Raw genomic sequence first — 72,089 nt, 5'->3', positions numbered from 1 at the left:
CCTGATCCAGAATTCAATCTAGGATCACTTGTTACAATTAGTTGTAGTGTCTCTTTAGCTTCTCTTTGGTTTCTTTAGAGCAGTTTCTCACCTGTGCTTGTCTTTATGAAATTAATATTTGTTAAGAGTGCAGGTAGTTGTTTTATGAACTCGGACTTTTTGATGTTTTGTGACAATTAGTCTTTGCCTGCTTGTCAGGAATACAAAAGTAGCCCATGTTGTGTTCTCAGTGCAACACATCAAGAATCACAGGATATTAGTTTATCACATTACTAATGATGTTAACTTGGTTCAGATGGTGTCAACAAGATTTCTTCATGTAAAATTATCGATATTCCCTTGGTACTTAATAAGTAATCTGTGGGGAAACACTCTGACACAGTTTAATTATCTGGTCCCCATCACTTTCACCTCATGGTGTTAGCATTTATTAATGATTCTTGCCTAAATCAATTATCACTATGGTAGTTGCAGATTGGTGATTTTTTTCCCAACTCTATAACACTCTATGATAAAGAAGAGCTTTTTATTTAATAAGTTCTTATCTATTACTGATAAATTTGTGTTGATGAAACTGTCCCATCAAGAGCCCCTCAAACTGGCTCCAGTGTCCTTTTTACAATGTTCATTTCTTTTTAGAACTTCCTCAGTTTTTGATACACTGAAGTACTTCAGACTCATCTCAGATTTTTTCTGTTCCAGCCGTGGAGTCAACCATATTTCTAAGATCTTCAGAAACCATTACATGGTTTGTTTAACTCTACCTAGAATGTTTGTTCTCTACAATATCGACAAATTTATGTCCCCTCAATGTGAACCCTTAGGGAATATTTTTGCCCATGTATCTAGATGGCACTCTCATGCTGACTACATGAAAAGGTGAGCTTGACAAGATCATCCTGCCCTAGTTCCTTTTAATGGAGAATTATTTTTCAAAACCAAAATCCAGGTAGTATTACACAGGGGTATAATTGCTTCTAAGCTCATTCAGTGGATAGAACCAAGAAATACAGACTTTCATCATAAATATGGTAAATTTCAAATCATGAATTAGTATAAATTCATTTATACTATGAATTCTTATATCCCTAATTCCAATCTGGGGGCTTCCCTGGTGGCTCAGATGGTAAAGAGTCTGCCTGCAACGTGGGAGAATCTAACACCACAATATTCTTCTCTACCTTCCCCAATTCTGTATTTATATCTCCTTTTTCCTACAGAGATGAGCCTGACTCCAACAATAGTACATTTAGTCAGCTTTTCAATCTTATTGTATATGCAAAAGGATTCCAGGATTTTCACACTCTTACTACAATTACAAGAAACAGTGTTTCAAAGTTCAAGGTTTGAAGGGTTTTTTACTTTCTTTGCGGGGGAGAGAGAGGGAGTTTTGTTGTCTTAAATTGAAGATATATAATCATATCACTATATTTTAAAGTTTTGAGCTCATAGTATTTTAAATCAGAACAGTTAATACGTACAGAAGAGTTTAATCCTCCTTATGCTAAAGTTCTATCCTAGTCTTTTTTTAAAATAGTACCACTATACACTACAATTATTTTTTAAGTAGATAAATTACAAGTTTTAGTTGGAATTTCAATATCAAACTCTCAAAAATTAACAGAGTGAATGTACAGAGAAGTATAAGTATATGGTAGACCCATGAACCAGCTCAACCTAATGAAGATTTATACAATTTTTAAAGCAACAAAGAATTTGTAGAATACACATTCTGTTTAAGTTCCCATCAACTGTAAACTAGGAGACACTGGAACATATCCAGGGACATAAAACAAGGTATAAAAATTTTATGGTGTAAAGGTATGAAATCATACAGAGTCTATTCTCTTCTCACTGTGGAATTATGTTAGAGATCAATATCAAAAGATATTTGGAAATAATCCACATGTCTTCAAGTGCAATGTGACATTTACCAAGAGAAATCTTTGACTTAGCCATTGAAATCAATAAAGTTATAAGACTGAAAACCACAGATGACTGCAGAGAAGAAAGCATTTAAATGAGAAAATATCTAAATGAGAAGTTGATATCAAAGATACTTTAAAAATCTCATGTATTTGGAAATCAAGTGTCCATTTTTACATGATGGCTATATCTAAGTAGCCAAAACAAGTAAAATTAAAAAATATTTTTAATAGAATAAAAATGAAAAGAGAATTTATCAGAATTTGTTGCATGCCTACCCTAGTCTTAATTATGCTATAATCTACATTACAAAACCCCCATAAACTCTCACATTTTTGCTGACTAACATTACCCTTATTACATTCTGATCTTTTCTGCTGTTTTTAAAACCTTGTATCCTATGCAGAGTCACACTGAACAGGTACAGACTGCTTTTCCTAAAGATTCCAGTGAACACACACTTAGTAGGCTTTTATTATTGCACAATGAGTAGACTGAGTTATACAAAGAAAGACAGCCATGAAAGTTAGTCTTAAAACTATTTTGAAAGGGACCTTTTCAAGTGTTTCTCATCACTAATGCTGTTCTTAAATTCCGAATCACACAACCCATGGATTTATGTTTCTCAACACATATGTACTAAGGACCTTACGATCTGGATATCCATTCCCATTAGAGATCAAATTGTGGGCTCCCTAAAACATCTCCAGAAGCAGGAAATTTGCAGAAACCAACAGACAATTGCCACAGCTGCCAACATGGCCAATTGTGGAAACTCTTACCTGGTCCACTCTTCTGAAAAGTGTTACCCCAAACATATCTAACACACATGCCCCAACTGAACTCAAGTGAAAGTCACTCAGTCGTGTCCAACTCTTTGCGACCCCATGGACTATAACCCACCAGGCAACTCTGTCCATGGAATTCTCCAGGCAAGAATACTGGAGTGGGTTGTCATTCCCTTCTCCAGGGGATCTTCCCAAACCAGGGATCAAACCCTGGTCTCCTGCATTGCAGGCAGATTTTTTACCATCTGAGCCACCAGGGAAGAATTGAACTCTAGGTCTCCCACAATTACTGCTGTCACATATTCCAGACCTCACAATCACCCGTGGGATGTAAAGGGACAGGTGACTAATAATGTAAGTTATGATTCAACTATTTTATCATCAACTAATTCAGAACCATCACATGGCTTGTTTAAATCTACTAAGAATGCTTGTTCTTTGCAATTAGACTAATTGCAATCAAGCAGCAACTGATATGAACTGATTTATCTTTAAATCCTCTTAGAAATCCCATGGATAGAGGAGCCTAGCAGGCTACAGTGACTTAGCAACTAAATAACAACAATACACATCCAAGGGATTACTTTTCCTCTGTAATTAGATGGACCTCAAAAATGATCTACACTTTGACAAAATCATGTTGCCTTTCTTGGGATTCTAAACAAATCCCTCTTCTCATATTTTTGATGAGGAGCTTCACATGGTAACTCATCAGAAAAGATTCAAGACACCAGACGTCATGTGGATTTCTTCCTCAGACTGAAATATATGATCCATGAAAGTGGAATAACTAGTTTTGAGGGGGGCAGAATAGGCACGTGGTTTTTAAGGCTGCCTAAACTGATCTATGAGCCTTACAATCCTGGTTGGTTCTAGGCCAATTAAAATCTAAGTACAAATAGTGGGATTCCAAGTATTTCTTTTGATAGGATTCATCTTGCCTTTTCAAGTGAATGATATGCAGGTGCCTAAAAATTACCAGTGTCACTATGCCAGGCTGACACTCAGCTGATGCTACTGTATCAAAAAGACTGAACCCATTGTGGCTCACTCAGGTAACTTTGACCAAATGGAGGACCAAGTTATTCTAATAGAGAAATGGCGCAGTCTTACCTTAACGATACAGGAGAGTTCAGCAGAAGTCCAGCCAAGAGTTCAGCAGTAGCCATATCCAGAAATAAGACATACCACTTTCAGTCACAGAATTTCTCAGAAAACTCATAAATAACTGAAGTGGCCTTCCCTGGTAACTGCCAGTCCCTAAGGAAGGCCACCTTGCTTCAAGAAAAATGTTCCCCTTAATAAATGTTAACTAATAACTTTGCCTAAGGGCCAAAAATAATATTTTATTTTCAGATGCTGTGTGTGTTTTTTATAAACCATTCCTGGGCTTTCCCTGGTGATCCACTGGCTAAGACTCCATGCTCCCAGTGTAGGGGCCTTGGTTCAGTCCTTGATCAGGGAGGTGACTCCCACATGCCACAGCTAATAACTCACAGGCATAAACTATAAGATCAAAGGTCCCACACGTTGCAACTAAGACCTGGCTCAGCCAAATAAATAAATAATAAAGCCATCCCTTGCTCTGTTTCCATGGTTGATCTCCATCAAATACGAGTGAATATCAGCTATGCTTTTAATCACACTGAATACATCTGAGTTATTCTTTAGCAAGATGATCCTCAATCTAATCAAGACCCAAAAGTTGACTTCCATTTACAGGGAGCTCAGGAAAAAGTTAAGTGACCACATAGAAGCAAAGAGGTATATTCAGAATGGAAAATAGTTCATAGGACAATTAACCCAGTTTCTATAATAACTCAATGGCAAGACTTTTTAAAATGAAGGCAGGGTTGCTCCACATTAAAAGAGATTTGAGAAACTTAAAACTGAATAGTATGTGTGCACCATAGCTAGGTCCCATTTCAAGCAAATAAACTATAAAAAGGCATTTTCAAAGCAATCATGAAAATGTAATTCTGAGCCAGGTGTTACATATTACCAATGAATCATTATAATTAAGTGTGGCATTAGAATTGCATTTATGTAAGAAAAGGTTCATATGTTTAAGAGAGAGACCTACTTAGATATGCAAGAGAAAATTTAAATAATGTCTATTTTCTCTTAAAGATTCCAACAAAGGTGGAAAAAATAAAGAAAAATAAAAGAATAGAAGCAAGGAAATGCTGATCATTTTTTACCTGATTGATGAGTTCATTATTTGCTCTCTCTTCTTTTGTATCCATTTGAAATTGTTCATCACAAAAATATTCTTAACTTTGAAATCCTTTTTTCCAAAAGAGGACATTTCCTGCATTTCCTAAATAAACTCAAAGAGCAAAACTGTGGGAAATTTTTTTTCTGCCACAATAGGCACCATTTGCTACCTACATCTGCACATTCCCCCCTTGTCACTGACCTGAATTCCTGAAAAGTTAGATGTAATTACTTGCATTATGATTGAGGAAGCAGTTGCAGGGGAAAAAAAGGATGAATCCATCAAGATGTAAAAAGATGAGAAAATATAGAATGAGATTCTACTGTCTATATGAGAACTCAAGGTTAACGTTACAAACTGAATTCTTAACAAAATCACTTTTAAAAAATTCTACCTATACCTACTAATTCAATTCTATCTGGTAATGAAGCAGGATGGGGTGGGGGAAGTTCAGAGGATAAGAGAATGAATCAATAAATGATTAGGAAAGTATCTTTGTCTTTTTGTTGTTTTTGTTTGTTTTGTTTTGTTTAAGTAAACTTTTCATTTTATATTGGCGTATAGCCAATTAACAATGTTGTGATAGTTTCAGGTGGATAGCAAAGGGACTCAGTCGTGAACAAAGTCCCTTCCCATTCAGGCTGCCATATAGTATTATGCAGAGTTCCCTGTGCTATACAGTAGGACCTTGCAGTTATCCCTTTTAAACATAGCAGTGTGTACATGTCAATCCCAAACTCCCTAACTATCCCTTCTGGAAAAGTATCTTCAGAAGGCAGCACAATAAATTGCTTTTTCTTTTCTCTTTCTTAATTTCCCCTCCTCCTTCCAGATGTGATTTAAATAAGACCAAGATCTTAGGCAACCAATGTTACCTGTATGTATAGGGCAATGCTTACAATGAGGTTTCTATTTAAAAAGTAAAATAAAATAAAGCCTGTCTGTGGGATAAATGGGGTGAGTCATATTTCTCCTAGATTTCTCTTCCAGGCACTTCAATATTGTGTCCGGTGTTCTCACTAGAGTATTGTAAGCTAAAATGCTGAGTGGAATCCCAAGAGGAATCAATTTCCCAGCTTCAGTGGTATCCTACTAATGTTCTCCTTGGACTCAAATTGTAAGTCAGCTCACAGAAAGAAGGAAAACAGCACAGTAGTTGCTGTCAAGATAGCAAATAATTTTCAACATTATCAATCTAATATAAAAATTCAACTTATTAAATTTATATTAAGTCCTTCTTACGATCAAAGTAAATTCATGTCCAAAAAGTTCCATTATAAAATTATCAATAAGACTTACTAATTTCAATAAGTCACTCTGCTTTGGGGTAAATTATTCTAATTACTAATATGTATAAGTCCCATTTGGACATAAAAAAAATCATAGGTACAAAAAAGGAGATAGTAATTAACTATCTATTCTTTTTCCCCGTTTTGGCCACACTGTGCAGCATGTGGGATCCTAGTTTCCTAGCCAGGGATCAAACCCATGCCCCCTGCTCTGGAAGCACAGAGTTTTCACCACTGGACTGCCAGGCAAGTCCCAGCATTCTCCATTTTTAATAACCAATCTAAGAGGAAAATAATACGGTATGTTAATTCACTACTGCAGAATCAACTATAACTCACCAAACATTATAGATTTCATTGAATGAAAATATATTTTTCATTATATTCTCATTCATTAAATATATTTTTTCATTATTAAGGAACATAAACTCCCTCCTTGGAATGACTTTCCCTTTAAATAAGCCATATCGGTGGTTCTTTTAAAGGACATCGCTACAAACAATAAATGCTGGAAAGGATGTGGAGAAAAGGGAACCCTCTTACCGTGTTGGTGGGGTTGTAAGTCGATATAACCTCTATTGAGAATAGTATGGAGGTCCTTTAATAAATTAGAAATAGAGCTCCCATATGACCCAGCAATCCCCTTCCTTGGCATATATTTGGAAAAGAACATCATTTGAAAGGATACAAGTACTCCAATGTTCATTGTGGTACTGTTTATAATAGTGAAGACATATAAGCAACCTAAATGTCCACTGACAGATAAATGGATAAAGAAGATGTGGTACTTGCATACAATGGAATATTACTCATCCATGAAAAGGAATGGAACAATGCCATTTGGTGCAACATGGATGGACCTAGAGATTATCATAGAAGTGTTAGAGAAGGACAAACATCATATGATATCACTTATATGCAGAATCTTAAAAAAACTAATATAAATGAACTTACTTACAAAACAGACTCACAGACTTAGAGAACAAACTTATGGTAACCAGGGGGGAAAGATGGAGGGAGGGACAGACTGGGAGTTGAAATGACATAAGCACACTGTGATATTTAAACAGATAATCAATAAGGAGTTACTGTATAGCATAGGGAAGTTTGCGTAATATTTTATAATAACCAAATGGGAAAAGAACTTGAAAAGGAATGTGGTGGTGGTTTAGTTGCTAAGTCGTGTCCGACTCTTATGACCTCATGGACTGTAGCCCACCGGGCTCCTCTGTCCATGGGATTTCCCAGGCAAGAATACTGGTGTGGCTTGCCATTTCCTTTTTGGGGTATCTTCCCGACCCAGCGAATGAACCCAGGTCTCCTACATTGCAGGCAGGTTCTTTACCAACTCAGCCATCAGGGAAGCCTGAAAAAGAATAGATATGTGTATACATACAATTGAATTACTTTGCTGTGCCCCTGAAACTAATAAAACATTATAAACCAACTATACTCCAATACTAAATAAAAAATAAGGGACTTTCCTTGGTGGTCCACTGGTTAAGACTCTGGGCTTTCACTATAAGGGTCACAGGTTCAAGTTCTGGCCAGGGAACTGGATCCCACATGCTGCAACTAAGTGTTAGAATGCCTCAACTAAAGATTCCACAAGCTATAAATAGGACCTACTATGACCAAATAAATAAATAAAAACATTTAAAAAAATAAAATAGAACAAAACAAAAAAAATAAAAGATGTCAAATTCTTTTCATTTTTCATTAATCTACAAGAATATGGCAAAATCATCAAAATGTTAGTCAATTAACTTTTTTAATGTGTTACTATTTTAAGTACATCTCTAGATATTTTCAGCTTTAACTGAATTTCCAACCACCTAAAAAAATTCTATGATTTTTTTATAAATTTTCTTTGTGATCAACTGAATTTCAATCAAAACAATTAATTCAATTTTCACAATATTTGCCCTATCTCACTCACTTTTAATAATTACTTTAAGATTCTTTCCCAGACAGATTATTCTTAGCAGAAAATCACCTGAGTATATTAAATGACATCAGTTAAATACTCCAAAGAAACTGTTCTCTTCAGTTTGGAAAGATATCAACACCTCAGGCCTCCTTGAAGAGATAATACACAATACACCAAAACTCACAGTAATTAATCTTTGTTAGCATCCCTTTGATTTTCACAACGTCCTCTGACTACTGCTGAAGACTTAAAAAATTACCAAGGATCTTCTAGTAACATGAGCTTTATCCCTCTATGTCCTTTTGGGAGTGGGGCAAGATAGGAATAAAGATACAATAGTAAACAGCTTAGTACCTGCTCCCTAGATGAGCTAAGAAAAGAAAGGTGGTTGAAAGTATTGCTACGGCTTCACTGGGTTTAATCGTTTTGCTTTATTTTCAACAGCGTTGAAAACTTGTTATTTCACAAACATTTATTGACTCTCCACCCATGCTGCAGTCCATGGGGTCGCAAAGAGTCGGGCATGGCTGAGTGACCAAACTGAACTGACCATGTGAATCACGAAGCCAAGCACTAAAAGGGATCTAAAGACACACACTACCCAGTATCTAACTTTAAAAGTTTAAATGTATTGAAAACTAAAGCATAGTAGCTATAACTTATTAAATATCCATGGTGGTTTAGGCAGCTTACACACGGCAACCCTTCAATTTACTCCAAACACTGTAACATAAGAATAGTTGTCCTTATCTGCATGGCACAGATCTAGTACTTATTGTTTCATTTGGTATCCATCCATTCCCATCAAGGGCTTCCCTGGTGGCTCAGTAGTAAAGAACCTGCCTGCCAATGCAGGAGATGCACGTTCAGTCCCCGGGTCAGGAGGATTCCCTGGAGAAGGAAATGGCAACCCACTCCAGTATTGCTGCCTGGGAAACCCCATGGACAGAGGAGCCTGGTGGGCTACAGTTCATGGGGTCACAAAAGAGTTGGCCATGACTCAGCAACTAAACGACAAAAACATCCTCATCAAAACCATTTGCTTCTAGGAAAGCTGATTCTCATCTTCTGACCTCTGGGACCCACTCAATCTCTGTAATTAGATGAGCCAACCAATCCCCTTTTATTATCAAAGTCAGTTTGCCTTTTTTTTCTATTCTTTGCAACCAAAAGCATTCTAACTGATACACAGGATAATAACAATCATCCTCCAAAATTAGTAACATTTTCTTAAAGAGGTGGCAGTTAATTGATTTTATAATTTTTATATTTTATAATTTTTGGACAATAAGGAGAAAATTAGTTGATTTCACAATACAAAAGCCTGAAATTTCTTTAAATATTTGCTGAATGAATTAGCAGAACAAAAAAATGAGTAATGACTGAACTAGTGATTATGATATAATTTTTTGTTCCTATTTTGCCCCTATCCTCTCAGGCTATGATGTGTTATGTTAAAACATTGTTATGAAATTGTTATGCTAAAAGAAAATACAAAACAATAATTGCTGCAACTCAGCTCTTTTAACTTAGTTTTTATTAGCCAGTTGATGATGATCTCCTATCTTTATATTTTACAATGCTGTGTGCTGTACCATGCCAAGTCACTTCAGTTGTGTCTGACTCTTTTCAACCCTATGGATTATAGTCTGACAGACTCCTCTATCCATAGGATTTTCTAGGCAAGAATACTAGAGTAGTTGCCATTTCCTTCTCCAGGGGATCTTCCTGACCCGGGGATCTAACACACATCTCCTGCATTTGCAGGTAGATTCTTTGGGCCACCTGGGAAGCCCATATTTGATAGTAGGTCATATTAACCTACTACCTCCCCTGTTTGACATTATTTGAAAATAATACATAACTTTAGGTTAAGTACCTACCATCTGGAAAGTCAGAAATAGAAAAGATTTACACATTTGACACTTGTCCTTGTGTATATTGACCTCCATCTCACATTCCTCTCTGTCAGTAGGTAAAGTTCACCAGAGATTGAGAGATTAGATCGTAAAATGTGTGTTTTATTTTGTGTTATTAATAGTGATCAAAAGTGCAATAGATCTTGTTCAGCTGCCAGTGATGGTTGTTAAAGGCATTAACACCATGACTTAGGGACCTTTTCTCCAAGGACGCTAATAACGGGTAGAGATGACACACAGTCTAAGGGGAAAGGGTGTGGTGGGAAGAAGAGGAACACTTTAAAGATATTAATCATACAGACCTACTGAAATCCCTTATCTCATGACTAGTAACTACTTCTCTGAGAAGGAATTAGCTCTCACATTTAAAATGGGAGATGACTATAAAGAAGGAGAAAAAGGTTATTTATTTCCAGACACTGCCAACTTCCATATTGCTCTGTTGCTGTGTCATAGTCACAGACCTGTACAATGACAGGAAAAATAACTTCTAATCTTCCTGTTCAAGAAATGATTTTATTGATCTCTACTCTATCTTTTATTTTTCTTGTGATTCAGCAGGTCAGAACTGCACGTGCTCCTGTAGCTTTCTATCATTCAGCAAGCTATCCATTGAGTTAAAAATTTCTTACAATAGGAGAGGAAGATATTTATTTCAGCACCAAGGAGAGTACCCTGTTCGTTTCAAATGGTGTTATGCATTCAAAACTGCATATTATTCATGAGGCTGGAAAGAAATTGAAAGGTGGTTTGACAGAAAGCTGCTAAAACCTTATCTCATAAGATAGCTTATGAGAAAAATTCTAACCATTTCTATAAAATTAAAAACTTGCCAAAGTTTTGTACATGTATCTGATTTCAACAACGCACTAATCTTTTCGCTTTAAAATACAACAGGATTAGAGATTATTTGTCTAATTCTCAAATGTCAAAACCACAGACTCTGGATGGACTTAGGTTTAAGGAAGTTTTAGTGAAGTCACAGAAGAGTTAAATTAACCATAATTAAAAACTCCATGATGCAATGAGACATTATCATCCTAAGTGAAGTCAGTCAGAAAAACAAAGTAATAACCATGATAGGAATCCAATGAACCTGTCTATAAAACAGAAACAAAATCAGGGACATAAAGAATAAGACTGGTGGTTGCTGAAGGGGAGATGGGTGGGAGAGGGTAGGAGAGAGGGCTTAGGAATAGCAGATGCGAAATGGTATATATAAGGTGGATAAACAACAAGGTCCTACTATATAGCACAGGCAACTATATTCAATATGCTGTGATAAACCATAATGGAAATCATATGAAAAAGAATATATATGTGTGTGTGTACATATATAACTATACATATATACATTATAACTGAGTTTCTTTGTTGCATGACAGTAATAAGCCCAACATTGCAATTCAAATATACTTCAATAAATTTAAAAAAAAAAAAGTCCATGAGGTCCATGTGAACAAGTCCTAAAATCTTGCTCACTACTGTGTCCTCAGAGCTTGGTACATGGTAAATGCTCAATAAATATTCATGAGAGTCAAGCGAGAAAGAATGAATTAATGAATGGCATTCATTTAGTGAGTAGGAAGGAATTAATGACTATCTGGCTCATAATGAAAAATCACTTTCTGCAACCAGTCTCAGAGGTCCTCATACTGCTGCTGCTGCTGCTGCTGCTAAGTCGCTTCAGTCGTGTCCAACTCTGTGCGACCCCATAGACGGCAGCCCACCAGGCTCCCCTGTCCCTGGGATTCTCCAAGCAAGAACACTGGAGTGGGTTGCCATTTCCTTCTCCAATGCAGGAAAGTGAAAAGTGAAAGTGAAGTCGCTCAGTCGGGTCCGACCCTCAGCGACCCCATGGACTGCAGCCTACCAGGCTCCTCCGTCCATGGGATTTTCCAGGCAAGAGAACTGGAGTGGGGTGCCATTGCCTTCTCCGAGTCCTCGCACTGCTCAGCCTGAAACATGGACCCACCTTTCTCTGCCCTGTATCAACAGTGACTCTGGATCTCAGGGAAAAAATCTTGTTCCAGATCACACTTTACAACTCCACTAAGCTTTCAGTGTAAATGGTTCTCCTTAGAGCCCTGGAATGGTCACTGAGGTTTCAAACGGTGTAATCCTATATCTCCAGGGCACCATAGCATCCACCCACCTGTGGCTCCTCCAATGCTCAAGTCAGCCAGTCAATCTGGGTCTGCCCTGTTACCCGTTGGACAGGACGTTAACTCTCATCTTCCCAAAGTCCCCAGAGAGACAACTACTTGTCCCTATTCCCTAGCAACCCAGCAGCCCATTCCTTGTGTGCCAAAAGTAGAAAGCACCAGATCTTGCTCTGCTGAGAGATCCCCAGGAGTCCAGAGACATTTAAGTTCAGCTGTGCTAGAAGACAAGTGACAATCATGCCTTTCTGCTTTTAGTTGTCACCACAGCCAGACATGGGGTCACCCTGAGAGACTAGAATCTACCAAAGACAAGGCCAAAGGTGAAAGAGAAAACACGAGCAAGTAAAAACAATGTCTAAATAGACGTTTCCAACAGTCGGCAGGTTGGGAAGACTTCTCAGGCCTCTGAAACCCTTTCCTTTTTCCTGTGTCTATTTGTGCAATGAAACAAGTGTGAATCAAGTCAAGCCTCCTTGCTCCTAGGTAGGTACAGCCCAGTTCTTAGCTCCTAGAAGGATTCTGGGCTAAGGCTCCACTCTACTTGGACTGTACTATCAGGCCCCCAAAACGGGGGGAGCTGCCTGGGAAGGACTGATTTCCATTTCAAACTGCATCCTGGTACTTTGTACTCCAGCACCATTGGCCGATCAATATTTAATGCTTGGAGATTCTGACTCTGCGGGAGTCATGTCAGGGGACCTTGGGAGCCAATCTGCTTGAGCTTCTGAGTGATAATTATTCATGGGCTCCTGCCTCTTGCTCTTTCTCTCGCACGGTCCCACTCTGCAGACTCAGTGCCTTATTCAGTCTTCTCTCTCGCTCTCTGCGCTGCTGTAGCCGGACCCTCCGCCTTCGCCACCGCTCAGCATCTGCACATCCCTACAATGGCTAAAACAGCAATGGGTAAGGCATCGCGCCTCGTTCTTTCTCGGCTCCACCTGAAGCCCACCTCTTACCTTTTCTCTTAGAGCTTAGAAGGCATTCGGAGATATTTTCTAGAAGAAAAGACATTACTGGTAACAGAAGAATCGGGAAGGATAGAGGCAGCTCCGCGGGGTTTGAGGGAGGGCAAAGAGGGGATCTTTGAAAATCTAAAGCTAAGGATTTTTTTTTAAGGTGGAAGCAGGTAAGTTGCCGTCCCATGGGGAGCGAATTTATTCTGTTTCCATATTTAAAATTAAGGCTTAGCCGTGGGGGGAGGGGGCTACCTTAACTATATGCCTTAAATGGGGTTAAGGGACATTTTGGAAAGTGCTTTGTAACGTCCTTTATTTCTTCTCTAGTTAAAGATTAAGAAAGTAAGAAAATAGGGAAGAGGAAAGAGGATGGGAGAAAGGAAAAAGAAAAATGTAAAGTCAAAGTGGTCCCATCTAGGCTGTTTGGAAGATGGGTGGAGACGAGGGGAGGCGGGTGAAGAACCGGGCAAATTTTATGGTATTGTCTGGTGGCAAAAACCGCTAGTCCTGGGGCGCGGTGTGGGGAGGTAAAGGCGCGGGGCGGGGTTGCGGGGAGACCTACACTCCTTTGTTTTAGGGAGAGGGAGGGGATGGAGAAAGGAAGTCGGGAGGGCACAGAGGGCGCGGGTGGGCAGCTGCAGGGGCGGGGAAGCGCGCGGTTAGGGAGGGACAGCGGTTTCGCAGGCGCTGGGGTGGGGTTTCTTTGTGTGAAGACGAGCCGTCCCGAGGGGGGGAGTTGGGGGGTGGGCGGGGGGAAGGCACCTGCAGCGCGGGGCACACAATGCGGACTGCCCCACCCTGTGCGAGCCGCGCCGGCGCCCTGCCCCCGCCCCCCCCCCCCCCCCCGCCACCGGGTGCAGCATCTCCCGCGTAAAGGGGGGCATGGGTGCGGAGCGCAGCGCGAAGCCTGGAGCCCAGCCCTGGGTAGACAGCGACGCCACGCCCCGCTCCTCGCGCTCCAGACTCCCAGCCTCGGCTTCCGAGTGAGACCTGGCCATTACCCCCGCCTTCCCCACCCTGGCCTCATTGTTCTGTTTATAGAGAGAAGAGGAGAAAAGTGGGTTAAACATTTTTTTTTCAAAACCACATCACCTAGGGTGATTAGACTTAAACGCGATAAATTCTTCCTTCATTAATTTGATCGGTGGGGGGAAAAGCTTTTGGAAGCTAGATATGAGTACACATAATAATTCAGATACAAAAGAGGTCAAGGTCTTTAACTGAGCCAAGTGATATAACAGTTTTGTAGGTCAAACAGTGCCAAACATCCGCAGTTTTCATAGGCTCAGCCGGTATCAAGAGACAGATACCAAACGAGGTTCCGGATCCAAGGCCTCCAACCCCAACCCCTGGGTCTTGCGCCTCCAGGGCCCCTCAGTGGCCCCCAGGAACAGGCAGGGAGGGGCTGGAGCTCAGGCGGCGGCTGGAAGCACCCCTCCCCCGGAGCGGGATGCGGAGAAGGAAAAGAGGCGAAAGAGGTTTCCTCTGGACCACTTCGCCCTGCCCCACCCTCCCAGGCGGAGCCCGGGAGACCTCCGGGTCAGATTCTTGGCAAAGGGGAAGGGGGCTGGGGAGGGGGCCCTAGAGCGATCTGCAGTTCTATAGCCGTCTTTTCCAGCCCCGCGGTCTAGAACAGACAGGACGCCCCTCGATGTGCGCAGACCCCGGACGTTGCTCGGAGTCCGGGCTCGGAGCCGCTCCCAGCCCACGGAGTAGCCACTCTGCAGCCACACAAAGGCGCGGCCCCACCCCAGCCGGCCGCGGGGCCGCAGAGGTGACCCCTTCCCAGGAGTGCGAGGGGCGCTTCTCTTGCCCTCCCACAGTCCAGGGAGCCTGGGATTGCTTCCCCCAGCCGAAGCACACGACTCACGCCCTGTTCAGGTGGAGACCCCTTGGGTGGTCTTGGTGCGAGAGACCCTCGCTCCTCGAGCGAGGGCTCGGCCCCACCCTTCCCAGCTGGGGCGCAGACCCGACAGCGGCTGGCCGGATGGGGGCGCACTTGGCGAGCAGGCGCGTGGATCACAGCCAGCCCTGCAGAGCCCCGCGCCGCGCCCTGCGCGCCCCTCCCCGGAGCTGGGCGCTCGCCCCCGCGGGTGCAGCCCAGGAGACCGGTTTCTACGCAGTGTCCTGAACTACCCCAGCTCCCCACAGTCGTGTTGCGCCCTCAAGTCGGGAAAGGGTCTGAGAATGGGGGCTGGGAGCGATCTGCCTCTGCGCTCTGCACCCCCACCGAGAGGTTTCTGCTGCAGGAGGGCTTCTGCAAACTCATCACCATCATCAGTATTACTGCTGTTATTTCAAATTATTATTGTCTGATGACTCAGGTGCCATATTTGTTCAAACGGTTTGAATGATCGCATTTCAATGAGGATTAACCCTTGCTGAGCTAGCTTTTCTTCCTCCTATTCCCAACTCCTCTCTCCCAGAAAAGAATGCATTTCTTCTTTAATCATACTTTATAAAACAAGTACATGTTTGGTTGTTGTAGGGATATTGTATATTCATAAGTGAAGGTGCTTGCTAAGGGCAGAGCTTGTGTGCCAAAGATTGCTGGAATATTCTCTGCAGAGAATTGTTTCTGGCTGCAATATTCATATATAATTGAAATATTATGATCTTAGCACTTGTATTCCATAGGCCATATCTATAAACATATCAACGTACGTTATGCACAAAATTTTAATTGTTTCTTTTTTATTTTTGAAACCCAATTTTGCACAGAAACGTGGGTCGTGAAACGGTAGCCATCGTTCCATTAATAAAAATTCCACCCCAAATACGACAAATGCAAGGGCCCTTTCTGCCATGAGTAAGCAAATCAGGAAAAGAAGTACAACCTCTGCGTTATTAAAATAATGGATTTTGAAATCATTCCAGTTCCAACACATAATTAATCACCAGGGCGGATGCTTTCTCCTGATTCATTAAACAATTATTGTATTCAGCATGATTGTACTTGATGCATATAATACTCCCTGTTACCGTCTCTAATGAAGTGGACACCTTCTAAATGGATACATAAATAACTGGAAGTGGAAAGAGGAGGATTTGGTCAAAATTTCAGAATAAGATGGAAAGAGAAATAGCAGTAGCTTATCATTTAATCTTATATGTATAGTTTATACCAGGCAAGTAAGCTGAGCCTACAGTAAGCATTACTGACTCAGTGTAGCCAAGGCAAGTAGCTGTTTTAATGATATAAATTGATACATTTGCTGGTGGTTGTCTTACCTGAAAGAAAATAAAATTTTCAGTGATAATTAAGATTGGATGGTTTGTTATATTAAAATCTGCAACTTTTAAATTAAAGTTAATTTAATCATGCTTTTGTGGTGTGACTTACAGATTGGTACTAAATTATTCTAAGGAGAAAAGGAGTATTTTTATTGACAGAGCAATTGTCTCTGCCCTTAATCATTAACATTTTTAGCAGAGTTATATTGTTACATTCAAAATGCGTTTGCTTACTTTTGTATTTTTTAATTATTAATGGATAGAACATGCAATAAGCATTTGACACATTATGTCTTACATCAAATAATTCGTTCTCAGTGGTGAAATGTTGCAAGAGGTTACATTTTTCTCAGATTCAAGAAATGTCCTCTCCCAGTGTCATAAAGCCAGTTCATGCAATGAAATAGTTTTCTTCCCTGTAATTTAAGATCAAAATAATTACTCAATTCTGTGATTATCTATTTGTAGCTATCAAGCAGAATTCTTAAGCTAAATCTGCAAAATTAAAAATGAAATGGAAGATAAATCAATTGCATAATTAATTGAAGATTTTTGTCATTGATAAATCCAAACCATTTTTAAGAAAATGCCTGATTTATCAATAAATGTGTTTTTTATTCCAGCCAACTATACACTTACCCCACCCGAGCCCCACTCCCACCAGCTCATTGCTCACAGAGGCTGAAGGAAGCTGGCCTCAGAGCCGAGGGCTACCCTTTTTGGGTGTGGTCACCCCAGGCAGCTGATATTTAACTCCAATTCACTCTAGTTTACCCTGTGGCCTTAGACAAATACACATTATTCTGTTGTCACACAATCTGTGACCTTATATGAAAAACGCAAGAAATTTTCGAAAAAAGAAAAAAAAATACAGAATTAGCCAGCGACCCAGATGTTTCCAGAACCAAGGCTCTTTGCTGGTTCTTCGAACTGGAAAAGCTTGGCGCCTGCATTAACTTTTCACACCACTAGAGGGCAATCATGTTCTCAAAAAAAGTAGATTTGCTCATTTTAATCTTAAATTTGCTTAAATAAGCAAATCTTACTTGCTTATTTAAGCCCTGTTTCAAATACTTGCTATTTATTATAATAACTTATTTTACCTGAAGCATTCACTTGCTTATTGGATAAGTTAATGTCATGCTTAACCTAGTGAATGAAAAGGGTTTGTGCACTTTTTCAAGGAGACATGAAATGAGCCATCTTAACAATCTGAAAGTAGGTGTTCAGTTCAGGAAGAAGGTGTAGACCTGGTCAAGTCTCTGATGATTTTACTTTTCTAGTATCATTACATTGTTATTGTAATGTCATTTATATTATTTGGGGAGTGGATACATAGTAGACAGTGGTCAGTAGTAATATCAAGATTATATAGGTACAGAATGTTTCAATGTTTAAATAAATTAATTAAACAAAAACACTGTTTACTTATTCATTTATTTAAAATGTGCTTATTGTTGTGGACGCATCTGAATGTCAGTCTCCACCTTCAGGGATCTTGCAAGTTAGTGGCTAAAGTAGACAGATGCAATGTGATACTGAGAGGGCTCCCCCATCCCTCAATTGGCTGTTACTGTTTCCTTCTTTTTCAGGTTTTTTTCCATTTAAAAGATATCTCTTTTAAATTAAATCCAGTGTGATTTCAGCTTGAATATTTAAATCTAATGTTTTGTCGGCTTTCAATAATTTTTGAGTATCCCCATGTAGTAGTTTTATTAGTTCAGTAGAAAATTGATGTTAATTTTAATGAAATAAGAAACAGATAAGCATAAACCAATTTTTAGGATTATCAAAATTGGATTTTTTTTAATGTTTGCATTGGTAGGGAATTCTTTTTCTCTTATATTTCATGTAACTAAAATCCAACCGTAAAATATTTAATCAGTTCATATTGCTATGCTTCCCAGATTTAATGGGCATGTGAATTACCCCTGACTTTCATTAAAATGCAAATTTTAATAGAGTAGGTCTGGTTGAAGCCAGATATTCTGCATTCCTAACAAGTTCCCAGAAGATGCTGATTCTAACCACTAAATACATTGATTTAAGAAATATAAAACGGTGATATATATGTGCCTTCCACAGTAAGCTCTGACATTATGTCTTAACATTTTCAAGTCTGTGGCAATCTTTACAAAATATTTCACCTCCAATCTCATACACTTAGGGATTTTATTCCTCTGGGAGTTCTGTGTTCTGTGCCATCCATTCTCTTTTAATTGGACTTTTAAATATATTCGTATATTGCAGGACTCAGCAGAAGACCTTCAGGAGAATGTGAAAATAGAATTTGTGCATGTGTATGCACCTGCGTGTGTATAAGAACAGAACGTAACTTGCGGTACAGTTGAGAAGGATGACAGATCAATAATGCTCATTCCTGTCATTCACAAAACAATATGCAGAACAAAAAGTTCAATCAGAACCTTTTACTTGTGGAATGTTGTGCAACAGTCTGTAACCCCATTTACCACATTGGACTAATTCATTGCCAGTACTACTCCACACACTAAAGAAATTAACAAGGAGGATCTAGCAACACTAAAATTTTCTCTCAATACATCCTGCATTTATCACTTACCAAATTACCTAAGAGCTTTCTTCCTGGATACCATATTAGCAAATTATTAACAATCTACTGAGCATGGATGGGTATTTGAAAACAAATTACGTGTCTGTTATCTGCTTATGTAAACTAATAAGGGACTTCTGTTATTCAATACTGACTTTCTAAAAAGGTGACCTAGAGGTAAAGAAATATGCTGTCAAGGAATATCATCAAAGATATCCTACATCAGTCCTTCCATGCAGTGGGTTGCTGACCGTGCAAAAATTACATGTCTGGAAATGCTATCCTGATACTGTGCATGAAATACTATGCATAGAAAAGGTACTATGCATGAAATATCTCAAATTATAGATTTACTATTTCCCAAATAGGGCATTAAAAACACAGTCCCAAAATAAAGCTGACCAGAGATAGTACAATACATTGTTTTTCTCTGTGAAGTTGGAGTAAGCCTCAAGGTTATCCATTCTTTTGTTCCTCCTGTCCATTTCAGGGTCTCTCAAAAGCTAGGAAACTTTCCCTTTTTGCAACTCCTAGTACATTTCAAAAGGAAGAAGACAGCATTATTAACGTAATACGTGTTTTGAACATTTAATCCTAGCAGTCTTGATAGCTGGATGTGTACTTCATCAGGACATAACAAAAAAATCTAAACTAGTGGTCCTGAAAACTGAGCCAAAAAAAACTTGCTGATTAGTCCTTCAATCAATAGTTTTCCTATGATGCTGGTTGTTTTCAAGAGTCATTTTTCTGGCATAGAAGTAAATTTCAGAGTGTCTATAAGAAATTACTTTATTGATTTCATCCTTACATAGCATATGTAACATGCTAGACACTAAACACTTCACACATTTCATTATCCAGGCCTCCTCAACAGTCAGTACCATTACAGATGAGGAAACTGAGGCCGAGAGAAGAGGAATGACTTTCCCAAGGTCACATAGTTACTCAGACCCAGAATTTGAACCCAGCTGTCTCCAGAATCTTCATCTTTAATGGGTAACCTTACATGTCAGAGGTTTTCTCAATGGGGTTTGAACCAGTGACACCACCATTTTGTTTAACAGGCCCAATGGGCTCATCCTTTCTGAGCACAGAAGCACCTTGAAGATGAAACACCTTCAAATTAATGACTCATTATAATAGCTAACCTGGGGCTTATTACAGTAATTGCCATGATTCAGGCTTTTGGAGAAAGAGAGCTATGAGACCTTGGGGGCTGTAATGTATGGCACCACCTGGCTTTCTGAAGCCTCAGCTGAGAGCACAGCAGGGACTTCTCATGTGGACACAATGATTTTCTTTCTTGAAAAAAAAACACTTAATCTAATCAGTGTCATCCTGGTTGACACATTTCAAATGGACTCTCAGCTGTCTCCATAGGCCCTAGATGTATAATTTTAATATTTTGTTTTCTAAGATAAATCTAGAGCTAGAAGAGAGATATAGCAGTGGCATCCACATTGAGTATAACCATTAGACATTACTTGAAGATTTCTCCATCATATTATCTCAAAAGCAGACAGGCAGGCAAGATTGATCTGTGAGAAGGTTCTGAATCACCTGTGACACATTTTAAATTATCTTTTAATAAAGGAATCAGGTCCTGTCATTTGTCAAGGAGACAGTTGCGGTAGTAAAATCCGTGTTTATATAGCCCATTTTTATTAGTCATGATTAAAGATAACAATTTGTGTTCATTTGTTCTTGCAAAACACTTTTATGTGAATGTAAAGGTTAATTAATGCATCTTAGCAATCATTTTGCTAGTCATCTGGAAATATAGCTTCTCGAGGAATTGTACTCAAGAAAAGAAGCCACACACACATAAAACCATAACCAAAATGTTAAGGTTTTTTTCATTTGTAATTTTGTTGACCTCCAGATTAAAATATTTAATACTTTGAAAAATTATAAGATTCCAAAAATTTGTTTTTGTGACCAAACATAGATAATTATAGTTCTTGTATAGTACATTAAATGTAATGCTTTCTGGAATTGATTTTTTAAATCATAAAGTGGTGGCTATAAGAATGCTTATTTAGCAGTTATTCTTCTGGAGTAATTGTACTTCAGACGTCAGATTGTTTATCATTCGTTAGCATAAGTACTAAGTATAACAGTAAATCATCAGTGATATGAATCTGTCGATCTTTTGGTTATATGTCTATATCAGTATAAAAAGAAACTGATGAAATTCATCTAGACTTAGTTCCACAGATACTTGCACAAGAAAGTATTTTAAAGTTTAGATTTTCATTCTACTCCCTATCTTGGAAGATTTTTTTTTCCCCCTTTTAAAAGCAACCATAATGGAGCCAGTTTTGTTCCAAAACTGATTACAATAAGCCTAGTAACAGTCTTTCAGTTTGGGCTTTCTAGTAAATAGAAGCCTAACTCACATGATGAAGTTCAATCTATAAAATGCTGTTTCAGAACTGAGACGAGATGAGAATATAATATCAAGATGTTATTGCTTAACAGTTCTAGACTCTAACGGGGAGGAGCACTGTTCATGTCAAGCAATTGGAGGGAGGCTATGCAGCCTGCCTTGGAACCCTGCTTCAGAACATTCAGACTTGTCTTTACTACTCCATGCTGCTTTTTTTCCTAACACACTAATGTCTATTGTTATTTAAGTCTTAGCTTTATCTGAGCAGTGTCAGTTAGCACCCTTCTCACAGTAGTTGTTCAAACACGTGAAATATCACGAGCTGATTCTAGTCTTTTGATGTCCAGGTTGCATGATCCAAGACTCCTGTTACTTTAAAAGTCATCTGTTCATTCTACTTCTGGCCTACTTTTTCCTTTTACAATTAAAAAAGAAGCAGATAAACATAGAAGATTGAAAATGTTCAAAAGAAGAATTAGCGTGACCTATCATTATGGGACCTTGTGGTTCTCAGAAAATATTCACAAGCTCCATCCTTTTTAACTTTCAAATACTCCCTATGAAATGAGCATAGTATACATGTTACTCTGTTTAAAAATGCTCAGAAAACTTCCTTAAGCAAGTTTACATATGATAAGTTTTAGAGCCAGAACACATTGCATTATATATGTAATAGTATATATAACATATATATGGTATATATAATATATATTTTTATTATACATATTTATATGTGTAATAAAGATATGTATATGTCTTTATTAGACCTTTATATACATATCTCTTTATTAGAACACAGGTCTAGTAAAAATACACATCTTTATTAGACCTGTATATGATTTTACTGATATATGAAATCTATAAAACAAAATAAAAATTCATAGATAGGTGAGGGGGTGCAGGATTGGGCAAAATAGGTGAGAAACATTAAGTACAAATTTTCAGTTATAAAATAAATAAAGCACAAGGATATAATGTACAACATAGGTAATATAGTCAATAATATTGTAATAACTGTTATACATGATGACAGATGGTAACTAAACTTATTGTGGGAATCATTTTATAATGTGTAAAAATATTGAATCAATATGTTGTTCACCTGACATTAATATAATATTAAAGTCAATTATACTTCAATAAAAAGATGTAGATATCTAATATACATTGCATATCTTAATATTATATGATTAGGTAGAATTAGATTAGACATGATATCTATGATATATATCATACATATCACATCTGTTTTAGATATGTTATGATAATATATAATTAAGTAAGCTAATAAAGTTTAGCACTTTTTCTCCTGTCCAGTAATGAAATATGCACAAGTGAAGAAAGGCAGGCATTGAGTGGGTTTGCCTTCAGTCTAAAGTTATTAATGGTTAATGGCATTAATTAAAATAGATTCAAGCACCCATTCCATTCTGAAGCCTATGCAAGGTGTTGTAAAAAAAATATAAATAATCATGGTCCTCACCATTGGAGAATTTAGTTTTTTGAAGAAAACAGGACCCTGAACATCCAAAAAATAATAATAATAACCAGTAATAATAGCTTATAACTATACATAGAAGTGTCTGCCATTTTAACAATTTTGCTATACTACCCTGAAGTACGGAGAAGGCAATGGCACCCCACTCCAGCACTCTTGCCTGGAAAATTCCATGGATGGAGGAGCCTGGTGGGCTGCAGTCCATGGGGTCGCTAAGAGTCGGGCACGACTGAGCGACTTCACTTTCGCTTTTCACTTTCATGCATTGGGGAAGGAAATGGCAACCCACTCCAGTGTTCTTGCCTGGAGAATCCCAGGGATGGGGGAGCCTAGTAGGCTGCCATCTGTGGGGTCGCAGCAGCGACTCAGCAGCAGCAGCAGCAGCAGCAGCAGCACCCTGAAGTATTATTACAATACAGTACATGATACACTAAGACCGTCAATTAGGAAGAACAGAGATCCACCCAAAGGCTATTAAGGCACCTCTGGCAGATCAGAAGTGGATATGGGGGTTAGATGGACATAGGTTTAAGTCTTGCCCCATCTATTCACTATCTGATAATCCTTGAGTGAATTATCATCTCTATACTGCCATTTTCTCAATCATATCTCACAATATATCTCACGGAAAGATAATACCACCTAAATTACACGGTTGTTGTCAGGCAGAAAAAGGCAAATACTGTATGATATCACTTATATGTGGAATCTAAAAAAGGTACAAATGATATTTTTGCATACATGCAAACCAGAAACAAACTCACAGACATAGAAGGCAAGTTTATGGTTACCAAAGGAGAAAGGGGAGAGCGGAGGGACAAATCAGGGGTATGGGATGAACAGATACAAACTACTATAGGATATACTGTATAGCACAAGGAATTACAGCCATTATCTTACAACCTGTAATGGAGCATAATATGAAAAAATACTAAATCCCTGTACTGTACACCCGAAACTATTGCAATGTTGGAAATCAACTATACTTTGATTTTTAGAAAATCACATGGTTGTTGAGAGGCTAAGTTAACAATTCAATATTAAGTATTTCATAATCCAAATCCATCACAGGCTTCCCTGTTGGCTCAAACAATAAAGAATCTGCCTGCAATGTGAGAGACCTGGGTTCGATCCCCTAGAGAAGGGAACAGCTACCCACTCCAGTATTCTTGCCTGGAGAATTCCATGGACAGAGGAGCCTGGCAGGCTACAGTCCATGGGGTTGCAAAGAATCGGACATGAATAAGCGACTTTCACTTCACAATCCAAATAGTAATCCCCTTCCCTGACACCTTCAATGGATGATGAAAATAGTAAACAAAAATATTAATTTAAACAACTAAATTCTTTTACTTTGTAAATTTCACATATAATAACAAATCTACTAGAATTACTTGGAATTTAGAAAATGATCATTACCCAATAATTCTTTGTGGTAGAGGGAGAACTGATAACAATATTTAAGAAACAGCTGCCAATATCATATATCTCTAAGATAAATCCATTCCAGGAAATGCCAGAATCAAAAGTATTGGGTTGGCCAAAAAGTCCATTCAGATTTTTCCACAAGATGTTAGAGAAAACCTGAGCAAACCTTTTGGCCAATCCAATGCATTTCTTCTGAATTTATTTCTCATCTCATGTTTCCCTGTTGTATTTCATATCTCATCCTCCCTCAAATATATATATAGCATCAATAAAACTAACCCTCTTGCCTACCTAGTAAGGCTCATCAACATAAAATAGCATATTCAGTAGAAATAAAAACTGATTCCAGAAGCATTAAAATGTAAAAGTCCTCACTGAATTTTCTTGGAGAGCAGTCTCTTGTGCTTAAAAAGGTTATTAACCTGTCAGTTTTGGGGGAAACTATATCACATGCCACACTCAGACACACACACAGACTCTCTTGTTCTTAAGGTCTTATCAGCCCATTGTTTTATCCAAATCTGACATCACCTGACTATTTCATAATCTCTCTTTCCTATTTCTTCTATTTCCTCCCTACCTAGAACCCTCCTGCTCTCTTCCATTTCAACACCCATCCTTCAGCTAGATCTTTTCTTTCAGGAATAACTTCAGATATTTCTTACCTGGACCAATTTAGCCTGCCTACTCTCCACCCATTAGTAAATAAGCACAACAAAAATAACTAGAGCCAAGCAGTAAAAACAGAATGCTCCTTAGATAACTCTGATGGGCAAATGGATACAGAGATGTACAGTTTAGTAGTGTTCTCCAAGTCATTCATAAAAATAATACCTTTTCAATCAATAGTGTTCCAAGTACTGATCAGTAAAACACTGTAAAATATTAGTGGAATGTTATTATTTAAATAATTACAATAAATAAGTAAGATTAGCATTCATCTGACATCTGACGTTAGAGACTTAAGGGAGCATAATTGACTACTGACTTGAAGGGGCATTATCACTATTTTGTTTTGCCTCCAATCCATCAATTCATATAAATATATGGTACATAAGCCTGGAATTATATTTATGACATAATTGTAGGCATATTAATAGAAACATGTTTACATTTACAAGTGTAGTGTAGTCCTTTGACAAATTAGATACTGTTGATGACTGCCATCTACATATAAAAATGCTGCATATTGTTCACATTTATAGGCCATAAAATGCAGATGATAAAATATCATCTTTCTACTCTCTCATAAACAAGAAATAATGACAAAGGAGGAGCTTTATATGAAAGCAATTTACAATTGCAATTGTAATTGTAATTAATTGTACAATCAAATTTACAATTTAAACACTCACAGGGTCATAATATATTACACTGAGTAGAAAAATTAAGCTGTAAAGAAAATGTAGATATTCTCTCACCTTAAAAAGTCAAACAAGGTCCCAAATGCCTAACCAAAACACGAAACTACAGAGAAAAGACCTACATCTCTTCCATTAACAAAACACTTGGTTTTTAAAAGAGCTTAGTAGTAGAACAAATAAAAGAAAATGCAGTATCTAAGATGAACATTTTTTATAAGTTCAGCATTAACATTGAAGAAATATTGAATTAAGCTGCTTTGAAAGAATTGAATTCCACCTGCTGGAATTTTTCTGAAGATGAATTTTTTAAGCATACACAGTAGCAGTCTGTATTGGGGTTTTGAGTTTCAGGAAGCTATATTCCAACACATGCAAGAGAACAGTCACAGAAAAATGTAACTTGGGAGAGCACAATGAATTTTATTACCTGCTTGCAGAGCTGGAAAGAATAAACGCATACCCACTTTTGCTGCTGTGTGTGTGTTGGGGTTTCCCTGGTGGCTCAGGTGGTAAAGAATCTGCCTGCAATTCAAAAGGCGTGGATTCAATCCCTGGTTCATGTAGCTCCTCTGAAGAAGGAAATGGCAGCTTATTCCAGTATTCTTGCCTGGAGAGTTCCATGGACAGATGAGCCTGGCAGGCTACAATCCATGGGGTTGCAAAGAGTTGCACACGGCTGAGTGACTAACGCACACACACGCTTCGTTGTCAGTAAAAGAATCGCAGAAAAATACATAAATTGGGAGAAAGCAATGAATTTTACGACTTGCTTACATAGCTGGAAGGAATAAATGCCTACCCACTTTTGCTGCTACTGACAACAAATAGCCAACATTTTATCACTTTTGATAAATTTTAGAAGTGAACGCTGAATACATAGGGTGAGGACCAGTCAGCTAAGTCAAATAAGATTTCTCAGAACTGCTTCTGAAAAAGAGTTTGGTCTCCTAGAAACAAAGAGTAAGCAGGCTTTGCAAATCAACTTCAAATCTAGCTTTCCTTGATCTTTCTTCCTGTGAACTCTACGGGTTTACCGTTTAGCAATGCACTAGGCAATTAGCCACATACTGACTTGTAGCAACTTTCTGTGGTCATCATATTCCCTGTCATTTATTGGCCTCCTACTATGCATGAACCAGGGCCATGTCACATACCCCTCTGCCCTTTTTCCTATTTCATTTTTATGTCAACTCTTAAACAGGTTTCATTATCCCCACTTGACAAGGAAGGAAGGGAGAAGCCACAGGAAGTTCTGTAACGTTGTCAAAAGTCACATACATTGTTCAGGGCAGAGGCAGGTTTCAGGTCTCAAGCTCCCTCCATTCGCTCCAACTGCCTTGCCAAGAATGGTTGTTGACTTTGTGTGTTGCTACAGACATTATTTGTCTTATATGCAACTATACTAAGGGTTTCTTTTAGGCCAGAACCACATTTCATGCACCTCATCTCCCCTCATGGCTGGCAGTAATAATACTGTTGGCTAATGTGCATTGAGCATTCAGTGTGCTGAGTGTAGTGACACTGGGCCAAATACCTTAAGATTATGACCATCCCCATTTCACAGGTGGGCAAGGGAGGGAGGGCAAGTCACCCACAGCTCGTAGGTGCTCGGGCTAGGATTTGAAACAAATCAATCTGACCCCGGAACCTGCGTGGGCAACAGTGCTTACAGCCTCCCTTGGACACAGCAGGGGCTCCATTTGTGTTCAGTAATTTAATGAGATAAGGATGAAGCGAAGTCTCAGAATTACAAGAAGAAAAATGCCACAGCATTTCACTATAGCCACACTCTGCAGGACTTCAAAAGTCAAAAAACAAAGAACAAGCTAGAGAGGATTAATCTTTATAACAATATCTTATACTAGTTAGCACTTCGGTTTTGCAAAACATCATTTAATTCAGTCTCGACAATGATATCTTATCCTACCCCCATTTTTTTGTGATTAACTCATATTTAGAAGGTTTAGTAAATTTGTTAAAGTCGGATAGATCCTAAACTAGAGCATAAGTCTTAAGTTCTTATATTTTTTCTATTATGCCAAGGTAATATTTATTCATCTTTTGTCAGTATCATGGGCTTCCCTGGTGGCTCAGCTGTTAAAGAGTCTGCCTGTAATGCAGGAGACCCAGGTTCAATCCCTGGGTTGGGAAGATTCCCTGGAGAAGGAAATGGCAACCCACTCCAGTATTCTTGCCTGGCAAATCCCATGGAGTGGAGCCTGGCAGTCAGTTCTCCAGGCCAGAATACTGGAGTGGGTTGGCATTCTCTTCTCCAGGGAATCTTCCAACCCCGGGATCGAACCAGGGTCTCCTGCATTGCAGGCAGATTCTTTACCAGCTGAGCCACCAGGGAAGCCCAGAAAAGCAACAGAACCTATAAATGAATGCAGAGGAGACATTTACCTGCCTCTTTTTTTCTCCTTATATAGAGGGACGTGCTTACCAGCTGTGAAGTTGACCTTATGAAAGACAAGGAGAGCGGATTGCTTAAATTTTGCCTGGAAACTGAGCAGTTATTGTGTTACTAACTAGCACCATTTGAAACTATTGCCATAGTTCCAGCTATGGGATAAGGGCTAAGTGACAGAGGCAGGCCACCGCAAAGCATGGAAATTCCTGTCTGCAGCATAAAAGGAAGTTAGTAAATTTACTGGAGAGAATCAGTGAGCTCAGTCTGGGTCCAACATCTGGGCTCTTAAACCCCCACTCTTCACCTATCATCTGTGGGGAAGCCAGCTGAGCCACAGAGAGATGGGGGCTGGGAGGGGACAGGGGAACAGTGTGCGTGGGGGGAGGGGGGCCGCTGGTGTCTTTTGCAGCTGGTGACAGCTCCTCCCTGCTCAGCCACCAAGAGATTAGCATTTATAGAACACTAACTGCCACATCCCTGGAGAAGGAAATGGCAGCCCACTCCAGTATTCTTGCCAGGAAAGTCCCATGGACAGAGGAGCCTGGTAGGCTACAGTCCATAGAGTAACACAGAGTCGGACGCAACTGAGCACAGCTACCTCACACAACTCTATATGCACACATTAAATGAGACACCTTCTCTCACCCTCAGAACCTTAAATATGGTTGGGAAGAAATGATTAACAGCGAACACAGCAGTAAAGGAACAAGGGCTAAGCTTAACAAGCCAGGAATAGGACTGTGGCTTTCAAAGGAGAAGAGACTCAAAGCCCCTTGCAATGGAAACCATCAAGTTTGAGTCCCTTCTGTGTTTTGGAAGTCACAACAATGAGAGACATTTCTGAATTTTCACCTTAACCTGGTATTCAGATCCTCTGTCCTGCTCTATAACATTATTACTTGGACAATTCTTTGAGCTTGTGAACAATATCCCAAACGAAAAGTACACTTTTTTATGAATGTGTTTAGGCTGAACAAATCTAGGGAAAACAGAACATAAAGGAAAACCCATATTGTGCCTATAAGTATGTATTACCAAGCTGTGATTTTTAAAATAATATCAGCAATTTATTGTGCCAAATTCCAATTCATATTTATCTAGACAGGTCAAGCACTTGATACTAGTTTGCCTTCAGGTTTTTAATTAGGAATGTTTATGACCGAGTCGAGGGCTACTTGCTATGTAAAGAAAATGAGTCTGATCTCACTCAACCAGTAATGATATGTAATCTTTCTCATATCTTAGAAATGAGTATTATAAACTCAAAAAGAACTCAAGATGGCATCCGAAACCTTACATTTTATGCATCACCTAGTCTGCCTAATTGTGAAAATAGATACATATTTAAAGCCAAAAATAGATCTTCCATGTAGTATGGGGTAAAGTTGTTTGCTCAAATAATTAGACAATTTGAAATTCAAACCACAAGTAGCTTTATGAATCACATTATATATAACATTTTGTGTCTATCATGTAAATATTTATTATGAAATACAAAGTTTTGGTAAGAGGAAAATTTACAAAGCAAAAATATGAAGAGAAAGTTTTCCTTTTCTTTAAAAATGTAATGGCTTAAAATAATTTGTTTAAAAGAAGATAGATAAAGGAAACCCTTAGCAAAGAAAACACAAAAGAATGAATCAGCACATAATGAGAAGCTAATTCATTTAAAGACAAAATTGCTGAATTTGTAGAATCATAAAATTCCAGAGCTTGGGAATACCAACTATCAATGAGAAAAAAAAATAAAAAAAGTCCAGAGAAATTAAATAGCTTGTCCAAAGTCTTAACATAAAAATCTTAAGTTCTGAGACGACTTCAAAGTTCTGTTCTTCCTTCCAGTTCTAAGATGCTATAGCTAGCTAGTGATTCCAATTGCATTAAACAAAATGCAGTCCTAATAATATTTATGTTGATGATCTTAAAGTAAGATTTTGAGAAATAGTGCTCACCAATTCAAGTCAACCAGACTTCGTAGAAGCAGAAAATCAATGCATAACCAGAACATAACAATGTTTTGTTACATTATTTCCTCAGTAATAATATATTTCCTCAAAGTACGAACAAACTCTCCTGATCACTCAGTTATTTTTATTTGTATCTTATAGGTTAAACGTATTGTGAAATTCACCCTTAAGAGAACATACAGTTACTTTTTAAATATTTCTGGACTTTTTGTGACATATATTGCTTATTTCAAATAAATAAAAACCCAAATTTCAGTATCTTTAGCCTTTCTGTAGCCATTTGCTTTATTACAAAAAAAGGCAAAAGGATATTTTGTCGTGCAAAGAACAATAGCTTAACAAAACTACATTTATCTTAGTACAAGCATATAAAACTTTGGTGCCACTGAAAATGACCATTTCTTAGAAAAGCTTTTGTTTCCAGAAAACACAAAATGATGTGAAAGAAAGAAAACTTAGAAAACTTCTCTTGGACCAAGTTGCCTTTTACATTTTAATCTTGTTTTAACAGTCATGACCCAAAATTGGGAATTCAAAAGCTTCTGACATTTTACTTACTTGCTTTTTATATTTCTTTTCATCCCTTGCAGAAAATTATACTTATGTAAGTTCAAGTATATGATGGGAAGAATCCTATTTCAGAAAATGAGTCTTTACATGGTAAAGCCTAAGGAAGTAGCATTTGATTTTCAAGACAGAAAGCAGTTTCCATGGCAAGTTTAGGTTAACCTCGAAATTCCTTCCACACTGTTTAGCTGCCTCGAAAATGGATGCTGGAGGTAATCACCCAGTGGAAGCTGTACCATTAAGAGACTTCACATTCATTTCAAATGCTCTGGTACTTTCATCCGTTCCCAGAGATATTCAAGAAGAGTATCACTTAATTTGTGTTTTTTAATATTGGTAGGAGTTCTAAATTTTGATAATCTGTCTGTTTTTCTTTAAATATTTATTTGTTTGTTCTAGTGTCTATGACACAAAATGACTGCAGGACATATTACTTAAGTGTGACTAACAAGGTCACAAGATTTGTTTTCATTCAGGGGAAGAAATTTACCTGACTGCTCAGCTTTTGTTCCCTACTCCAGTTACCTAGGCATTTAATACACAGGATGACTAGAAGAGAACTCTGAGCAACATGCTTTGAAAATCCAACTTTTAGAGCACTAGTGAGTAAATGTTACATGCAATAAGACTCTAGCATTCTCCTTAGGTTTTGAGAAAAAAGCAAAATACTGGCTCCTATATGAGGCTTTTGTGGCCTTTTCCTGAAATATTGTCTATTAATCATTTATATACCATCCATTTCCTAAGAAAAATTTTAGGGAGACTGCTATAAATACAGCTTGTATACTACCCAGATACGAATTCTAGTCAATGGAAACTTATTAAGTATTATTTAACAATACCAGTAAGTTAAATGCTTCTTTTATTCTCAGTTGATGCTAGTAACTATTAAAAGTAGTAAGGATTTTTTAAGACCCATTCAGAACTGAAACAACAATATGGAACTCTTCAAATGCATAGAAATATTCCACCATTCCAAGGGAGTAGAGGTTTGTGTGAAAACTTCAAGAACTATGCTTTCAACTTCTAGCAAATTTTCAGATTGGTAGAGGAATTAAATCAGGATATAATTAACAGGGGACTTCCCAGGTGGCTCATGGCAATTCACTCCACTATTCTTTCCTGGAGAATCCCATGGAAAGGGGAGCTTAGCAGGCTATAGTCCACAGGGTCACAAAGAGTCAGACACGACTGAAGCGACCCAGCGTGCGCACGCGCGCACACACACACACACACACACACACACATACACATAACTAATAGGAATTGCCCCACAAATTATTGCTGAATCCCTGCTTAATCAGATTGTTTTCTTCTTAATGTTCTGTATAAATTAGCATATTCCATTATCTGAAGATAAGCAGCCCCATCTTGTAATGACAGAGAGGACTCCCTTTGAATTCATTGTATCTTCAGCATCTAAACCACTGATCAATTCAAGGAAAAAGTCACCTGGCCCATTAAGTGAGATAAAGTTATGTGAATCTTATAATTTTTTTCTATTTCTCATTTGTCATAAAAGTCTTGCGTTTTTCATTTCTGAGAGTTCTTGCTTGCACTGAGAATATAATAGGAAATTCACCATATATGCAGTTTTATACTTCCTTTTGCAGTTCAGAAACATGAATCACAGTCAGGCTTAATTCTAAAATCCATGGGAAGGGGAACCTAGGACTTATTTTCTAGAGAAAGACAACAAAAAGAATAAAGAAACCAATATCCTCCTCATTGACGACCACAACATTTTCGATTCTAGAATTGATACCATAGTCAGTCTGCCTAGGAAGTATGAGTTTTGCTGAATTAAGAATGGGTGCAGGGTATTTTTCTACTCTCAGTCAAATGTTAAAAAGTAATAGGACAAGATTTAAATCAGTTGGGTGTCACATTTAGCCATTTTGAAGACACAATTCAGAGAACATCATGGCAGCTCCTGAAGGGCCCTTCTGTGGTATCTCAGATGGTACAGAATTTGCCTGCAATGCAGGAGACCCAGGTTTGATCCCTGGGTCAAGAAGATCCCCTGAGGAGGGGAATGGCAACCTGCTCCAATATTCTTGCCTGGAGAATTCCATGGACAGTGGAGCCTGGTGGGTTACAGTCCGTGGGGTTGCAAACAGTCAGACACAGCTGAGCAACTAACACTTTCCAGTTCAGGAGACCACAGGGAAGAAGAGAAAAAAAGCTGTTGCTCCATGAGAACTTCACTCAACCAGATGAACAGACTCTCTGTTCTTTCACTCTGATTTTCTCTCATTTTAGTCCCAACCAATTTAGCTATCATCCTAGGCTTGTGACTACTGCTGGAGACTTAAGAAAAGTATATCCTTTGATACCTAGAATTAGGCTTGGTAAGAAAATCTTGACTTGCAGACAAAATAAAGTGCTTCCATTACTCCTGTGTAAACCACAGTTTAGTTTGGTTTCCATGTAAGACTACAAGAATTTCTTTCATCACGGGGAAAGATAAAAGAACAGCACCCTGCATCATTAAATTCTCATTAAACTCGACAGACCTTTGACTTGGAAGTAAGAGTAAGGCAAAGTTCCAAGTTGATACAATTTACAGCTTTTATTACAATTTTGACCACAGGGACTGATTCAGGTCACCCAGTTTCTTTTCCTTGTTACAACTGCTTGACCAATTATCAATGAAATTGAAATTTAAGAGTCTCATATGCTTCTGTAAAATCCAATGATGGGTTGTACAGCTTTGACCTTCTTAAATGTCCCTTGATTTGATTTGATATCTATTCCTACAGAAAAAATACGCTGCTTTGGCTGATCAAAATGTTAACCTTTCAAAACCTCCGTGGCTATTATAGCTTAGGAGATCATAATTCTTATGGGGAGATGTGCATGGAATAAATACCAGCTGAATCCATATTTATACTAAGCCAATTAGCATTACATCATCATGGCAGAAATATCTAGAACATTACCTCATATCAGAGATCTTCTGGGATGTTAAAATAGATCATGAAAAATCTGAGATTTCTTTTTCATGTAAATGTTAAGTTCTCAATTACGTATTCATCAAGCAAAGTTTTTTTAGGGCCCAGATAGAAGCCAATATAGTATGCAAATGTTTTAAATAAAGTCATTTTCATGCATTTCATCCTTCAATAGGAAAATCAGTCATGGAGCTCTTGAAAGTATTTCTAAATGGGATCATAGATTTGACTTTTAGAAAATAATCTGACCTGAGGCTCTAGGACCCCAAAACAATCAGACTACCAAACACAACACACACACACAATATGGTCAAAATCAAGTTAAAGTGAGCAGCAGGAGCTTAATTTATGACATGTATAAAGCATCAAAAAAAGAGCTTATAGGTAACTGATTCTCACCTATTTGAAGACTTAGAAAATAGGAGGGCTAGAGAGAAAGACAGAGTTAGGAGATCGGTGGTAGAATGTGGGTTCGGTGTTTAATGATTGTGGTTATAAATCTTGAGTCTTTTTAGAACTGATTAGCCTAGGACCCTGTTTCTCCCCTTATGTCATTGAAACCGTGTCACCAGCACCCAGAGGACTACCAAGAATATCCGCAACTGTCACCCCCATTTGCAGATTCTAAAGATGCCCCTACCTGAAAATGCTAGGCTTTTTTTCCCCCAAAGAAAGAGGTACTTTTAATTTACTGTTTATATCTAACAAATTGGAAAACTTAAAATGTTGTCAATGAAATCTCTTAGAAACCAATGCAAATATACTTGCTGTGAAACCAGTGCTAGGGAACTATATCCTACATTATATATATCATCTACCTTGGCCCTTTACTTTCTGCCTAGAGACCTTTCAGAAGAAGAAATTGAGATTGACTCCAAGTTGTGTATTTTAGGAATTGCAAAGAAAAAAAAAAAAACCTTTGTTGGACTAAGATGATCACAGGGAAACATGAGAAAGGAAAGGAAGAAAGGAAGGTGCTAACAGACCCTGAGCATCCTCCATCAGAGCCCCTGAAACCCAGCTCCATAGTCAGGTGGTCAATGCCCTGAATGACTGTGTTCATACAGATGTTAAGAACACTGTTCTGTGGCGACACAGACAAGCAGCCCATTCAGCGATTATGAAGTATTTCTTCCCAAAATAGTATGTAAATGATATTTCCAGAGCATTCCATAACTATCATTCATATATTAATAGGAAGTCTAATACATATCACTTTATTTTACACTCAGCATTAGCCAAAACTGAGAAGTCAAATAAAATTTTTCTCAGAATGAGTAAGCAAATGATATTTTTGTCCAAGTCAAATAACAAAGTGAGTATGAGAAGTCATATTTATGGCCACTCCCACACCACCCAGGTGAAATACAAAACTGAACATTTCTTAAAAACTCATTTTTAATTATTTGGGCCTTTAAAAAACAATGTGGTATATTGCCATGAATAATATACATCATTTTCTTGTTGAAACACAATATGTATAAAATTAACATGTATTGAAAGTTTAGGCAAAGGGTTGGAGTCTGATATACATTTAGAAGAATGGGAAAAATGATTTTATACATATATAATTTATATGCTGTATGTTCCCAACCCAGGGACTGAACCCAGGTCTCCTGCACTGCAGGCAGATTCTTTACCACCTGCTTCCCTGGTGGCTCAGACAGTAAAGAATCTCCCTGCAATGCGGGAGACCCAGGTTCGATCCCTGGGTCAGGAAGATCCCTTGGAGAAGGAAATGGCAACCCATTCCAGTATTCTTGCCTGGGAAATCCTGTGGACAGAAGAGTCGGCAGGCCACAGTCCATGGGGTCAGAAAGAGTCAGACATGAGTGAAGCGACTTAGCATACACATTGCTATTATTCAGAGTTCATTGTAACCACTTGGAAAAAATGGAAAAACTATGTGTTCATACACCATTAGCTTAAGTGGATATGGCTATAAAATCATTATACATCATGTGGGTTGAATTTTAAATGAATTTACTAGAGAAATTCACTTACTTGAAAACATTAATAGTTAATAGCAAATGCAGCCAACAATGAAAACTATTATATGGAATTACCTACCTCCGCCCACATCCTTACAAGCATGCACACTCTGTTGAGTGTAGTGAAAAGATTAATATATGCTGACTTCCAAAAACCAATGAAGGAAATGATTGTCAATTCAAAGGGTGAAATTTCAATAGTGAAATCTTAATAACATGTTTCTACTAGCATTTGCACTTGCTTGGGATTTGTTTTATTGGTAATAAAAAGTTTATCCAAATTATGTATATTTCAGTACTTCCACCTATGGTCTGTTTTCTGCAAAGCCAACTTATCTTACTGAACTCAGTTTTAGCAACACTTTCTCTGGAAAGCTTCACTTGGCTACCCAGCCATGAGGCTCTCTCACTCTCTTCCCTCTACCCTTGACTCCAAATTTCTATCAATTCACCTTTCATAAAATCCCTTGCATCTTCTCTTTCCTTTTGCTCTGCTTTACCATTTCCCAAAGTCACACTGCATTCTCTACTGAACTTTATTCCGTTGTTTCTTAACTTTATTCAGTGTGTCTCCTGGTGTCTTTCCTGAATAAAATGGCCAAATAGATCTAAGAAGAACCTTTTATCAGGTAATCCCACTTTCAAAATGTTCAACGGCTACCTATTGCTAGGATCACTTGTAACAGACAAATTTTCCAGCCATGAAAGAGGGTGTCATTAATGGGCTTAAACCAGAGCAACACAGGCAAACGAGAATTTACAGAAAATCAACCCAATGCCAACTCTGTGCTGCTCAGCTTTCTCACACAAATATTCCTAAGGGTGGGATCAAACTCTCAAGTTCAAATTTCTTTTAAATTTACACATTTAAAATTCTTAAAATACTAATGTTTTAGTATATATTCATGTTTGTTTTAATATAAACATAATGTTTTAGGTCACAACAATCCTTTCACATGAGCAAAAATTCAAAACATCTTACCCACATCCTGGCATACAACTGACCTCAAAGAAGACTTACTATCAGGGCACAACTTCTAACACCCCTTTGTGGCATAGTCTTTGAGAAGGCTGTGTACTGAAACACGGAGAACGCCATTCACAAAGATTAGGAAGTGAATGATGCTCCCTGGAATGAGCTGAGTCATTCATCCTTCAGTGAACTCACTGTTCCACCCATAAAAGGTTTCCATATGGTCTCTTTAGAAGACCATTTCCATGTCAACAATAATAAACTTGCCTTCTCTCTTCTTTGTTTCCCTCTTCTCTTCTCAGGCTTACAATTACAGTCCACTTGGCTCTGGCCGCCATATATTGGATTGGTCAAAAAGTTCATTTGGGAACTTGTTATGGAAAAACCCAAATAAGCTTTTTGGTGAACCCAATAAAATACAAGATACTCAGTTAAAGTTAAATATTAGAAAAGCATAGAATGGCTTTCAGTATGTCCCATGCAATATTTAGATTAAAACTTAACTAGATGTTGGCATTTTTATTTGCTTTAAATCCAGCAACTCTAACGATAAAGTCATTCCTGACCACCCTCTCCACAAACCCAGGACTTGGAGGTTCTTCTGAATTTCTAATATGAATTATCTGTGCCTCTATTTGACACTTTACTTATTTTGCATGTGTTTCTATCGCTTTTTAGCTTCCCTGGTGGCTCAGATGGTAAAGAATCTGCCTGCAATGAAGGAGAACAGGGTTAGATCCCTGGGTTGGGAAGATCCTCTGGAAAAGGGAATGGCAATCCACTCCAGTATCCTAGCCTAGAGAATTCCATGGACAGAGGAGCCTGGTGGGCTACAGTCCATGGGGTCACAAAGAGTCAGATACGACTGAGCAATTAACATGTTCACTTTCACACTATTGCTTTTCACATCTGTATACTTCACTTCCCTGACTTGAAAGCTCCTTAAGAATGAGGACACATATACTATATCTCTTTGTAATTCCATAATGCCTCACAGAAACTGTTGACCATGGATAGTGACCATAAATACTTTTTAATTGAGAGACATTCAAAATCAATGAGCAAAATAGCCAACAATGATTCACAAAGCAACTGCTTTCTGTTCCATTCAGGACTATGCTGTAAATTAGTTTATAAATGAGTAAGATGCAACATTTGCCTTTAAAGAGCTTAGTTTAGTAAACAAAAAGTACACATCAAAAACAAGTAATGCAGGAGTCTTGCTGTTGTTCAGTTGCTAAGTCATCTCCGACTCTGCAACCCCATGGACTATAGCCTGCCAGGTTCCTCTGTCCAGAGGATTCTCCAAGCAAAGATACTGGAGTGGGTTGCCATTTCCTCCTTGAGGGGATATCTCTGACCCAGGGATCAAACCCAGTGTCTTTTATGTCTCCTGCATTAGCAAGCAGGTTGTTTACCACTAGCACCACCTGGAAAGCCCAGAGTTGGCTCTAATTATGTCCACTGAGCCAGAGATGTTATCTAACCATCTCATTCTCTACCACCCCATTCTCCTCCTGCCTCCAATCTTTCCCAGCATCAGGGTCTTTTCCAATGAGTCGGTTCTTTGCATCAGGTGGCCAAAGTACTGCAGCTTCGGCTTCAGCATCAGTCCTTCCAGTGAAGGAGCCTAAGCAGTATATAATCAAGTAGAGCAATATAATAAAGGTTAGGTATTACAGCCTCCTAAGGACAATAGGAGATCACTGTGAATAGCAGCCCTAAGAGAGGGAAACAGTGAGGAGCCGAGATCTGAATGGAGATTCAGATCTTGGGAAGGATGTAGATGAGAGGAGAGGATTAGAAAGGGCAGTGCCACCTAGGGGAAAGTGTGGGTAATACAGCAAGGGAGGAAGAGACCTATCTTCACAGTCTGCCTTTGCTACCTTGTAGCTCAGTCGGTAAAGAATCTGCCTGCAGTGCAGGAGACCCAGGTTCGATCCCTGGGTTGGGAAGATCCTCTGGTGAAGGAGATGGCAACCCACTCCAGTATCCTTGCCTGGAACATCTCATGGACAGAGAAGCCTGGTGGGCTGCAGTCCATGGGGTCGCAGAGTCGGGCACGACTGAGCAACTAACACTTACTTACTTTGCTACCTGGCAGCAATCAGAATTTCCTCGGGCTGTGGTTTCAACTGGCTTTAAGCGGTTGCCTAGGATTCAGATGGATTTCCCTGGTGGCTCAGACAATAAAGCGTCTGCCTGCAATGCGGCAGACAGGGGTTCGATTCCAGGGTCGGGAAGATCCCCTGGAGAAAGAAATGGCAATCCACTCCAGCACTCTTGCCTGGAAAATCCCATGGACGGAGGAGCTTGATAGGCTACAGTCCATCGGGTCGCAGAGAGTGGACACGACTGAGCAACTTCACTTTCACTTTAGGATTCAGAGCAACTATAGGAGTGAAAATCTATGCCATATCTACTGCTAGACAGAGTCAATCACACCATGTAGAGTCACAGGTCCTGATTTTTTAAAAATAATTGAAGTGCACTGTCATGTGTAAAGCAGGTAGCTAGTGGGAACCTACTGTATACAGCAGGGAGCTCAGTTCGGTGCTCTGTGATGATCTAGATGGGGGTGGGAGGGAGGCCCAAAAGGGAGGGGATGTCTGTACAGATATAGCTGATTCACTTAAATTTACAGCAGAAACTAACAACGTTGTAAAGCTACTATACCCCAGTGAAAAAGAAGGATGCTATTGAAGAAATCAAACACAAGAAAGAAATCACCCACAGATAACAACTGGGGTTGTCCCCAGACCACCTCAGAGTAGGAAAAACAGCGTTTCAATGGGTCACAGTTATACATTACCCATGGGCACCAAAGATGTTGGTTCCTCACAACATGTACACCCATATCAAGCACAATTAGAGCAGTGAGTGACCTTACTGAAAATTAGTGAACTGCATTTCCAAGAAACCAAGGACTGATGGTGAAGAGTGTTTTCTTTTGCAGAAAATCTTTTTCTTCTACACCTTTAATCTATTACCGCTATAAGAAGGAAAGCCTTTTTTTTTTATTGAAGTATAGTTGATTTACAATATTATGTTAGTTTCAGGTGTACAACAAAGTGATTCCATTATATTTTTTTCAGATTACTTTCCATTGTAGGTTGTTACAAGATATTGAATATTGTTCCCTGTGCCATACAGTAAAGCCTTGTTGCTTATCTGTTTTATGTGTAGTAGTTTGTACCTGTTAATTCCATCCTTATAATTTATCCCTGGTCCCAATTCCTTTCCACTTTGGTAACTGTTAGTGTGTTTTCCGTCTATGAGTCTGTTTCTGTTTTGGATATAGATTCATTTGTATTATTTTTTAGGTTCCACATGAAAGTGATATCATGTAATATTTGTCTTTCTCTGTCTGACTGACTGTACTTAGTTTGATATTCTGGACCTATCTATCATAGGTCTATCTATGTTGCTGAGAATGGTAATATATCATTCTCTTTTATTATATATATAATATATTATGGGAATAATATATAATACATATATATATTTGATGAGAACTTGGGTTGTTTCTATGCCTTGGCTATTATGAATAGTGTTGCTATGAACATTGGGGTGCATGTATCTTTCCAATTTAGAGTTTTCATCTTTTCTGAATATATGCCCAGGAGAGGGATTGCTGGATCATATGGTAGCTCATTTTCTAGTTTTTTTAAGGACGCTCCATACTGTTTTCTATACTGGCTGCACTAGTTTACATCCCCACCAACAGTGTAGGAGGGTTCCCTTTCCTATGAGACAAAATATCTTTTATTTTGCTTTTGGATTGTCCTTCCCTAATGAGGTTGATATCTTTAACATGTGCTTCTAATATGTGTTTCACTCTGTAAAGTATTTCAGATACCATATGGCATCCTGTTACTAAAAACCTTACAAGCTGCAAAGCCTTGCTGTTTGGTTTTAATCAGTTCATGGAATTATACACATTAAACCACAGAATGTTCTTATATGATACTGTGATTCACACTGAACATCCATGTGAAGATTGGCTTGAACCTTTATAAGGGACATACTTTTATTAACTAAATAGACACATAAAACAAAGACATATGGTTTCAGCCTTCTAAAATTCCAAAGGCATTCAATAAAATCTCAGAGAATATGTATTAGCAGAACTGTTTTGGTACAAGGCAAATTGTGTTACTTATTTTAAGGAAATAAACTAAATAGGGAAGGAAATTCTTTAAGACAGAGGCTCAGGATGTGTTAGGTTGCACCATATGCAATATGGCAATATTTGACCTTTGTATGTGGTTCACAAGGCTTCCCTGGTGGCTCAGATAGTAAAAAATCTGCCTACAGTGCAGGAGATCCAGGTTCGATCCCTGGTTTGGGGAGATCCCCTGGAGAAGGGAATGGCTACCCACTCCAGTATTCTTGCCTGGACTATTTTACTAGTGTGTCTAGCCCTCTCGACACACTGAACCTCATCTTGAAAGTAGAGCTAGAAACCTCTTGGCAATCTTAAGACCTTGATTTACTACATTTTCTCAAGACCCCAACTTTGTCACTAGTCATATATGATATCAGCCTCTGTGGTCCATTTCATTTGCAAAATTGATGGTAAGATGGGTGGACAGTTGACTAAATAATCTCTTAGAACCTTCCCAACCTAAATTTGTGTATCTCTAAAGCATCCAGATATTGAATCTATTTTCTACTGGCTAACCGCAGATGCACCTGGCAATAATGCCCAAACAATCTTCTGTGAGTTCTCACCTTCCCAAGGTACTTCTCTCCCATGGGTTGCATAACCATCAGAAGACCCTGCCAAGAGGCTCTAGCTCCCTGTGAGTTTCAATATGTTAGGACCTCACCATCTGTTTATATGTTCTCATAAGTTAGTGAACAAAGTCTCTCTATGATTCTTCTTTCATTTTCCTTAATTTATTATTCTTGAGAATTAAGAATCAACAAAGGTTAGAGAATCCCACCTCCTTATCACCGTCTGTTGTCTCAGTGATGGCTAACAGTGATAAGAGGCTCCCGCAGTCACCTAGGCAGGAGGTTTCTTGAGGGGAAAAGGGAAAAATGAAATGGGGGTTGGGAGGGGTGAAGGAGGAAGGAGGTCCGAATCCCTGCAGCTGCTTGGCATTCGAACTGAGTGTGCAGAGAAGAAGGGAGATCCTTATCAGATCTCCTAACCAGGTTTGTTGTTTTGTGGAAAGAGGGAGATACATGAAAGTGCACTTGGGGATGAAGAGAAGGCAGCAACACTGTTCCCTGGAGCATGTATTTGCTTAGTAATTGTCCTGATGAGTTCTCTGCCTCTTCCCAAATGAATATGTGGCCATCCAGATTTAACAAAGCACACCTCCTGAAACTGACTTATATACAACAGACCTGCGCACACGTGTATAGAATGAACCTATCTCTGTCCTTTTTGTCTGTTTCTGTTTCCTCCATATCTTTCCTGTCTCTCCCTCCTACCTTGCTGGATCTCAATTCCTTCTGCCTTTCTTTCTTTCTTTAGCTCCCTTCCCCTCACTTCTTATCTAACCTGCAGTAATTTGCCTTTTATGTCCTCTGTAATAAGAAATATGCACCTCAGAGTTCTGTTTCCATCAAATTTGTGAGAGTCCCTACCAACATTGATTCTACAGGAGTAGAATATAATAATAACAATATATAATAATAACAATTATTCAGGTGAAACGAAGCATTCAGAGGAAATTCAGGAAATGAGAGATACTAATCTTGAGCTGTTTGTTTCAGCCTACAAGGAAAAAATGAAGGAACTGTCCATGCTGTCCCTGATCTGCTCTTGCTTCTACCCGGAACCTCGCAACATCAACATCTACACTTACGATGGTGAGTTGCCTGCAAAATGCCCCTGCTGGCTGGACCAGCTTAAAAAGCTTGGATGTGGTTGTTTCTCTCTCACAGCTCCTCATATAATGAAATCAATATTTTGTAGATCTTACTATTGACTTGCCGGATCTAGCTAATGGGTCTTATTGATTGCTATTTGCTGAAAACAATATGAGTTTGATGCTAATAACAGCACATTAATGTCTCTTAAGAAAGATGGCTGAGCTGTTATTAGCCATCTTATCCAGCATATCAATATCCACAATATGTTCGAAGCTTCTCTTTGCAAATAACATAATACACTAAGCTATAATTAGAGAAGATCACTGTTTGCAAGAAAATGCTTTATAGTTAGAAAACTCGGGAAAGAAAATCAGCCACCAACAGTTTATGCTTTAATGTAGTCTTTATGAGGGTTTCTCAGGTGGCGCTAGCGCCAATACGGGAGACGTAAAAGACGTGGGTTTGATTCCTGGGTTGGGAAGATCCCCTGGAGAAGGACATGGCCAACTCACTCCAGTATTATTGCCTGGGGTATTATTGCTCCTCTGTCCATGGAAATCCTGTGGACAGAGGAGCCTTGTATAGTCTATAGTCCATGGCGTCGCAAAGAGTCGGACACGACAGAAACAATTTAGTACCCGAGGTCTTTATAAAATCCCCATATGTTCTGTATGCATCTCAACAACCTAATACGTTCCAATAATAAAACTGACTTATGACTGAAGTCCAGATAAAGAGGGTTTTAAATGAAAATCCTGAATGATTGGCATAGTTATGAACCTTATTTTGCAGTGAAAACCTTTTGGTTTGATTTATCCTGGTTCATTCTGCTAAGTCTGATGACCATCCTGGTTCTGCCACTATCTGCCTGACCTTGGGCAGGTAACTCAGATTCTTTGAGCCTTATTTAACTCTAGTGTCTTCCTACCAGTGTTTTTGTGGAGTGTTTTAAATGGTTTAATGCGAGTTTGTGGCATTTAAATGGTTTCATGTTTAGCACAGAGCCTGTCCTCTTGTAAGCATTCAGAATGGTAGCTGTCATTATCAACAATACCATCTTCACTTGATGTGATGTATATGTGTTCAGTGCAGTCATGTCCCACTCTTTGCGACCCCATGGACCATAGCCCGTCAGCTTCCTCTGTCCATGAGATTTCCCAGGCAAGAGTACTGGAGTGGGCTGCCATTTCCTTCTCCAGAGGATCTTCCTGACCCAGGGATCAAACCCACGTCTCTTGCATCTCCTGCATTAGCAGATAAATTATTTACCACCAACACCACCCGAGAAGCCCAACTTCACTTAATTCTGTCCATTTATCAAAATGTTTGGTGCTGTTACATGTGTAGTAAAAATGAGGGATGTTTGGCTACCTGTTTGGCTCATGACAATTTTTTCTTTTCCATGTGTGTAAGGAAATACATTACAGGTAAGGCGAAGGGATCTATGATGGTTAACTGCTTCTATGCCTTTAAAATATTCCAGGACTCAAAGGAGTTTTTCTTCCAAACTGATTCTATCATGGCATAAGCATCATGAATATGAATTAACTGTTTCACAAGGGAATGCCTTTCATGCGAAAAAGTTTCAGTTTCCAACCAAAATTCTCATTAGCAGGCAGGCCCATGCTGACTTTGTATAAGTCCATGCAGTCAGCAAATACGCTGGACTGCTGTTCTGAGGCACTAATGTGTCACCGTGTGTTGTCGCCGGGGCTTCAGTGATGACTGTGGCTCAGGAAGGCGCCAATGACAAGTACGGCTCAGGCCTCTTCCAGGCACTCATGGCCTTGGAGAGGACTACAGCACACCATAGCCAGTGAGTGGAGCACAGTGCGGATGAGACAGAGGTTATACACATTTACTGGTAGGACGCAGAAGAGTGATGGTGTCTGTCTGCTTAGGGATTGGAGAGGGGAAATGAAAATCAGAAGTTGTATATAAGCTGAGTCTTAGAAGTCAGAAAGACAGTTCACCATAGCTCCTGTACTACTTCCTTAAAGAATTGGTAGAGAATTTCAAATTCCCAAAGTCTTTAACCTTGCCTTATGTTTCTGTACTGGATAATATTTATTGTAGACAACATTATAACAAGCATTTACTGTAGACCAACATTATAATAAGAATTAATAATCAGAAGAATTGTTTAAATTTGTAAAGCCTGTGCTTTACATTTAGTATCCTTTATAAACCTTTTTGGAACATGTTCACAATTTAATCTTTTTAACCGCTATATTGAAGTAACATACGAAAGGCTACACATATTTAATGTATGTAATTTGACTGATTTGGACAAGTATCCTGTATCTTTTAATTTCACCATGGTCTTGTGAGAAAGGTGCTTTTCATCTGCGTCTTTTATATGAGGAAAAGAGAACTTAAAGAAGTGAATTCATCTTCCCGGTATCCCACGCCTAGTAAGAATGACTAGTTGCGTTCTGATAGAGCAATATAAATTGGCCTGTTGAAGAGGATTCCTGGGTTTCATCTTGGCTGAAAGTGAAAATGAAAGTGTTAGTCGCTCAGTCATGTCTGACTCTGCAATCCCATGGACTGTAGCCTGCCAGGCTCCTCTGTCCATGGGACTCTCTAGGCAAGAGTACTGGAGTGGACTGCCATTCTCTTCTCCAGAGGATATTCCTGACCCAGGGATCGCTATATGGATGCAAATTCAGGCAGTTCTGATTTTGGAGTCTCTAACTCTATCCATTTAAAATCCCATCACTTTATCAGACAAGTGATTTTTGTTTGCCGCTGTTCTCTTAAAATCCTTTTCCGTAAGTTTTCGTATTTTTTACAGAATTGTACTTAAAGTATAAGTACAAATTTGGATGCCTGCACAAAGATTTTGAATATGTTTATAATTGTGAAAAAACCCACATCATTTTTAATATATTTATTGAACTGACTTTGTCTGTATGAGCGACTTCCCAGGTGGTGCTTGTGGTAAAGACATGCCTGCCAATGCAGAGAGAGGCAGGTTCAATCCCTGGGTCGCGTAGGCCCCCTGGAGAAGGAAATGGCAGCCCACTCCAGTACTCTTGCCTGGAGAATCCCGTGGACAGAGGAGCCTGGTGGGCTACAGCCCATGGGGTCACAAAGAGACATGATTAGCAACCAAGCGTACACATATGATCTGTTAACATTCATAGGATCTAAATAAGTTCAGTTCCTGTTCACCTGGGGTCGCTGTAGACCACAACCTCAAAATACACTAATCGGGTTGCTGAAAGAATTTAATGGAAGCTAATAGTCACATCAAGAGAAGGGATATTTCTTCTTTGCTCTGCTCTAGTTAGAACTTGCCTGGAAACCTGGCCAGCTTGGTTGCCACAGTTTTCAAGGGACATTAATAAATTAGGAAGCCCTATGAAGTTAGGGAGTGATGTAGCAGTAAGGATCTAAAAACAGTGTCATTTTGGGGCACTGAGAATGTTTTAACCTGGGGAAAAAGTTGAAATGGAAGATCATAACTATTTTCAAATACTTGAAAGATGGTTATGCACAACAGAGACTAGCCTAAATCTGGGTGGGTCCAGAGGACAGAACAAGAAACAGGGGGCTGAAATGAGAGGGATGCAGTCTGGGGATGAAAATCAGAAACACTCATCTAAAAAAGAGATAGAGAGTTGTCTAATGAGCTTTTTAACATCAGTACATTTCATTAAGCTGTAAGATGTGTAATTGCACTAATGTCCTAGCAGATGCTAGCTGTCACTCTATTTTATTTTATAAATTATATTTTTATATTTTGAATCATATTATGCATTTATTTTCAGGTTTTTTTCCCATTGAATTATTATGCAATTATGCAGTTATTGAATGTAAATATTGTTCAAAAGTACAGAGTGTATAAATTAGATAACCACCACAATGCCTCTTCCCCCCTGGCTCCTGTCTACAGCGGGGGAATGATGAAGGCATTCCAAGTAGCAGCAAAGTTCAAGCAAAGGCATTACCATGGGACTCTGCCTAACTGTCTTCATTAGAGTGTAAGCACCTTGAAGACAGGGGCTCCCATGCCAGTGTCCTCCCCAGGGCTGACGTTATGATGCTTGATGGCTCAGACCAACAGCCACACTGAAGGGCAAAACAGAAACCAGTAGGAAACCCTGCACATTAGCCTTGAATGGGTTGAATATTGTGTTGGCCAAAATGTTCGTTTGGGATTTTCAGTAACATTGTACAGAAAACCGCAAACAAACTTTTTGGCCAACCCAGTATTTCCAACCATTCAGGGAGCTCTATTGGTTTTAAGCCAGCTCCTTCCTGTGATTCCCAACCATAGGATTAGGTGTGAGAACTGGAGAACTTTGCTATTTTCCTCATTAATGAGTTTCCAACTATGTTTCCAGATGTTTCCAACTAAGGTGATTTCCCAAAAAATAAATAAACCTTAATCTGAGCTACTTGATTTTCATATGAGGCTCGTGTTTATTCAAAAGGAAAATAAAGTTTAGTTTAAAACTGAGTCAGGCTAACTTTTTTCTGGGCATGCCTACCATGCTTTAACTCCCTATGGACAGTGTTGAATTTCCTAACACTGTAAGTATTTGATCAGTTAAAATAGATCCTTAAATATACTAAAGAAAGAGGTCTTATATGTTCAAAACAAGGTAGAGCAAATGATCACATGTAACATTTTATTCATCTTCGTCAGAATAACAAGGCCTCTTTTAGCTGCCAGAGTACAAATTATTTAAGTAAATGCACGCCTGTGTTCTGGATGCTTAACCTTCTCAAATATTCATCTCTCAGATATGGAAGTGAAGCAAATCAACAAGCGTGCCTCTGGCCAGGCTTTTGAGCTGATCTTAAAACCACCATCTCCCATCTCAGAAGCTCCACGAACTTTAGCTTCTCCCAAGAAGAAAGACCTGTCCCTGGAGGAGATCCAGAAAAAACTGGAGGCTGCAGAGGAAAGAAGAAAGGTAACTTTTCCATAGGTTTTTTGTTTGTTTGTTAAATTATGAAACTATAATAACACATTTATAGGAGACTTGGGAAATAGAGGGCTTCCCTGGTGGCTTAGGCAGTTAAGAATCTGCCTGCAATGCAGGAGACCCAGGTTCAATCCCTGGGTCAAGAAGATCCCCTGGAGAAGGGCATGGTTGCCCACTCCAGTATTCTTGCCTGGGAAATCTCATGGACAGAAGAGCTTGCCCCTGTCCCCTAGGCTTCAGTCCCTGTCCTTGAAGTTGGTTAATCCAAGATCAGTATGCTGTCTGGAATCTATGAGTATCTTCCTGTACTCATATCTAAGCCTTGAGGGCATTTTTTCGCTTTTTTCCGTTGGTCTTTATTTGTATCCAAGAGCTTTTTCTTACAGAACTAAATCTTTAATTTTCCACAATCGGCTGAATAAAAAAAAAAGCCAAGGGTATTAAAAATGGAAGACATTCAGAAACCCCAAGGACCACGTACATAGAGACAGAAATTATGCTTGAATATGGGTGTACCAGTTTTGTGATTATGGAAGTCCATCCCATCAAGATGCTCTTGATTAATTCAAATGAAATTACTATGTTGTACTTTTCACTGACTTTATCATGGGACATTTTTAGAACCATGTCATTTAGAATATGCTGCATGCATGCTCTTAGGATGTGACTGGGAATGGCATTTATAATAATTTTAAATTTCATTTAGATGCTTGTAAAAAGTCAGCCAATAAATTAAATACTTCTGTGTTGTATACCTACAAAGAAAATGAAGATGGCACTTTTCGTAAAAACTAAATTCTCTAACAGGGAGTGCAGAGCAAACCCAAATGTGTGTGTGTGTTTATGTGCTTATATATACCTACATATTCACACAATCACACAAATGCACACACTTACCTGTGCGTGTGTGCTGTCGCTCAGTTGTATCCAACCCTTTGAGACTATGGACTGTAGCCCTCCAGGCTCTTCTGTCCATGGAGTTCTCCAGTCAGGAGTACTGGAGTGGGTTGCCATATATCATCAAATAATAAGAGTTAAAGATTGTAAATCCTAGATTAAATTTTCTGAACCCAAAACTACTTTTTGTCTTAACCTTTATAGTTGGAAAGTCTTCCTATATTGTGTAATCCTGATCACAATTTCAGTTTTTACTCATGATGTTCTCTTAACATCCAATGAGTATTTCTTTAGATATTATTTATCTATTTGGCCAATTGCTGTTGTTATACAGTCGGATTTCAAAAGGAGGAAACTAAGTGACTAACCCAAAATATATATACAGGAAGTTGTTTTAGAAAAATTTATGACTTTTTGCTGTCATTTGTAACTTTGTTCTCATAGTAAACCTGTATTAATGTAATTACAGTCCTTCAAGTCTGTCTCCACCAGATATTAATGACGAACTACAGTAGTAGAGAACATGTTACAGTCAAGGTAATTTAAAGTTCTCCAAAGCATTGGCATCTTATAGGTAACAGGTATAGTTATAGGACATAGGTTGAAATATAGGGATGCTATGACTTGATTAGAATTCAAAGTCATTCACTGAGCTGAAATTGAAAATTAGAGATGAAAATTCAACATCATGGTTTAAGGTGTTACTGGCATATTTAATTAGAAGGAAAATATTAAAAGAAAAAGAACACAGAGATGACCAAAATTAACTGGATATTCTCATAAAGTTCCCTGAGTTAACTAATTACTGATTATGGTAAAATTCATGTACCCTGATGACAATAAGTTATCAACACTTTTACATTTAAACAATTGAATTGAACTAGAAATTGTCTGAGTGACTAAAAGACATCTACAAATGTAATCTTTCAACATTGTGACACCCAGGAAAAATGTTCTTTGGAGCCCTTTAAAAATCAGCATTCCGTCACATTTCTGCTCTTATTAAAATTTGCAAGGCAAAAAAATATTATATAGATTACATCCTGGTAGTGGAAATTAGAAGAAAATGTAACTAATTAACAGGAAGTGCCAACTTAAGAAATCATTAAGTGATTTTTTTTTCTATTGGGTTGTGCTGACTTAATTAGCACTCATTTGAAGAACTTCTAATTCTCTTCAAAGACCCTTTAGCAAGTGCATATATCTCGGTAACTGAGGGCAAACATATAACCGAAACACCAACTCAAAGCAGAAGGGAGTATGGGACTAAAAACCAGCTTGATCCAGAAGATCGATATTTCTTTTTACATTTTTCTTTTCTTTCTGCAACTAATTGGTTTCAATATCAAGGAATTTTTGTTTCAGTCCATCACAAATTATTTTTCTCACAGATCAGCAACTCCAGCAGAAAGAGAGCTTCACTTTCCTAATAGTTCTAACAAAAGTTATAGAACTGAGTCTCAGTGACCTGTCCTGGGTCACATGCCCAACCCAATAAGATGGTACTAAAGGAGGGGGCTTCCCTGGTAGCTCAGCTGGTAAAGAATCTGCCTGCAATGCAGGAGACCTGGGTTAGCTCCCTGGGTTGGGAAGATTCCCTGGAGAAGGGAATGGCTACCCACTCCAGTATTCTGGCCTGGAGAATCCCCATGAACAGAGGAGCCTGGTGGGCTACACTCCATGGGGTCGCCAAGAGTCAGACTAAGCACAGCACAGCTTTCAAGTATAGCAGACTCTTCATGTGGTCCACTGGAGAAGGGAATGGCAAGCCACTTCAGTATTCTTGCCTTGAGAACCCCATGAACAGTAGGAAAAGGCAAAATGATAGGATACCAAAAGAGGAACTCCCCAGGTCATTAAGTGCCCAATATGCTACTGGAGATCAGTGGAGAAATAACTCCAGAAAGAATGAAGGGATGGAGCCAAAGCAAAAACAATACCCAGTTGTGGATGTGACTGGTGACAGAAGCAAGATCCGATGCTGTAAAGAGCAATATTGCATAGGAACCTGGAATGTCAGGTCCATGAATCAAGGCAAATTGGAAGTGGTCAAACAAGAGATGGCAAGGGTGAACGTCGACATTCTAGGAATCAGCGAACTAAAATGGACTGGAATGAGTGAATATAACTCAGATGACCATTACATCTACTACTGCGGGCAGGAATCCCTCGGAAGAAATGGAGTAGCCATCGTGGTCAACAAAAGAGCCTGAAATGCAGTACTTGGATGCAATCTCAAAAACAACAGAATGATTTTGGTTCGTCTCCAAGGCAAACCATTCAATATCACAGTTATCCAAGTCTATGCCCCAACCAGTAACGCTGAAGAAACTGAAGTTGAACGGTATTATGAAGACCTACAAGATCTTTAGAACTAACACTCAAAAAGATGTCTTTTTCATTATAGGGGACTGGAATGCAAAAGTAGGAAGTCAAGAAACACCTGGAGTAACAGGCAAATTTGGAATGAAGCAGGGCAAAGACTAATAGAGTTTTGCCAAGAAAATGCACTGGTCATAGCAAACACCCTCTTCCAACACAAGAGAACACTTTACACATGGACATCACCAGATGGTCAACACCGAAATCAGATTGATTACATTCTTTGCAGCCAAAGATGGAGACGCTCTATAGAGTCAACAAAAACAATACCAGGAGCTGACTGTGGCTCAGATCATGAATTCCTTATTGCCAAATTCAGAATGAAATTGAAGAAAGTAGGGAAAACCACTAGACCATTCAGGTATGACCTAAATCAAATCCCTTATGATTATACAGTGGAAGTGAGAAATAGATTTAAGGGACTAGATCTGATAGATAGAGTGCCTGATGAACTATGGAATGAGGTTCGTGACATTGTACAGGAGACAGGGATCAAGACCATCCCCATGGAAAAGAAATGCAAAAAAGCAAAATGGCTCTCTGGGGAGGCCTTACAAATAGCTGTGAAAAGAAGAGAGGTGAAAAGCCAAGGAGAAAAGGAAAGATATAAGCATCTGAATGCAAAGTTCCAAAGAATAGCAAGAAGAGATAAGAAAGCCTTCTTCAGCGATCAATGCAAAGAAATAGAGGAAAACAACAGAATGGGAAAGACTAGAGATCTCTTCAAGAAAATTAGAGATACCAAGGGAACATTTCATGCAAAGATGGGCTCGATAAAGGACAGAAATGGTCTGGACCTAACAGAAGCAGAAGATATTAAGAAGAGGTGGCAAGAATACACAGAAGAACTGTACAAAAAAGATCTTCACGACCCAGATAATCATGATGACGTGATCACTCATCTAGAGCCAGACATCCTGGAATGTGAAGTCCAGTGGGCCTTAGAAAGCATCACTATGAACAAAGCTAGTGGAGGTGATGGAATTCCAGTTGAGCTGTTTCAAATCCTAAAAGATGATGCTGTGAAAGTGCTGCACTCAATATGCCAGCAAGTTTGGAAAATTCAGCAGTGGCCACAGGACTGGAAAAAGTCAGTTTTCATTCCAATTCCAAAGAAAGGCAATGCAAAAGAATGCTCAAACTACCGCACAATTGCACTCATCTCACATGCTAGTAAAGTAATGCTCAAAATTTTCCAAGCCAGGCTTCAGCAATACATGAACCGTGAACTCCCTGATGTTCAAGCTGGTTTTAGAAAAGGCAGAGGAACCAGAGATCAAATTGGCAACATCCGCTGGATCATGGAAAAAGCAAGAGAGTTCCAGAAAAACATCTATTTCTGCTTTATTGACTATGTCAAAGCTTTTGACTGTGTGGATCACAATAAACTGTGGAAAATCCTGAAAGAGATGGGAATACCAGACCACCTAACCTGCCTCTTGAGAAATCTGTATGCAAGTCAGGAAGCAACAGTTAGAACTGGACATGGAACAACAGACTGGTTCCAAATAGGAAAAGGAGTACATCAAGGCTGTATATTGTCACCCTGCTTATTTAACTTATATGCAGAGTACATCATGAGAAACGCTGGGCTGGAAGAAGAACAAGCTGGAATCAAGATTGCCGGGAGTAATATCAATAACCTCAGATATGCAGATGACACCACCCTTATGGCAGAAAGTGAAGAGGAACTAAAAAGCCTCTTGATGAAAGTGAAAGAGGAGAGTGAAAAAGTTGGCTTAAAGCTCAACATTCAGAAAACGAAGATCATGGCATCTGGTCCCATCACTTCATGGGAAATAGATGGGGAAACAGTAGAAACAGTGTCAGACTTTATTTTGGGGGGCTCCAAAATCACTGCAGATGGTGACTGCAGCCATGAAATTAAAAGATGCTTACTCCTTGGAAGAAAAGTTATGACCAACCTATATAGTATATTCAAAAGCAGAGACAGTACTTTGCCGACTAAGGTCCGTCTAGTGAAGGCTATGGTTTTTCCAGTGGTCATATATGGATGTGAGAGTTGGACTGTGAAGAAGGCTAAGCACCGAAGAATTAATGCGTTTGAACTGTGGTGTTGGAGAAGACTCTTGAGGGTTCCTTGGACTGCAAGGAGATCCAACCAGTCCATTCTGAAGGAGATCAGTCCTGGGATTTTTTGGACGGAATGTGCTAAAGCTGAAACTCCAGTACTTTGGACACCTCATGCGAAGAGTTGACTCATTGGAAAAGACTCTGATCCTGGGAGAGATTGGGGGCAGGAGGAGAAGGTGACGACCCAGGATGAGATGGCTGGATGGCATCACGGACTTGATGGACGTGAGTCTGAGTGAACTCCGGGAGATGGTGATGGACAGGGAGGCCTGGCGTGCTGCGATTCATGGGGTCACAAAGAGTCAGACACGACTGAGCGACTGAACTGAACTGAAGTAAAGGAGGACAGAGGGAAATGATCGTTCTGTGGTGAAAAGTGCTCTTCATATGATGTGGTCAGAAAAGGCCTCTTGAATGTAAGGACATTTGAAAGGAAGCATGAAGGGAGTGAGGGAGAACATTTGAAAAAAGGCAGGAAGGTAGGGAGTAAGCCACATGACTCTTTTCTGGGGCAGAATTTCAAGTAAAGAGAATAGTAAGTGCAAAGGTCCTGAGGTAGCAATCTGCTAGGACTGTTCTGGAAATAACACAGAGGACAGAATGGCAGAGCAGAAGGAGCAGGGGGAGATGGTAGGAATTGAGGTCAGAAGGCAGCATTTTTGAAGACTGACTTCAAATGAAAAAGGAGGTCATTAGAAAGATAAAAACCAGTTCATTCCTTGTGAATCACAGCATTTTTACAGAGAAATGCCTACTTTAAAAACCTGAGTGACTAGAAAAATGCTTTTAGATAAATAGAGAAGACATGAAAGTATTCTCGATGTGAAAAAGGGCTCCCAGAGGTGAGATTGCAGGAAGTCTGTTTTCAGGGCCATGGATAGACCTAGCAGTTTGAGCTAGTGGACTTGGGTAAGGAGTTGGAGAGCAGTGAGGTGAGATTGTGGAGGGCCTTGAATGCCAAGTTAGGTGCTCAAACTCCACTTTATGTGAGAAATGAGGAGTCACTGACAGCTTTCAAAAGTACACAGATGTCCAACCTAGCTAGTGACCAGCAACATTTGTTTCGCCCTAGTTCATTTCCTTTCCTACAAGCTAAAAGTTTGTAAAGATTCCGCCTGCCGAACAGGACATTTAAATAGGTATTAAACAATTCCTTCTGTCATGGTTATGATCAAAGCAATCTATCAGTTCAGTTCAGTCACTCGGTCATGTCTGACTCTTTGCGACCCCATGAACTGCAGCACGCCAGGCTTCCCTGTCTATCATCAGTTCCCGGAGCTTGCTCAAACTCATGTCCATTGAGTCAGTGATGCCATCCAACCATCTCATTCTTTGTTGTCCCCTTCTCCTCCTGCCTTCAATCTATAACTACCAATTAATACTACTGAATATCATAAAATAAGCATTAACTCACTACACTGACATAATTCTACCTCAAAGTAAATATAGACACAAAGGTGAAATATGATTTTTGATATGGCCTTTAAAACAAAAAGGCTATGAGACCTCTCCCCCTCCATTAGGCTTCCTTGGTGGGTCTCCTGCACTGCAGGCAGATTCTTTACTGCCTGAGCCACCAAGGTCCCCTACCCACTCCAATAAGCTTGCCTGGAGAATCCCATGGACAAAGGACCCTGGCAAGTTATAGTCCATGGGGTCACAAAGAGTTGGACATGACTGACCTATTAACATTGGTACTCATTGCTACTCCCCCTCCATTGGTACTCTTGAAAGATTTGCTCCTGGCACCTGAGTCAAGGGATCACATCTGGGAAGCGATGACCTAGGCTGTGCTGCTGGAGACTGCTGGATTTAGAGCTGGAGGGCTGCCTCTGGGGCATCTCCCTGTGGGCTCAAATTCACTTTGTGTTCAATGCTTTGGCGGTTTCCCCAGCTCCTCACTCCATCTGTTGATATGGCAGCACTGCCCATCTGGTCACTACATTAAACGCTCCTCCCATCAGGTCCCTCTGAACCAGAATTAATGCTCCATTGGTGAGCTGATAGAAGATCATTATAAAAGAAAGAAGTCCTTTTCCTGATTTTTTCTTCCTTCTTTGATTATCTCTGAGAATCAGTATTCATCCCCATCCAACCACATTACCTCATGAAGTCAACATAAAGCTCATTATTTGAAGTTAAATATTCCATCCAGCAGCTTACCCACATGGATGAAATGACATGAACATTTCAGTCATCTATCCGTCCATCCATTTATTTATTTACACAGCAAACATTTATTTAGTGAGAGGCAACAGAGCTAAGTCAACCCTATGTCCCAGTTGGCCCAGGGCAACTCCAGCTTATTCCTGCTGTGTAGATATCAGTATTGTCTCAGTTGAGTATCAGGATCTCAGATTAGACAGTAAATTATATGATTATTGTAAGCCAAGCATAGTGTTTAAGAATATCTTTTAAAACATCATGGTTAAGAACGCATGGTTAAGAGAATGCCTTTGATCAAAGCCTGGTTTCACCACCTAATGGTTGTGTGACCTTGGGCAAGTCACTAATCTCTGCTTTATTTTGTCCATCTGTAAAATGAGACTAACAATAGGACCTGCCTCCTGGAGTTACTGTGTGATTTAGAAGAGTTACTCCACATAAAGGCATATCACAAGCACTGTGAAAGTGTGAGCTACTTTCATGTAAAAACATATCTCATTCCCAGCCTCACAAAGATGACAATCTAGTAAACTCATGATTTTATAAATTTTCTCATTAACACAGATATTGAAATGTTACATACATTTCGTGACTATTTTTAAACATTATAAAATACCAGTTATCAAACTATAAGAACAGTTTGATAGGTAACATATATAAATAGTTCAGCCTAACTAAAAGTAGCTTGAAAAAGATGGATATTATGAAAAAATGATGGAAATTTAAGGAATTGGATGGCATTGATAAATCCCATGACAACATAGATTAACTTACAAAGAATGCTAGTCAACCACTCCAGTAAACTATAACTGGCACACTGACCATGTCGGCACTATCAACTCCAAACTCACTGAACCTCTGAAAGAAAGTCGTGTTGCTTATTCTTAATAATATGGCCTCAAAGTGGTCATTTGTCACCAAATCTTGCCTCTTCTGTCTGTGGGTATCTCATATTGCAGACAGCAATTCAAGTTGAAGTCAGAAAAAGAGGGGTGCTTTGAATAACAATGGATTGTGACTCACAATGGATTGTGAGTCATAGTGTTAGCTTATTCACAATTCAACGTTCAGGAAGCATTCTGCTCCTTAGAGAACATAACACGTGCCCTACAGACTCTTCATGCATATTATCCCCTCCATGTAGAGTGCCCCCCTCCCCACCTTCTGCGATTCTTTTCCTGGGAGTTAACCACAGTGAGTGCATTACAGAGTCTGGCAAAGGGCTCATTCTAAAGGTCTTTGTATTTTAATCATTTTAAATTTTGTCATAAACATCTGATTCTTCTATGCAAATTGAATAGTAAACCCTCTTGTTTTACATAATTATATTCAATCATCATATTTAATGAGGCTTTATCTGTGACTTTAGCTAGGTTAAGACTGTTTTTTCATTGTTAATAGGAAAGCAAATAATTAGATACACATCCTCTAACCTACTACACAAAAGCACTTAAGAACTAGGAGATCTAATATCTGATAAATGGTTCTAGAAGGCAAGGAATAGTAATATAGCCAAATGATGCAAGGGGACAGGAACATAACAAGTTAGAAATATGTTTACTTCAGAGCATGTAGAGAGACACTAGCACTCTCTAAACTATAGTCTTAAATCTCCTCTGTGTACACAAAGTAAAATGAGTTTTATTACACCACTTAACTCAAATTTATCTTCCATTTCATTTATATAGTAATTAAATGCTTATACTCAGTAATATAAGAAATGGTAATGAACCTCTTTGGAAAATTATATAGTTAAAGTGTTCCTAAATGCACAATAACTCTGCTCACTATCTCATTATTTTTCCCTTCACATACCTCTCTTGTAATTATTCCAGTGGTACCGAGTTCAGTGTGAGGAAGTTTATGCCTTGAATAGGCCGTTCATCATTAACAAGCCTCCACTATTACAATAGCGATATGGAGACCATCCGTCCCTTCATCTCCCAGAACATCATGCTGGATGTCTTAGTTCTATAAATACTTTGCCTTGACATTTGCATTATACCAGCTGATCATTATCATGCCCTCATTTTCTACTTCCAAATTTTTGTGACCTTCAACATTAGGTACGTGCTATTCAGAAATGTTTCTCCAGGGTCAGATCTTTTTCCCTCAAGCAATTTATTTTTAACAACTTTCAACAAATCGCGCTTCTCCAGCTTCCCCATCAGGCAATCAAGATTCCTTTCTGCCAATGTGCTCAAGTGAGAAATAAGACAAGAATACCCACTCAACCAGGGCTTCCCAGGGGCACCAGTGGTAAAGAGCCCACCTGCCAATGCAAGAGACATGAGACGTGGGTTCAGCCCCTGGGTTGGGAAGATGGGTTGCCACTCCTCATGGAGGAGGGAATGGCAACCCATTCCAGTATTCTTGCCTAGTGAATCCCCATGGACAGAGGAGCCTGGTAGGCTTTAGTCCACAGGGTTGCAAAGAGTCGGACATGACTGAAGCAACTGAACACGCACACACACACACTCAACCGTGTAGCAAAATCTACACTTCTACTGAAATTAAGGAAAGTGCTTCCACTTTTGGGTACTTGATCCTCACACTCATTCATGTCATGTTTTAAGGCAGTTCTCTGAACCAAATGCTTATTTGCTCCTTGATACAAATATTAGAATCAGAACTAGCAAGGCTGTGACTGAGAGATTAAGCTATATTCATGAGAGAAGCAATTTATCCCCAGGAGTAAAGTTAGAGAAGTTATTCCGAATGCCGGACTTTGTAAGGAAGAATTATGACTTTCTGCAGCAATACAGTTCCAGAAATCTTAGAAACTGAGCTTGAGGCCCTCAGGTCTGTTAGCTCCATGAAAGAATTTAAGAGTTGAGTGTTTATGAGGAAGGATCAAAATGGGGAGGAAGACGTTTGCTCAGTGAGGAATTCTCTCCATAATCATCTCATCCTATATTTGAAACATATATAATTAAGAGGTCCTACGAACACCTCAGTGGAGGCAATGATGGCTATAACAAGAGAGCGGGCCTGAAGGGCCGCCTGGCCCAGCTTGGCAGGCCTACTTCATTTAGCAGCAGCCTCACATGAGAACGCTCTATTCTACCTTCTGCTTCTGTTTCACCCCATTAATTGAACTAGAGAAATGCACTTGACACCTAGGCTGGGTAATCTCATTTAGCCCCAAGACTGCAAAAGTACTAATGCTGTTAATTGAGGCATTTCAGACTAAGCCAAATGCCGCACTCCACTCAGGGCAATAAGCCTCCCTCCATTACTGTTCATGGGCCCTGTGGGAAAGTGTCTTCACACAGACCAAATGTGTCCCATTCCGGCAACCGAGTTGAAATGGAATGTGTTGCTCTATTACCCTTTTAATGCCAAAGCCTTCTCTTCTCCATCCTATTCCCCTGCTGTCTCCTGGCTGCTTTCTACTCTTTCATAAAAGAAAATTAAAAGTACAATTGTAAACCTCAACCTACAATGCAATTTCACAAAGTTCCAAATTTTAAGCATCTGAAATTTAAAAATGATGCAATTGCCTCTTGAAAACTATTAAAACCAGAAATTACACAGTTGCCTCTTGATAACTGTCCGTGGTAACTCTCTCCATGAGAAATGGATGCAAAAAGTCCAGGTAGATCCTCTCTGGGCAGCGCTGGAAGCTCTGATCTATGGGAGGAGGTGGAGGGGAAAGGGACTTACTAACTCACTGAGCAGAAGGTTCACGTATCTACTGCCTTCAGCAGCCTTGGCTGATGGACTTTGTTGTCAGAGGAATACAATCTAAAAGCACTGCTGTAGTGGATTTTGAAGAGTTAAGCTTTGTTTTGCTTTATTTTGATTGATTGGGTTTTCTTTGATTTCCTGAAGCTGCCACATGGTTTTCTGCCCAATACAAGAGAAATGTAAGGCCCTAAATCAAGGCAATGGCACCCCACTCCAGTACTCTTGCCTGGAAAATCCCATGGACGGAGGAGCCTGGTAGGCTGCCATCTATGGGATAGCACAGTCGGACACGACTGAAGCAACTTAGCAGCAAACTTATCTCTCATTCTCGGATACATTGCATCCGAGTTTTGTGATAAGCCAGACTACAAGGTTTTCTGGACTGGAGGTTATATAGATTGAATGAATGTTCTGAAATGAAAAATCCAAGTCGTTTCCTCTTACTTTTTTGTGGTGCTTCCTTAACTGACAGTTCCTATCAACACAGCCCCATTCAGTGCACTGCAGACAAGGAGTTGGGGAAGGGCTGACTGGCACCAGGAGGACACCTGCCTCCACTAACTGGTGATAACTAAAGGAATTTGAGCAAATATCCTGAACATGTGAGATAGCCAAGAGTCTACATTTGAGTTTAGTTGTAGCAGGAAGTTCAGTTGCCATCAGCTCCAGTTACAAGTGTGTTTTGAGTTTTACTTTCAATAATAATGGCTGCCATTTGCTCAGCACTCACTTACTCAATATGAGACACTGTGCTGAATACTTTGCAAACATTTCATTTGATGCTGGCAAAGAGTCCTATGAAATAGGTACTATCTTTACCAATATGCAAAAATAATAATAATAAATAATATAAAATATAATAATATAACAATATAAAATATAATAAAATAATAATCCCATGAAGACTTTTCTCAGAGAGAAACTTGAAACACACACGTTTACCCAGTTTCCCTTGCCCTGTGTCAATTCTGTAATCCTGGTAGCAAGACATAAGCAAAATCAATGCAGGATGTTTTACCAATAGTCCCACCTAGAGTCAGGAGGATGAATAAACTAGAAAATATTTTTTGTTTCTTCCAGAAGAGTCCCATTAGATCTTGAATTTCTATTAATATTTTTATCATTCTTCATATTAGATTTTTACAAGCTTTAACAAAGCAAGAATGAAATTGGGTCTACTGAAGATGTCAGTGAAACTACTATGGGGTTAAAACAAAAAGTGCGGCTAGTCCCCAAAACTGTCTGTTTAATGTCCAGTGAGTCACTAGACATATTCCTGGTAAATGTCAAAATAAACACATCCGCAAAGACTCTTAAGGTTATATGATTTTACTATTCCTGTAGAATTTTATCTGAAGAGAAGTTTCTTCCCCTCTCAGACTTCATATCTTTAATACATCAAGAGCTCTCCAGTAAAGTCCCACAACCACTCCCATTAACTGAAATGTCTATTAATGTTTTTAATGGCAATCAATACTTAGCCCATGGAATATTTTTTGATCTACTGTTGTTTAGATATTCACATTTACAATTACTCCTATGAAAGTTCACTTCAGGGGACCAATTGATCCCAAGGAATTATCCCAGAATGATGGATGTGTAATAATTTAGTCTTAAACCTGAATAGTTCAGTCTTGGGTAAGGCTTCTCTCAGCTGCTTGATTGTGGAGGAAAAGATGAATGTGGAAAGATGTTAAGGTATCCACGGTAACCAACACAGGACTGAAACACAGGCCTGACACCAAAGCCCATGCCAGTTTGTTTTTCAGAAAGTAGTCTGAACTGCCTGCATTATAATCACAGGGGATGCTTATCAAAAATACAGATTCCTGGGTCTCACCAAGGAACCATAGAGTTAGAATCTCGAGGTGGATACTAGGCCTCTGCGTATTTACCAAGCACCCCTGTGATTCTTAACATACAGAACCATTCAGCTTCCTGATGCTGCGGGAGAATTACAGTGCACAGAATGTGGGGGCTGTGCGGGAATGGGGTACACAGGGCTCTGATGATTCTTCTGTAATCCCTGAGCAATCTCAGGGTTTCAAAGATGACCCATGTGGCTTTGGCATGTTCAAGACGGGTCCATAAAAGGACTTTCTGTTGTCTGTGGCCACATGGCCATAAAGTTTGCAGTATTCACAAGTCTCCAAAGACAGTTTGGTGCAAGGGAAGAAAGGGTGGAGATAGGCATGGAATAAAACAAGAAAGTGAATTTGACAATTTTACCAGGGAAAGTTGAAAGATCAGCAGGGCGGAGCCTACAGCTGATCGAAACAATGAGGCAGGGAAAAGATGGGAACTTGCCCCAGTCCTCAGCTAGTTTCCACAGGCTTCCATGGATGTTGTCATCCACTGATTGATTACAGCATTCCCTGTTGCATAAACGCTTAGCAGCAACTCATTAAAACAAGAACAAGAACTCTTCCAGCAGGGTTAAATGCTTCTTTAAAAGTCTGTCCAAAAGACTCACAGCTGAAAATTCAGCTCACCACTATTCCCAACTCACTGATTCTATAGAAAACTCAAAGTTGTGAAGATGAGAAGGGAATTGACAATGACGCTCAAGGCTAGAAGCACTATTCATTTGAAAAGAATGCTCTTTTGAATCAGTGGACCATTGTTCAGCCAGGTTTGTGTCTGGGTGATTCTGAGATGGCTGTGTCTCTCTTCCCCAGTCTCAGGAGGCTCAGGTGCTGAAACAGCTGGCGGAGAAGCGGGAACACGAGCGAGAGGTCCTCCAGAAGGCTCTGGAGGAGAACAACAACTTCAGCAAGATGGCGGAGGAGAAGCTGATCCTGAAGATGGAACAAATCAAGGAAAACCGTGAGGCGAATCTAGCTGCTATTATTGAACGTCTGCAGGAAAAGGTAATCGTAACAGAGAACCGAGCAGGTGCACATTCATTTGCAACACACAGCGAGTGAATTCTCAAATACCCGGCCTCAGAGACTTAAACTCCGCTGCAGATGCGGAAGGCACCTAACCCCATGGGCAGTGCCTGTCGCTCTGCAAGGTGATTGAGGCATATAAGTGTGACTTACAACCGGAATTCTCTCAGGGTTTCCAGTACTGAATAGACTGAGGGAGGCTGGTTCCTGCTTTTCAAATGTATGTGAGGCTTCAGTACAAATCTTAGAAGCTCACCTACTGGAAAAATATTAAATTGGAAATGTTAACTATTTTATATAAGCAATAATACATATCAATAATATAATGAACATTTTTAAAATAATATTATTATAAAACAATAATATAAAATAATATATTTAATATTTATTCTAATGTTTAATTAATATATAATATTAAATATGTAACTCATTGTTGAAATATATTTGGACATGTTTCCATAGGTTTGGAAAAATATATTTGTCAAAAGAGGACAGAATATTTATGAACAGTGGAAAGCCCTTGTAAGAAAATCTACATGGAAAACTGGGCTTTCCTTGTGGCTCAGTTGGTAAAGAATCTGCTGCAATGTGGAGACCTGGGTTCAACCCCCGGGTTGGGAAGAGCCCCTGGAGAAGGGAAAGGCTACCCACTCCAGTATTCTGGCCTTGAGAATTCCATGAAATGTATAGTCCATGGGGTCGCAAAGAGTCAGACACGACTGAGCAACTGAGCAAAAAAAAAAAAAAAAAACATGGAAAACTAGTAGAGGAAGTTCATTACCTCCAGATCTGGCACCCTGGTATTTTTTTTTCTCATCAATCTGAATATACGATGGCCATTTCCATCAATCAGGATGAGCAGTACTGGAGATCCTCTGGAAATTGTTCTCTCAGAATTATGATATCTTTTATTCAGGATAATTGTGAATCAACCTTCATCTCTCATCCTAGGCCCTTTTAAAATAAAGGCCTTTAAAATAAAATGGCATTGCTAGGAATGGGGCATGCTGATCTTATCCAGGATTGGCAATTAGACCTCTAATCCCAAGTGCAAGATTTATATCACTCCACGGCAATCCAGGAGCATTACTGTTTTTTTTTTAATTACACACACTCGAACACAGAGCACATCCTTCTTGATTTCAACTGTAAAAGAGGTCATAAAATTTGCATATTTAACTAGTATTTCCAGAAGTGTTGGTTTTTAATGGGCAATTTATTTTTCTCTGCATATTTATCTGCACCCACCCACCCCCTTCCACCAGCTCCTTTTTCTGTCTTACCACTCTCATCCAAAATCAGGCTCCTCCATACAGACAAACATACATTCATATGTATATGTCTGAATACATACAGTTTGTCCTATAAATATTCAGCCCATGGAATTCTTAATATTCTTCACATCAAGCTGCAGAATCTCCATGGGTGGGACTCAGGCAACCATATTTTTTTTAACTTTCCAGATGATTCCAGTATGCAGCCAGGTCTGAGAACTAGTGGTTTGTAGTCTATTCTGATATAAATCTCAGCTGACAGCATTCTATCTTGTGCTGAATTATGCAGCTCACATCATATGTAAGACCACATTTTCCCTTATTCCACAGCTAGTGACACTTTTCAAATCTAACAGACCCTCTGACCAGTGACAGCCAAGATCTGTTATCTTTCCAGTAAAGTGGAGATACTCCTTAGAGAATACCAACTTTCCTTCCATTTGATATATTTTAAATACACTGTTTTTTGTTTGCATATGGTATATGTGTTTGTATATACTAACACTACTTTCCTTTTTTCTAAAATAAAAAGTGAATTTTTTATTATGGCCAATATCTAGCCTGAATGAAATTACTACAGTGAAGTTAGAACCTTAAAAAAAAAAAAGGAGTCAATAATAATACTGAAAGTGTATGAAACTGCCAATATAACATAAGCTCTTCTGGAATCTCCCACATCAAAAGATGATCATTACTGAAATGGTACCTCTTAGTAAGTTGTCATGAGGTGACCACACTAAGTACCTTTTATACATTTTAATTGCCCACCCTTTTGACAGTCTTCCCTGGCCCTACCAATTAGCCAAGAGATGTGATAAAATTCCACATGAGGTTTTGCAACAATCTGCCTACCACCCACCACTCCAGTATTCTTGCTTGGAGAATCCCAGGGACAGAGGAGCCTAGTGGGCTGCTGTCTATGGGGTCGCACAGAGTCGGACACCACTGAAACGACTTAACAGCAGCAGCCTACCACCCAGCCCTCAGCCCCCCTCCTCCTTAGTGAGGTGAACTGAGTATTTGAACAGAGCCTGTCCCTCAATGGTGGCTACAATGGTGTCCTCCGTGTCATTCACTCATGAATTCCCACAAACCTCTCGGAGTCCCAGCCATATTAGCTCAAAGCCTTTATGCTCGTGTTAGTTGCTCAGTCGTGCCCAACTCTTTGCAAATCCATGGACTGTAGCCCGCCAGGCTCCTCTGTCCATGGAATTTTCCAGGCAAGAATACTGGAGTGGGTTTCCATTTCCTTCTCCAGGTGATCTTCCTGAGCCAGGGACCCAACTCATGTCTCTTGCATCTCCTGCATTGGCAGGAGGATTCTTTACCGCTAGGGAAGCCCCTCAAAGCCTTTAGCTGAAAGCCTAAACCAAAAGCAATTCCAGTTGCACTTTGGAACCTCCTGACGAGCTCTTTTAAATGAGAGCTTCTAATGTAACCATCTGGGGCAGAACCCAGAGATCAGCATTATTTTCAAAGCTTACCAGGAGACACTAGTTGGACATGAGCAACTCAATGGACATGAGCAAACTCCGGGAGATAGTGAAAGACATGTCTGCAAAGAGTCTGACATGACTTGGCATCTGAACAAGAAACAACAACAAAGTAGACACTTGTATTGGCCAGAATTAAGAAACTCTGAGTTAAAGGCTTCTTAAATGTTTTATTTTGTTGTCATAAGTTATCTTGAAATCTTTTCATCTTTGTTCCATGAAAGTGTTCTTTCTTCCTCCAAAGAATAATGTTACACTCTTTTTTATATATATTACTATTTGTTTATTGAATAAATGAGCAACTATAAAAATATAAAAGCACCAACATGTAAGTAATATGTAGGGAAATATTGTGTCTATATGGTTCACCACTGAACACACAGCACCTAGAATGTTGCTTGACACAGAGGAAGAACTCCACAAATATTTTTGAATACATACATACATACATACACATCAATGCATACATACATAATTTAGCTCATGGTCCTTCTTCTCTCTCTGTTCTTTTCCAAGGATTCCTCCTGCCTTCCACAATTTCTACTATCTCCTGTATGAGAACTTACCCTCATGATTATTAATCATTAGCTCAAGAATTGTTAATGATAATAAATGTAATTGTAATGATGCTACATTTACCAAATGCATATTATGACACATATTAGCTTCATGCTCAGTACAGTTTTGAATGTTACTCTCTCTCTAAAATTTCCATTTCTCTTTCCTTAGCACTACATCTTAACACTCCCACTTATACAGAAAAGACTCAAGTGACAAGGGTGTGAACAAAAAGATACCTGTGCCACAAAGACCTACAGTAGGCTGATATGTTTTTGTCACTCAAATTGATATAAACAGTCATGCCCAGGACACAATAATGTAACCTGGGGATTATGACAAACACTGAGGTGATATTGAAAATGTTCTTATTCTTTGAATTTCTATTTCTAAAAAAGAGGGGGAGGGGGAACACCATGCAGAAAGGATAAGAGACTCTTTCTCCCTCACCCAACACTTCTTTCTTCCCCTCATGCACTAGACTATATCCCTCAGAAAGCTCACCATTTGACACATTAGGCACCATGAGTAGTAGCAGCTTTGTTATCAAACCCAACCAGGAACTGGAGTGAATAGTTAATCATGAAAAATCAGTTAAGGTAGATCTAATCATTTTAACGATACATATATTCATTAAGACTTCCCCAGTGGCTCAGAGGTAAAGAATCTGCCTGCAATGCAGGAGATGTGGGTTCAATCCATGGGTCTGGAAGATCCCCTGGAAAGGAAATAGCAACCCACTCCAGTATTCTTGCCTGGGAAATCCCATGGACAGAGAAGCCTGGCAGGCTACAGTCCATGAGGTTGCAAAAGAGCTGGACATGACTTAGCAACTAAACAACACAACGTAGATGATAGCTAGATTTAGGAGACACGATAAGGCTCATGGCGGGAATGGGGACTACTAACTAACTAGCAGGTCATTTAAGAGGATTTCTACTGAATCTTGTTCAATTCTTCCAATTCTTCATGGTTTCAAAATTTTGCAGTCATTCACTAGCCAGTGCCAAGACCTCCCAGCCTGAAACTTTGTAACAAATACTGAAGGAGTTTTAGGTGTTTAGGAGTGAAGGAAAAAAGAAAGAAAAGAAAACAGACTTCCTTGACAGCTACTATACCTTATTCAACCACAAAGTATAGAAATGAGACACTGTTTCAATGTAATTGATACTTTGACCTCTAACAATGGATGAAAGGTCAAGTGAAAGCATTATAGTTACTATTTTAGTGATAATGGTGTTACTGATATGACTTAATTTAAAAAGATAAAAAGTTTTTTAAGAGAGTAAGATTCTGTGATTCTTTATCTCAGAGATAATTTTGGTAACATATAACTGTTTAGGTAGAGATTTCAACCATTATCAATTTCCATTTATTGTAACCTTTCATCCTTCTCATCTGATATTTGGGTTTTGGGGGCATTTTTTGTCATTCTGACTCATGAGTGACATCTGTGTAACTATTTCCTACAGAATATGTCTGATAAATGAATCATAAAAGGAAAAAGAGGATTAAAACTAACCGTCATTGATTTCTCATTGTAAGCCAGGTATTTGGCACATACTATGGAATTTAATTCCAGAAAGAAATACTATAATCATCCCCATTTCACATCTAAAGAGCCCAGTACGTAGAGAAATCAAGCCATTTGGTCAAGATCATAAAGCTAAGGACATCAGAGTCTGAACAAGTCTCTCTGACTCCGAACGTTTATGCTAAGTTAAAACTGTAACTTGTGCCGACTCTGCACAGTAAGCAGACTGGATTGAATTTGGCAATAAGGAGTTCATGATCTGAGCCACAGTCAGCTCCTGGTCTTGTTTTTGCTGACAGTATAGAGTTTCTCCATCTTTGGCTACAAAAAATATAATCAGTCTGATTTCAGTATTGTACATCTGGTGATGTTCATGTGTAGAGTTATCTCTTGTGCTTTTGGAAGAGGGTGTTTGCTATAACCAGTGCATTCTCATGGCAAAACTCTGCTGGCCTTTGCCCTACTTCATTTTGTACTCCAAAACCAAACTTGCCTGTTACTCCAGGTATCTCTTGACTTCCTACTTTGGCATTCCAGTCGCCTTGCGGATGTTAGTTCTAGAAGGTCTTGTAGACAATTACAAGACAAATGTTGTCTTGTAGACAACATTTTGCTGATTGAAAAACCAGACTATGCTGAAAATGACAGGCCCACTCCATATCTCCGTTTGATTCTCCCACATTTTTATATGGAATTGCATTACAATTTTAAGTATATATTTGATGATTTGAATATAAAATTTTCAAATAATAGATTTACTAAAATATGCAAAAATAAACAATATTTTTCCTAGGAGCACAGAATTTAAATTTCCTGTTTTTCTTTTTTCTTCAGTTCACAGATTATATTTGTTCTCTCCTATGTCAAAATCTATTTCTTTACAACTAATTTTTTAAGTTGAGTAAGAAGTGTGCTCCAAAGTAGCCTAATAATATTAATTATAATCTTTCCTGTTATACTGTAAATTTGGGTTTATGTGAATCTTTAGACTTGAGGCTGGTTTTTTTCTTAGCATAGTGATGGTCTGGGCTTTTTCTCAATTTTCGTCAGAACTGAGCTCTTACTAATTAGTTTCTTCCTGCATGAGAAAAAGATTTCACAGCATCTTGTTCCTCATCAGAGCAGAATAAAAAGAAGGAAGAGTCAGCTGCATCCATGCTAATTCCCCCATGACATTTCCAAACAGGACATGATTTCTCTATACATGCTTTTTTCCCCTTCACTTCATGGCTTTTGAATGCAGACAAAAAGCTCATTTAAACCAATTACATAAAATTGCTTTTAAACTCTTTCTCTAGAATCAACTTGCTGCTTTGTGTAATCCTGTATTTTTGAAGAAAGTGTGTGGCTATATATATTTGCCTATTTCTCCAAGAACCTACATTTGTAAAGACACATTTTTTTCCACACAACTATAAAATTTTCTCTGCTCGCTCACACTAAGACTCCATAGCAGTGGTTGAGGGGTGGGGTTGGCTGCAGAGCCAGGCTCTCTGAGTTTAAGTCTCAGCTCTGCTACTTGTTGGTTATGTGATCTTGGGCAAATGACTTAGTCTTGTTGTGCCTCAATTTCTTCATCTGTAAAATGGGAACCATAATAGAGTCTCCATCACAGGACTGTTGTGACGATCAAGGGAATTAATACAGGTAAAATCTGTACTTATGCAGAACTGGTACATGTTAAGTGACTAGTAAATGCTTAGTGTTATAAAGAACCTATAAGCAAAAACTTCTTGAGATCAATAGAGCTTAATGATAAGATTTACTTTATGGCTGGTCAAGGTCATTGCCTCTAAACTAAAGGAATTTGTGGAGCTACAAGAAATTTCTGGAGCTACGGGGGGAAATAGCAATATAAATAATATTCTAAGTAAAAAATAAATAATAATAATAATTATCATTTTCAATTTGAATTTAATAAACATTTAGCTCCTATAATAGGCAAGGGGCTAAATTAAAATTGAAAAATACTAATTATTATTATGAACATTTATTTTTCTATTTAGAATATTAGTTATATTTACCAACACTTACTTAGCCCCTTCAATGGACAAGGGGCTTCCCCAGTGGCTCAGTGGTAAAGAATCCCCCTGCCAATGCAGGAGATGTGGGTTCAATCCCTGTTTCAAGAAGATTCCCTGGAGAAGGAAATGGCAATGCACTCCAATCTTCTTGCCTGGAAAATGTTATGGACAGAGGAGCCTGGTGGGCTACAGTCCACAGGGTGCCAAAAGAGTCAGACATAACTTAGAAAATAAACAATAATGGGCAAAACCATGTGCTCAGAAGAACAATGTACTAAAAATAGCATTCCACATTGTCTATCAACTCCCTCCTCTGAAAGATTAGTTCCCGGTCAATTTAGTACCTCAGCTTCTCATGTAAACAAACATTCATTGATCATATACTATATGCAAAACACTCTTCTGGGCCCTGCAGATGGAACAAAAGTGAAAAAATATAGCCCTGGCCCACAGGGAACTTCTAAGTAAGCACCTGTCAAAGAGAGCAGATGAGACAGGAGCAGCAATGCCCAAAGTACAGGTTAGAATAAAATGGCTGCCCCGTGAAAGAGATTTATGCACATCCACAAGGGGAAAGTGAGACAGCTTTCAGTCTCATAAAAATCTTCATGAAGAAAGAGGATTTCTTCACTACAAGGATTTAAAGAGTCTTCTCCTGATGGATGGAGATGAAAGACTAGGAATCTCAACAACTGAATATCTCATTGCAATTCCATTAAACCAAGAAATCAAGTAGGTGTAGGAAAAGGGTAGAGGGTAAGATTGGAGAGGTCATTTGGACGGCTCAAGTTTTGAAAGACTTTGTTTAATTAAGGAGTTAAGAATTTAGGAAGCATGCATAGGGTCTTCTTCCTACAACTCATCCTCCCAAAGTGTCCATTGGCAATTATAAATCCCTTAAAGCGTTAGAGAAAAGGAAAAAGACCATCAAAAATCACAGAGAAAACAGAGTGCTATTTTATTGCTATTCTGATGATTGATACAGTCCTAATTAGTCAAAATTTTAGTCCTAATTGTCAAAATTCTCTTAACCATATGATCGTTTTGTCGTCATTTTAATCAAATACAGTGGCAAATTTTTTAAGACAGACGAGACTGTATAGTATTTTATTACTGTTCTCTAAATTTAGACAGTAGTCCTGAGAGTCAAAATTCTCTCAATCAAAAAAAAAAGAAGAAAATTGTCTTAATCATGTGATCTTTTGGTCACTATTTTAATCAAATACAGGGATAGTTTTTTTTTATAGACACTATTAGTCTTCCATGGTCTTCTGTGACATGACGCTTATTGGTTGCCATGTTTTACTTTCTTGCGACATGAGAAGGTTGTCTGCTAAAGGTAGACGCTAAATGGGAAGGAGATGGGGGTGGGGGCGGAGGAGCTACTTTCTGTCAAGCGCGTAGTATGTAAATTAGTGGGCGGGCTCTCCTGCTTCTCTGTGGACCCGGAGGCCCATGATGTCTATTCTCAAATGTGGTGTTTTTCAGGAGCGGCATGCGGCGGAGGTGCGTAGGAACAAGGAGCTGCAGGTCGAACTGTCTGGCTGAAGCGACGGAGGGTATGGCACGCCCCACCATTAGTAAATCCCCCTGCCTATATTATAATGGATCATGCGATATCAGTATGGGAAATGTATGACATGGTTTAAAAAAGAACTCATTATAAAAAACAAAAAACAGAATCAAAAATAAAAAAAAAATCAATGCGGTCTCTTTGCAGAATGTTTTGCTTGATGTTTAAAAAATACCTTGGATCTTATTTTGTAAATACTTACATTTTTGTTAAAAAATACAAGTATTGCATTATGCAAGTTATTTCATAATCGTACATGCCCTGTAACAGGCTTTCGATGTTGTGTCTTTCCACTCAAATGAATTTGCTAGGTCTGTTCTTTTGGAAGCTCCCCACGTCTGACTCCATTCCCTGCCCTTTACATTCCAACAGAAAAATGAGGTCAGTAGACAGTCTTTGGTGCTAGAAACCCACCATTGCCTAATGACCTAGACAGCTTTGGACTTGACTGAGGCCATACTTAGATCACTGGTATTATAATTCCACACAAACCACCACATTTGTTCGCTCATAATCTACTAACTGCCTAGAAACTACAAAACCAGGCTAAGTAACACCACCACTCATAGCAATTACTTCTGCTTCTACTGGATTATGTGCTACAAATGTGCTTTGGCTTTAGAAAGGGATGGATGAAAAAGACAGATCTGAGATCAATCTGGGTAGAAGCAAAAAGCTGAACCTTTAAAAGTGCTGAACACAGATCCCAACCCAAATGGTTCAAGCAGCCGTGAAATCGCTTTTCATGAAGTGGGCTTAATTCTCTAGTTTAAGTTCTTTTGATGGAATGAATTAATGTGTCAGGTGGCTTATTTGTGGATGCCATGATTGATGATGTTCCTTTTAAGCTCTTACCTATAGTACAAGTACATGATGCTACTGAATATTTTTCCACTTGGAAACTGTGAGCTGGTCGTTGCATTCAAACATACACGCAAACACAATCAAAAAACACTGCGGATTTTCACTTAAGCTGGTCTTTCTTCCCCAGTGTGAGGCAATCCTGCCTATTAAAAAATTTTAAAAAATTACTCCATCTGTGAGGGCTGATGCAGTCGAGGGGGCTAGGCAGGGCGTTTGTGCCAACTAAGAGAATCACCAAATACCCACCGTGAGTACCTATCGCAGTTTTGAAGTCGTTTCTCCCCCCAACTCCCAACTCCTGAAGGTTGCTGCCTGCATACTTACTCTTCATTAGTGCTATTTTCCTGTATGTCATTGTGAGCAAGCTGTGATTAATAAAGAATTGGAGTTCTGTGAACTAATACAGGTTTGGTCTGTTCTCTTGCCCTTCTGTGTGTCTGACCCTGGAGTTCAGATTTTACTAGTGTGGCTGTTGGATTAGACAGTCTCAGAAACAGACAGAAATTAGAGTTTGAAGGAGACCAGGGCCCCTGCTGATTCACTTCCCTTCTAGAGCAGCAGGAAGCATCATTTTTCTCTCTCCCTCTGACAGCCCAACACAGCAGGAGAAGTCTTCAATCTGTTTCCCTTGAAACCAGTCAAGATTGAAGGAGACACCACGGTTTCAGACCAGTAAGTCTACGGAAGAGACTCCCTCTCAAAGCACTTGGAACGTTCCTGGCACAGCCTCATGTTCTCCCACACGGCCACTGGACACCTTCCGCAGCCTGTTAAAATGCAATTTCCCCGCCATACTGCTGAGTTTTGCACTGCCAATAAACATGCTGCACACATGGACACAGCAGGGGGCCTGTCAGTGACCCAGATGGATCCTGCAGGACCAAAGGAACCATGTCCAGTCTTAGCAGAGAATCATAAATAATTGAAACCACACAGACTTATGAATAAGCAAACTGGGCTGTCATCCATAGGCGTGCTAACCTGCCAAGCTTAAGGTGGAGGCCACCTGGTCCCTATCTTGAATATACTTTATTTGTGGGAATCTAATACTGCAACCATTGAAACACATCCTTAAAAATATGAATTCCATGATCTCCCTTTGGGAAATCAGTCAGAGCTTCTGGTGAGCAGAAAATAAGCTGTATTTTCACAGTGATACTTTTTCCTTATTTATTTGCTATTTTTTTTTCACTAAAATCCAGTTTGATCTACAATCGTATGTTAGTTTCAGGTGTCCTACATAAAGACTTGACATTTGCATGCATTATAAAATGATCACCATAGAAAGTCTAGTAACCATCTGTCCCCATATAAAGTTATTACAGTATTATTGATTGTTTTC

At 39.1% G+C, this 72,089-nt stretch overlaps 1 protein-coding gene across 1 annotated transcript; it reads left to right on the top strand.

The window, feature by feature from the left end:
* STMN2 (stathmin 2) lies at positions 12,739-71,148 on the top strand. The gene is made up of 5 exons (XM_005689118.2): positions 12,739-13,138; positions 42,269-42,364; positions 47,123-47,295; positions 61,215-61,406; positions 69,799-71,148. Exons 1-5 carry the CDS (start codon positions 13,120-13,122, stop codon positions 69,856-69,858), a joined length of 540 nt encoding a protein of 179 aa, XP_005689175.1. The 5' UTR covers positions 12,739-13,119; the 3' UTR covers positions 69,859-71,148.

Source organism: Capra hircus, chromosome 14 (genome assembly GCF_001704415.2).
Source record: "Capra hircus breed San Clemente chromosome 14, ASM170441v1, whole genome shotgun sequence".
NCBI lineage: Eukaryota > Metazoa > Chordata > Mammalia > Artiodactyla > Bovidae > Capra > Capra hircus.
The sequence above is the reverse complement of the archived record's forward strand: the minus strand, read 5'-3'. Positions and strand labels throughout refer to the sequence as shown.

Excerpts from the sequence above, each read along its gene's own strand:
- STMN2 (XM_005689118.2), top strand. Across the intron at positions 42,365-47,122 it reads CAACATCTACACTTACGATG|ATATGGAAGTGAAGCAAATC; the intron begins GTGAGTTGCCTG and ends TTCATCTCTCAG. Across the intron at positions 61,407-69,798 it reads TTGAACGTCTGCAGGAAAAG|GAGCGGCATGCGGCGGAGGT; the intron begins GTAATCGTAACA and ends GGTGTTTTTCAG.